Below are 71494 nucleotides of genomic sequence, written 5' to 3' on the forward strand. Positions count from 1 at the left end.
AGAGGGGTATCTGGAATGATGGATGGTGCTCCCTCAAATACTTTTGGAATGAGCTGTTGAGTGTTGATGATGATCGTCCAACCTCCATCCAGACCTCACTACTGCTCTTGCAAATGCTAAATGCAATCAAATCCTCAAAACACTGCTCCATGGACAGTAAGGACAGTTACTCCAACAGAAGCAGGAAAACTCTTTTTTAATCCCTTTAAATTTACAAAATGTAAAATTTCTATAAATTTAAAGGGATTCAAAGTTTTTAGGAGTCCCAATACTTTTGCCCATACAGTTTAGAATCACTGTTTTAAAGGATATCACTGTGAACTAAGACGTTTGGCCACCAGTTTATGTGGTGCCTTCAGTATAAGCCTGAAAAAGGCAGCTTGCGTCATCATAACATTTCTCTGGGAAGTGTTAGTTTTCACATGGGTGCAAGATTTTTGATGTCCAGAAGGCCAGTAGATAACAAGAATGTGTGCAGCCTGAGTGAGTAGGATAAGTGCACCTATAGCTGTTCTACAGATTCATGTTTGCCAGTGAACAGGCTGGTTTGAAACGGGCTGGTGCATAATTATATGACGCAAATCTATCCTGCGACTAAACTTAACATTACTCTGCTAAGTGGCCTATATTTACCTAACCACATTACCTCCAACTGCTTCAAAACAGGGGAAGGTTCTGAAACAGAGGTACTATAATAGCACTGTAATAATACCTCAGAGGTCATTTTTCTGCCATGATTCCTTTTACGCAGAAACTATCTGTGCGTATTCATGCACTGGTGCCACTGTGTGGTGACTGGTCAGTGATATGCTGATTAGATGTCGAAATGGCTATTTACTCAACGAGCAGTGCACTAGCTCAATGGACAGACCTGGGTAGAGCTGACGCTGATTGACTGCTTGCAGACAATCCATGTGACGCTCTCCAGCAGAGGGGGGGTGGTCAAGGAGCCATCATACGTCCAGTAGTCCAGAGAGCTGGGCAGCAGCGTGGCAGGGTCAAAATCTGCAAATGAGGTCTGTGTGCCCTGCGGGAGGAGCCGAAAACGGATGTTCAGAGAACGAATCTAACTCCAGACCAAATAAACAAAGTTCTTACAGATTTTCAGAAGAACTTGCCTTTGTCTTAATGGCTTCCAGCGCATCAAGAACCTTCTGGAGCTGAGGGTTTTCATCCCCAATCTAATGAATATAAAAAAGAGAAGGTATGAGGATGATGTAACTGCACTCCCATGTTACCGCTTAAGGTCACAGAGGCCTTTTATCACAGTTGAAAGACATTCTGGATGAAAAGCTCACTGATTCCTAATAAACATTACATAAGAACAGCGAACAGTGTTCTTATCTTCGGGAAAGGTACAGAATGTTTTTTCAGACACACTGACCTCCAGAAAGACTCCAATGACGGCAAGACCATCAGGCTTGTCGACGGCTTCTCCAAAGCTGGGATATGTAGTATTCCAGTGCACTAGATGAAGCTGGAGAGAGGAAGACACATTTTATGCATGTGCCACATCATGCCACAGTTCTGATCCTTGTAGCCTCAAGAACATTGCTCATTAGTGAAATGCTAACTAGGGTTCTAGATGCTGGGACACAGCCGGCCATTCCTCCTGGTTGTCGCCATTTTAGCAGAGATCGCTGAAAAAAAAGCCTCAGGTCAAAGGCAAATCGTTGTTCGCTCGCCACTGGCTCAGTTGCAATGTGTCAACTGCTGAAAGACTTGACCCGAGAGCTTGCTGAGTGACTGCCAATAACCTCCAAGCTTCTGAGAAATATTTAGCAGGATCTGTCAGTGACTCGAAGTGTGAAAGGTGTTCTAACTGGAAGTTAGTGCTGCCACTAGCTCCAGCTAATGAGAGTGTAAGTGAGAAGAAAGCAGAGGGTGTTCATCAATTTTCTCATCCATATTCTTTTCTTTTCATGGCATCGCATCAGTTCTCGTGTGTGTTTTTTGTGACAAAACATGTTTAGGAGGTTCCTCCTTGTGAAAGATCAGTCATGCAGTGTACAAACCACAACCACTGAAAGTGGTTTGGTGGAAGGTATCATCAGTCAGATTGCGTTTGGCGATGCAAAACTGCAGCCCAATCCTCAATGAAATCCACCTGGGGCAAAAATCTATCAAATGGAAAGCAAAGCAAAAAGCTCTTTGCACCACCGTGACGTAAGTAAAGCGTGAAGTATGGAGTAGTGACGTGCCGGTATTCGAATTGTCTGCCATGACAAAATGCCAGACAACAATATTGATAAAATGTAAAAATTGGGACTACATCTGCTTTATAGATAGAGCTGTGCGTCTCTAGAATTGAGGATCTGTACCTCAGCAGGGTAGGTTTTGCCATCAACGGTGTGCTCCGAACCTTTGTCATCCTTGGACCCCCAGTGGAAGTGGAACTGCTTTAGTCTGTAGGTGCCGGAAATTGGTCCTCCTGTCAGGCCTAAGGATAAAAAGGGGGGGGGGGGGGGGGGGTTAGCTATGTAGAGAAAAGCCTTACAGCTTGAAACCACACTACTTTGGCATCCGAACCGAAGAAGTCAGAAATTCCAAGAAGTCTGGTCTACCAAAGCTATACCTGGCAATGAGACAAATGGTTACAATTGCTCATGTTCTAGAGAATGGAGAAATGCTGAAGCCACAACCACTAACCCCCCCTCCCCCCCCACCCATGCTAACACATACACACACACATATACAGCATATCTGCAGTATACTAAAAAATCTTGTTTGCAATATAACTCTTGGTATTCTGACTAAACATTACATAAGAACTTTAATTGGGACTTTAGAGACTTTAGAGCCTAATCCCTAATCGTGCTATTCCCATCCCAACTTGATTAAAATTAGGCTTGTGACAAAACAGGTCAACTCCAGCACTGGGCAGATTAGATAAGCCAGCACAGAATGTGTGTGTGTGTGTGTGTGTGTGTGTGTGTGTGTGTGTGCGGGCCTTCTGTACATTCGTAAGCGGATGACAATGTGTTACATTGCAAAATAAAATGTGTTGCTTTATCTCATTGCCTTTTGTACCGTGTTTGCATCCTCTGACAGCTTGGGCCTGCAAAATTCCTTCCACTGCAGCATTTCGGAGGCTGCCCCATTTGCATGCATTGCGAGTCGCGAGTTTAATGTTTAACCAAGATATGTGCAGAAGATCTTTTCACATGGCTTTACTGGTCCAACTACACACGTAGGAAAAGGTGGCTTTGCGTAAGCCCAGTGTAAGGCCCACTGACAATGACTCATATCTGCAGGTTCCTGTTTGTTTGAGACAGTTTTACCATAGAATAAATCTGTGAACTTCAGGTCATACGGGAAATTCTGGTTGATTCCAGGCTTGGCTCATGCTGACTCATACATTCTGTATAAATTAGCAGTAGGAAATACTGTAAATACTGTAAAGACATATGCCATGCATTCCATATTTCACCATGTAACAAACTGGATCATTTTACCTGAATAGTACACACACACACACACACACACATTAATTATACATAAACATTCTAGAACAATTTTAAAACACCCCGCAGCCAACACAAGAGCAAAGGCACAACCACAAGCCCTTGTGCATCATTATACTATCTCCAGGTACACAGAATTTGCCCAGTGTTGCATTTACATCCTGTGCTGAATGTGCCGTCTTAAATTAGCATCCACTAGCATGTTAAATAAACACCCGCATGCTTGAGGTAGCATTTGCAGTGTTGAATTAACACACAGCCTTGAATTAACATTAACAGCTTTGGATGAACACCTACAGTCTTGGATTAGCGTCTTCAGAATGGGATGAACACCTACATTCATCATGTTGAATTGGCACTTTCAACATGACCTATTAATATATTAGCATCTACAACAGTCAATGAACATATACAGTTATAAATTAGCATCTACACTTTTGCCCTATGCCTACAGTGCTGAAATAGCATCTGGCTTGCCGATAAAAAGCAGTCTTAAATAACGTCTAACGTGTTAAACGAACACAAATGAAAAATATGAATTCATATTTTGCCAAAGACCAGTACCATTCATAACTCACCACATCACACACGACTTGTACTTTTCTATATATTCTATAATCTTTAGTTTGTTTTAATGTGGGTAGCTACAGTACTTTTTTTTTGCCTGTATCCTTTTAATTGAGAAGAGGTTTTGATATAAAACCCCTACCATTACATAAATACAGGTTCTCTAGTATTTAAACCCCTGCAGAACTGGATAAAATAGCATTAACATTTTCTAGATACACCAATGCATATATTATATTCTCCTGCTCTCTCATACAAAACAGTGCCTGATGGACAAACATATAACTATGCATTTATGCTAATGTAGTTTATATAAAGTATATTCAATAATCCTGCATATGCAAAATGAAAATACATTTTGGTTCATTATTAAAAGTAATAAACATCCTAATGGAATTTGTCCTCACATATGCAGCCTAAATGACACATTGTGTTGATTTCTAAGTTCAAATATGTGATCAAATTCTGTACAGGAAATTACATTTGAAATATTCTGCATTTGTTACAGTACGTAAGTACAGTAAGTCCTATTTATTTACTGGATTCAACATACTAGATCAATATAAAACGTGACATTTTTATTGTAAGCAGTATGTTCAATTAAACAAAAAGTAAAAACACATGTAATTTCAGAAAATGTGCCCAAAACTGTAGCCAGAACATTAAGGTAGTGCTTTATAAATGGGGTCAGGTTTGACCGAGTAATAGGCTGCAAATTAGATAATGACACAAAATTTGATTATTTTTATTGTCCTATTCAGTGGTCACTATATTTTCAAAACATTCAATAAATAAATACATAAATAAATATTTGACTGCCTTAATATTCAGCCATTGCTACTTTTTTCAAAACATTAAATAATAAAATACTGAAGAAATAAATAGTAAATGTATTATTACGCCTATTTATATTTTGTCCATCTATTATAGCTACAACAAATAATTAATAATAAATTAATAAATCTTTTTTAGGGTCAAATTTGAGTAGATGAGACAATCAATGGCCACATCTGTTCATTCACCACTGCAGCCTAATAACCGGGAGAAATAACGGAGCACGCGCGCACACTCACTCGAGCTGTCCGTGTCGTCGGCGAAGGTCACTTGCACGGAGTGGCCGTTGTTGAGGATGTCCAGTGAGGTGGAGGGGTCGTAGTGGGGCGCGAGGGGCGCCAGCGCGGGGTCGTGCTCCACTTCCCCGCTCGCGATGTCTATGGGGGACTGGCGCGGTCCGTCGGCCACCGGGAAGCTCTCGACCCACTTGTCGGGTCCTGCGAGGAGAAGAGGAGAAGCGCGGTGAGAGGGGGGCACGTTTTCTGCACGAAGTTCGGCATCGTGCTCGAGCTTTCCGTTCCACCTTAAACAGCGCAGCGGTTTCAATCTGGCTGCTGCGCTTCGGTACATGTACTACTGCGCCATTTAAGGTGGACTGGACAAGTCAAAGAAGAAACCGACAAATGTGAAGCCTGTCCAACTTCAGCCTCGTACCGACCCCTGGCATGGTGCAAAGCGCACGAACCCGCGTGCGTTAAGTCATTCTGAGGTCCGAGAAGAGGAACGTTAGGCATGGTTTCATTCATTCATTCATTCATTTATTCACGCCTGGATATAGGAACTAGACTGGCTCACCGTTGTCCGCTGCGTATCCCCATCCGTGAGACATTATGACAGTGTGATCGAGCCGACCGCAGCTGCAGTGCGCTGGAGAGACGAGTGTGTGTGTGAAGCAGCCCCGCACCACACGCGCACACACATACGCGGCAGGGTTTATATAGGACCGCTGTAGGGTTTGGCCATATGATCACACACGCATGTGAGAGAGAGCAAGCGCAATCGATCCATGCCTCATACACACACGCGCACGCACACACACACACACACGCACACACACAAACGCGCGCGCGCGCACTTGCTCTGGAAGGATGTAAGAAACCTACGATTGCAGAGTTGCATGTAGATGTTGGCCCAGAAACGCAATAGGCATGGATGATGACGTCACTTCTGGACTGATAATGAAGTGGTTTTTGGAAAGGATCATTTCAAAGGCGCGCGTAAAAAAAAAAAACTGGAAGGAGAAAATGACGCGCTGCTGCCATCTGGCGGTGGGAGCTGTACTGCACTTTAACTCCAACTGAGTTAAAAGCTAAATCCCTACTCAAAGAAAAAGATTGCTAGGCTAGCTCAACTTGGTTAAAGCTGGTTGACCAGGGTAAATTTCGTAGAGGGTGGGTAGAGAAAGTGTGCCTCCAGCATTGTTGGCTAGCTAGCTTGTTTGAGCTAGTCGACTAGCTGGTCCACTAGCATAACAAACACAACCAAGCAGGTTTGAAGACCAGCTTGGTAAATATCACACCACTAATAGTAACACTGTTCAATTAAATATTATTATTGAATTAAATGTACATCCTGAGCATGTGGACATTACCCCATTCATTCTCCGAAGAGGCGTAGTCATACCACTACATTAAAAACTAACCCCACCATGTGCAAGCAGTAAATTAGCCTGGCTAGCTCTCACTGGGTTATTATATGTAATCAAGCAAGATATCACTCCATCAAGATGGCCATGTCATATCCAAATGTGCACACCCTTGGCTAAATGACACGCTAAATGTCATTTGTTATTAAAATTCAGGAGTACTAAACACAGCTTCTGTAGGTACGACCAAATCTGAAGCATTACATAGAAAGGTAATAACACCCTTCGCAAGGACTCCGATTATTTTTTTGACAAGGTATCAGACTTAGCAAACCAGCCTGAGGCATGTCACCAATTGGAGCCATGGGCTCCTCAAACCGTCTACATTTTTTTAAACAAAAGCTTCAAGGTGGGGAAGCCTATAAATGTCTTCTGCTTGCAGTATTTACAGTGTAGTGCTGTTCCAAAAAACTGGTGAAAACCAAGAAAAGAGATCTGCTTATATGCTGGTATATAACTGCCTATGCATGAAACCTTAACTTTGACTTTTGACATTGGAGTTATGCTACAGAACATCTAGAGTAATATTTTATTTTACATTTCTATGAAAATATAAGTTACTAGAAAGCAAGTCCATCTTGGACCAGTTTAACAAAAAAATGCCTAGGCCTCACTTTTACAGTAAAATGTGATCTCATGTCTCAGGTTAAACTGTACATATATATCAAAAAGAAAAGCAAAGCAAACCAGCAGGAGATACATGCAGGAAGGGGTAGTCCACCATTTTACTGTGCAGCATTGCTTGCACTAACATGATCTTCATAAAAGAATCATTAGTAGGAAACCTTACCTGCAATCTTATCTCAAAATGAAAAAAATCTAAAGTCTGGAACACCACATCTAGATAAGTGGATCTATTATGCTTTGAGGTTGTGTGGCATCCAGTGGCACAGGACATCTTGAATGGATAATTGGATTTCTCTACAATTCTGGAAGAAAATGTAACCCAGTCAGTCAGGGAACTAAAGCTGGCGAAAATATCCAGCATGAACTACTTCAGGAAATGCAAACAGAGGCTTATATAAAGGCCCTATAATGGAGTCTCCTGACATAATTGAAAATCTGTGGGTGGATCTTAAACATGCTGTGCATGGAAGGCGGCCCAGGATTATTGCTCCTTAAAAAAAAAAGTGTTCCTTTGAAATTCTCAGACAAGCCGGTGGCTGGTGTGGTGCAAATGCCATGTGCTGCCCTTGCTGCACGAGGCCGGCATTCGGCATGGTAATGATGCTGGCCGAGGCTGACGGTTGCTGTGGTAGCGATGCAAATGCCGCTGTGGCGATTTGTGGACAAGACCCGCAGCCTGCATGCGAACACCACGGTACCAATGTTGGGTGGAGCTAACAAGCTAACACTGCAATAGTGATGCTGGGCAAGTAGCAAAGTTAAGTCGACATGCCACCGCTACAGACTTTGACACAGTGTGTTTGGCTACACACATCAAAGAGGGGACTTTGCTTCCAACCACAAAGCAAGCACCACCCCATTCCAGCCAAAAATATTCCTCTGCATTCTCCCCCCTTTCACAGTCTTCTCCCAAATCACTCAAGCTGAAGGCATGAGACAATCTAGCAAATATGCACAATCCCCAGCTTTCTACATGTTTTCCATTTATACCAGTAGGTATTGCCCATCAAGTAGTGGTGAAGCTTCACTCATATAGCCCCAACATTGACATCCAATCACCCACCCACCCAAGAAAAACAATAAGCGGTGAGATACAGATTACTTGAGCAAATAAAGACAAGACAGCCCCAGACATAACACTGACAGACTAACCTTGAGGTACCCCAACTCACTCATTTTAACTGCATGGGTATTTAAAACAGAAGAGCCCTACACTTGAGAAATGAAACCGATACAGAAAGTGGTTAACATGCTCCTTTATTGCATCCAAGCAAGATCACTTCACTGTGAAAAAAAATGTGCCATAGAATGGCCATTGAAACACATGCACAGAAAACCTCTTAATGCTTGGCAGGCTGAGCATTCAGAAAAACTACAAAAGCTTTGCAAAAACATTTGAAGCTGAGCCACTGGATGTTGCTTGTTCTTGAAATGCTTGCTGTATTCGGGGACTGTCTCCAGCAGATTGTTGGGCAGAGGCCCCTAGCGTCCAGCTTCTCTGGCTTTGTGAAAGTCCCAAGTTGCTTGCAGTCCCTGGAGCAGACACAGGAACTGGGTCATTACTTGCTAGGCTGTACTCGTTGGAGAATCCATCTAGGGGTGCACCACTCTGGGGCCCAGGGTGGTAACTGCCTGGAGTCTGCCAGGTGCTCACAGTTTGAAATGGTTGAGCAGCATGAAAGCCTGCACTTTGTACAGTCCATGCAGAACTTGGGATCTCTTGGCTGGTACCCATGAAGCCAGCATGTCTAGCAGAAGTTTGGCCTAAGGGGGAAGAGATACTTTGAGTTCTTTGAGTTACTGAACTTGGGGCAACAAGGACTGGGGGACTGGCATCATTCAGCAATGTAGAGGAGAAACTATGGGTTTGGACAGATGGCAACTGGACAGGAGTCTGAGTCACAACTACAGTTGAAGTTGGAGCACTCAGGCTTTGAGACAAAGCTGGATGGCTGTTTGAAGCTGGCTGGCCATATAGACTCCCTAAACTCTGAGATGGAGGCAGTGGCTTGTCAGACTGCAAAGCCTCAAGCCCAGTAGGAGCCACCCTGTACCACTGAGCGGGTAAGGAGTAGACCCTTGCCTGGATTTGAGAGGGAGAAGAATATGGACTCATTAAACCCTGTGTTGGGAATACCGGCTTGTACAAGGACTGGGTTGACACAGCAGGAATCTGGTTTAGAGCATCAAACCAAGATGCTTGGGTCTGCAGTGTAGGCAGAGTTGCAGATTGGGTGCCCTGCCCCTGAGAAGTAAACCAGCTAGATTGAACACCATAAGCACCCTGATGCAATGGAACAGAAGCACTTGCTAAACTCTGGGATGGGGCCAAAAGGTTTGATGCGTGGGTCTGCAGTGTAGGCTGAGTAGCGGACTGGGTGCTCTGCCCCTGAGAAGTAAACCAGCTAGATGGCACACCATAGCCATCTGATGCACTTGCTAAACTCTGGGATGGGACCACAAGGTTTGACGCTTGGGTCTGCAGTGTAGGCTGAGTAGCAGATTGGGTGCCCTGCCCCTGAGAAGATAGCCAGCTAGACTGAACACCATAGCCACCTTGCTGCAATGGTACAGAAGCACTTGCTAAACTCTGGGATGGGGCCATAAAGTTTGATGCTTGGGTCTGCAGTGTAGGCCGAGTTGCAGATTGGGTGCCCTGCCCCTGAGAAGTAAACCAGCTAGATTGAACACCATAAGCACTCTGCTGCGATGGAACAGAAGCACTTGCTAATCTCTGGGATGGGGCCACAAGGTTTGATGCTTGGGTCTGCAGTGTAGGCCGAGTAGCGGATTGGGTGCTCTGCCCCGTAGAAGATAGCCAGCTAGATTGAACACCATAGCCACCTTGCTGCAATGGCACAGAAGCACTTACTAAACTCTGGGATGGGGCCACAAGGTTTGATGCTTGGGTCTGCAGTGTAGGCCGAGTAACGGACTGGGTGCCCTGCCCCTGAGAAGTAAACCAGCTAGATTGAACACCATAAGCACCCTGCTGCAATGGAACAGAAGCACTTGCTAAACTCTGGGATGGGGCCACAAGGTTTGATGCTTGGGTCTGCAGTGTAGGCCGAGTAGCGGATTGGGTGCTCTGCCCCGTAGAAGATAGCCAGCTAGATTGAACACCATAGCCACCTTGCTGCAATGGTACAGAAGCACTTGCTAAACTCTGGGATGGGGCCACAAGGTTTGATGCTTGGGTCTGCAGTGTAGGCCGAGTAGCGGACTGGGTGCTCTGCCCCTGAGAAGCAAACCAACTAGACTGAACATCATAGGCACCTTGCTGCGATGGAAGAGAAGCACTTGCTAAACTCTGGGATGGGGCCACAAGGTCTGATGCTTGGGTCTGCAGTGTTGGCAGAGTTGCAGATTGGGTGCCCTGCCCCTGAGAAGTAAACCAGCTAGATTGAACACCATAAGCACCCTGCTGCGATGGAACAGAAGCACTTGCTAAACTCTGGGATGGGGCCACAAGGTTTGATGCTTGGGTCTGAAGTATAGGCTGAGTAGCAGCTGGGGTGCTCTGCCCCTGAGAAGTAAACCACCTAGACGGCACACCATAGCCATCTGATGCACTTGCTAAACTCTGGGATGGGGCCAAAAGGTTTGATGCTTGGGTCTGCAGTGTAGGCCAAGTAGCGGATTGGGTGCTCTGCCCCGTAGAAGATAGCCAGCTAGATTGAACACCATAGCCACCTTGCTGCAATGGTACAGAAGCACTTGCTAAACTCTGGGATGGGGCCACAAGGTTTGATGCTTGGGTCTGCAGTGTAGGCCGAGTAGCGGATTGGGTGCTCTGCCCCTGAGAAGTAAACCACCTAGACGGCACACCATAGCCATCTGATGCACTTGCTAAACTCTGGGATGGGACCACAAGGTTTGACGCTTGGGTCTGCAGCATAGGCTGAGTAGCAGATTGGGTGCCCTGCCCCTGAGAAGTAAACCAGCTAGATTGAACACCATAAGCACTCTGCTGCGATGGAACAGAAGCACTTGCTAAACTCTGGGATGGGGCCACAAGGTTTGATGCTTGGGTCTGAAGTATAGGCTGAGTAGCAGCTGGGGTGCTCTGCCCCTGAGAAGTAAACCACCTAGACGGCACACCATAGCCACCTCGCTGTGATGGTACAGAAGCACTTGCTAAACGCTGGGATGGGGCCACAAAGTTTGATGCTTGGGTACCAAATTGCCCAGACTGGTATCTAGGGGCATAGGTTGGACTTTGAGGTGTCAACGATATCGGCACACGATTAGAGGGACTCTGTCTTCTAGGATAGGCACAGTTAAAAGGCATTGAGGACTGATCAGTGAGGATACCCTGAGCCTGGGGAGGAGAAGCATATTGCCTACGAATATTTTGATCTCCAGCGGTTGTACTCTGGCCTAGGAACCCTGCCCCACTGCCAGGACTCTGAACAGAAAGAGGACCACTTGCTACAGCTTGGGCATCAGAGTTCTGTTCATTACCACTGGAGGATTCACCATTTGGTTTCAAGTTGATAAGACCTGTATTTAGATCATTTGTGGCTCCAACATCAAAAGACTGGACTGCACTCTGAATGCTAGAGGCTTGCTGGACAGGAGAAAAAGAAGGTGGCTCGTCAAGGCTTTCCCCTCCACTTTGCCAGTGCTGAGCAGATTGTCTATTCCAGACTAAGAGGAAAAGGATAAAAAAAAGGTACATTAGAAGATGAAAGTGATATTATTTACCATCTTAGTATTTGATTTCTCTTACCACTAAATCCACTAGCATTTCTCCATAGAAGCAACACCCAAAAAAATAAATAGAACCTGCAAATCAATGAGAACAATTTCAATCCAGTTACTAACCATAGAAAAATAAACATGAGAAACATAACCAATTCATCACCTCTCCATCTCCATCTCTTAACATATAAACAAACAAGGCCAAGACAGCAAAACACACATAACTCCAAACACAACACACCAAACAATGAACTGAACAAATGCTTTTGCAGCTCTTTTTAAAGGTACTCTGTCAAGTCATGTGACACACCATGTCACACGATTAAACCAAGCTCTCTTCAGCTGAGACCAATTAGGTTATTCTGAAAGCAGCCTTTCAAGTAGGATCGGGAGGTTAAACAGATACGGTACAACTGCTGAGAACTACATTACAAAGGATACACAATACACAGTTTTGTGTAGTACAGATTATGGATCTTTTGCTGGTTACAAATGTTCTCGGTTTGACCGGAAAACAATGTGGCCATCAGGAAGCACCACGTTAACACCCTTTGAGGTTGGGTGATGAGGTCAGGTATGTTGAGTTATTTAATGGAATACATTGTTTGCTTGTGTTTGAAATGCCTGTAAAATGGGCCCAAACTAGGTTCCATAGATGCTAGCTAGCTAGCTAATAACATACAATAATAATTTCACCTCCCACAGCAATTTTGTGATGCACAATGACTAGAACTCTATTCTATAGGTCCAGGCTGGAACAATCAGCCTTTAGAACCCAGGGCAATCCCTTTTACATAATAACATCTCATCTTAAATCACAGAAAAATATTAAGACACAAAGTGAATGAAAAATGACACACTTTGTTAACAAAAAGAGAACAAATGTAATTCTTTTATACATAATTATATTATATTATAAGATGGGATAGTTCTTTATTAGCCCCACAGTGGGGAAATTCTCAGTGTCACAGCAGAAAAGGGATAGCAAGACATGCAGATGCAAAAACGTAGATAAATTACCAATATATACACAATATAAATAATAGAAGTAAAAGAAAGCAATAACAATATTATTTACAGATTATTAATTACACGGGGGGGCACATGTGCACATTGTATTTCTACATTGAGGGATCTCTATTCCCTGAACATGTGTGTGTAGTTTAAGTGTGTGTATTATTTAAGTGTTTGCAATTATTCACATCTCCATAGAGACAGTTTGCAGATGCAGTACAGTGTTTGAATCAGAGAAACGGTAAGTAATCAGTCATCAGAGTCATAAGCTACAAAAATAATGAACTGTCTACAATCTGAACTCATGTGTTCCTGCTGAAAAATCCAGCTCAAGAATGGGTTTTGCTGGTAGCTGGTTTCAGATGGTCTAGGTGGTTGAAAACATGCCCCATGCTGGCAAACTAGCTGGATAACCAGTTTTTGCCCAGCATAGTATATGCTGCATTTGATGGTGGTCATGCCGGTCATACTGACTTGTCTGGATCAAAACAAAAACACATCATATGCTGGCCAAGAGCTAAGCTGATCAACCAGCTGGCCAGGCTATTTGTTTTCAGCAAAGAAAGTACTTTTTACTTTAAGTAAGCGTGAAAGCTGATTTGAATAATATTAAGTGACTGATCAGAATGTTTTGGGTTGTTCAACTGAAGTGATATCACACTTGGGGAAAAATCCGGACAGCTGTCATCACTCAACAGATGTTTTTAATTGAATCTCTCTGCGATTATACATTAAAGGTACGGAGTCACACTGGTGTGATCCATAAATAAAAGTAAAATAAAGTCTTGGCCTTGACTTAGTAAGGCCTGGGCTCATCAGGCCAGAGAAAGTGGCTGTTTAACACAGACAAGCACTACTAACCCACTCCAACCCTGCAAAGTCTGGCTGTTAACATCAAATCAAATCAAATTTTATTTGTCACATACATAGTCATACACAGTATAACTTGCAGTGAAATGCTTTTTTGACAGTCTGCCCACATCAAGCTATACAATACAAATCTACATTTAAACTTAACTAAACCTTAAAAACACTAAATTTAACAAAAAAAAAGCTAGATGTGGTCAGAGCAGTCGTTACGGCGGCCGTCGTCAGCGGCGCCATCTTAATTTGCTAACCTGCTCCCAGAGATGCTACCTGGGATTTTGGGCCCCATGAAAACCCAGCTGCAGTGCAGACTAGAAAAGTAAGTGAACCTGTGTGATTTATTTATTTTTTTTCTAGAGCGAAGAGTTAAGGAGATGAGATTTGAAAGAAATGAATGCACACAAAGCCTGGTTACTGACGAATCTGTTCTTCTTGAGGAAGATCGGTTACTGTGAACAATGCCTTGATGCAAACAACTTTTAGAAGACCTCAAGAAGATGCATTAGAGACTCATGATACTAGAAAAGGCTTCAAAAACATTGCAAAAGTATGCCAACCCATGGTCAGACAACGTGTGTAAAAACTCTCTAGAGAGTAGATCACTCCAGCAGCAGAATGGGCGCTCCTGAAAACAGTGGGGGAAATTAAGTGTAACATCAGAATATCTACAGATGATTCAAAAAAGCCTTTTTTAATGGGACCACTATTAGAAAAACACTGAACAAGAATAGTGTTCATGCAAGGACACCACACAGGAAGACACTCCCAAGACCACCTGGACCACCTTTAGCACAATGCTATGTTTGGAATAATAATAATAATAAAAATTAAACATTTCACATTAAAACCTCATCCCAGCTGTGAAAGGGAGGGAGGGAGCCTGGACACCTTGTGATCATTGAGGGAACAAAGAATCCAAAGATGAATCATTTTACAGGAGAATGTGAGGACAACAGACCAGAACCTCAAACTGAAGATACGTTGGGTGCTGCAACAAGACAATGATCCAAAACAGACAAGTAAATCAACTGAAGAATGGTGGAAGAATGAAAAAAGTGTTTGTGTTTTGGAACCTAAAGCTCACTGAGATGCATAACCTGAAAAGTACTGTGCACGCAAACAATACTGAAGATCTGAAGCACATTAGTCAGAAGGAGGGGTCCAAACTCATTCTCAATGTTCTGCAGCTACAGGAAACGTTTGGAAAAGGTGGTTGCAGGTAAAGGGGGTTGCTGGTAAAAGGTACAGGTCATTAAATTCAAAGACAATAAAAGTATTTATATTTTCATTGTACAACATTGTATGAAAAAAAATATTTATGATGGGCACATCTTCAACCTTCCCAGCCCCCCCCCCCCCCCCAAAAAAAGAATAAACAAACAAATAAATAAATAAACACAAAAGTTACATGATTTAAAAAAATGTATGAATAAATGAGTCAGATAGACAAGAAAGAGACATTTTTACTTTTACAACAGGCTCATTACTGATGCTTCAAATGGCTCATTAAACTGGCAGCAGAGCACCCCTAGTGGATATGCCTGGGCTGACAACACATTTTTAAATCAATTCCTTTTCTAAAACTCATTACCTAAAAACACTATTATTTTAAGTAACTTCTCTTGTTGCTTGATTTTGCTTCTTTTTGTCATTCCTGTATCCCCGTTTATAATGTGCATGGAGATTTTCCCACACCTCCAAAGTTCAGACTTCAGCTGTGCCCCTATTCACCATCCCCATCTAAAAAATCCAGATCACTATATAGAGCACTCTGTGCTGTGGGACATTAGCTATCTAAATGTCGGCCTTCCTCAGAGTACATTATTTATTGCAGTGCATTTTGGGATTATTATAGTGTGCTAAAAATTCTGCACCATGTTTTGGACACCAGTACAAAATCGTGAACCCCCAAAGTAGTGCAGGATACAGTGAATAGGGCACAGTTTCGGACACAGCTTTAGAAACTTTTAACCACAAAGCATTTTCTGCGTTCTCAAAAGCAAGTCACTGGAAACACATTCAGTGACATTAAGACCCTTACAGACCCACAGCATTGTCCTCTCACAGTAAAAGACTGGATGGAAAGCAGTTTTGGTGGTCTACTGGAAGTCTTATTTTCTAGTTTTAGGAACTTCCATGTGCCGTATTATCTTGTACCTAATCTCCACAGGAAAAGCTCCATACAAAATGAGAACTCGTATTTACATGACTGGTTGGACCGGAAACTAAATGTATAAAAGGTGATTTATTGTATGGTACTAACACTATTTACAGTATTGTGCTCTTTATTATCTCCCCAGATTAAGAACACCTATTTAATAGTTGAACTGTGGTTATCCAGGTATGCAGGTAATATTAAAAAAGGGAAAACGCCAAATCGAGCTGTAGTTACCAAAGTCTGAGATTGTCAGGATAATGTAAGGTCATCTGTCCATGACCTGAAGATAAGGCACAGTTGGGGCACGCAACAAGACAATGATCTTAAGCACACAAGGAAGTCTCAACCTGACAGTGGCTATAAAATATTTTTTAACACCTTTGAACACCTTTTTTAAATGGCATCACTTTTACACTGGTCGATTAGTTTTTATCTTTAAAAAAATAATACATAAAAAGTACTTCCCTGTTTGTTTGTTTTTTGCATTATTAGAATGGTTTTTCAAATGTGCACAAAAATGTGGGTATTTATATGGGGCAAACATTTTTTTCACAAATGTGAAATAAATATATTTCTAAATGTGCTACTAACATGAAATTCTCACCAGATGACGGTAACAACCCATCCAATCCACGCATACAAATAAATCAAGTTGAGAATTTCCCCACTGCGGGACTAATAAAGGACTATCTTATCAAACCATAGATGTCAATAAACTAATGAATACACAAAGAAAGAGAGGTGTAAAAAGTCACAGAAACTCATGACACCAGCTAAAAATCGATCAGTAATTAAAAAGCAATCCTGCTACTTAGTACAAATTAATAGCAGCTGGTTCAACTGATGGCCTATAAAAAGGTGTCCAATTACCAAGGTGCCACACAAAAAATCTCATGATGGGTAAAACCAGTGAGCTCTTTCAAGACCTTTGCAACCTGATTGTTGCAAAACATACTGATGGTAATGGCTACAGAAGAATTTCTAAACTACTCTAGGTTCCAGTGAGCACTGTTTGGGCCATAATTCAGAAGTGAAAAGAACATAATTTCTTCATAAACCGGCCACAACCAGGTGCTCCCTGCAGGATTTCCCCTCAATGGCTTTGGCTTACTTAAGAGACTCAGACACTAATCTCTGTAAAGTGACATCTTCTTCTTTGTGACATATTCTGTTGTGTAAAACACTCATACATTTTAATTGAATTGGAGATAAAAATGTTTCATCAAAGAACGAAGGTCAGTCAGAATAACTGTGTTGCTTTGCAGTAATCCACCCCTTTAAGGGGACAAGTGGACTCAAACCTTGCCACCTAAATGCACACAGAAGCATTTCAGGAACACTGGACTTCCTCACTGCAGATGTCAAAGGATTCCTGAACTGTTCTCTTGAACAATACATACAATCTGATCAGACCCCCCCCCCCCCCCTATCCCTCTATGTGAACATTAAGGGGCAGTGGTGGCTCAGCGGTTAGAGCGCCGAGATATCGATAACAGGGTTGTGGGTTTGATTCCCGGGCTCAGCAAGCTGCCACTGTTGGACCCTTGAGCAAGGCCCTTTACCCTCTCTGCTCCCTGGGCGCTGGAGTTGGCTGCCCATCGCTCTGGGTGTGTGTGTGTACTCACTGCCCCTAACACGTGTGTGTGCGCGAGTGTGTGTTCACTACCAGATGGGTTAAATGCGGAGGACACATTTCACTGTACAGTGACAAATACGTGCACCTTTACCTTATTAACATCACAATAGTCTTAATATCAACAATACGTTAACATATTAAAATGTAATCAAGATTACGTGTCAAAAACAAACAAAAAAAGTTTCTTTTATTTAGTCTAACATGATGGAAAACAAAAGACTGAGGCATCTGTTTAAAATCACCACCACTGTAAAGAAACAACAAACCATTTCACATTAAACCACTCTAAATGGACTTTGTATAAAAAATAGTTTGTAGAAAAAACTATAAATATCATTTAGCACTTACTCTAGACAGTCGATCATGTTCTCCTTTAGTTTACAATGGGAGATGGTAGGCTAACAATGCTAACAAACACTGGACTTGGTCACGTCTCAAAAATATGTTTCAAAAATGTATAGAACAAGTTTTATGATAAAACAAATAAAACTGCAATCTGGTTTAATAGAAATATTCTAAACCACATTGATTTCCCTGCATAAAACAACTGAAGTCTCTAGATGTGTTATGAGCAGATTGAGGGATATTTTTTGGGTGTGTATTCACAGAGACGAGACTGGTGACCATCTAAGCCCAGTGTTAGCCTAGCATTACTTGTCCTGCAATCTGGAGTAAGTGATAAATGAGTAATCTGATTTTTCATCAATTCATTTAACGCTTAACTATTTAAACAAAAATGTTAAAAAAAAAAATAGTGGAATTCTCCTTTAAACCAGTCCATGAGGTCCAACATGGACCAATCTACAATAAAACAAAATAAAATAAAATACCCAGACCAAATAAAAGTTTAGTGCGGGTGAAATAACAGTCTTAGTCTTTTAGTCTTAGACTAAAGTTCAGACTTCTGCATAATCACCACTAACTGTGCACCATGTAATTCAGTTAGCTACATTCTCCTTATGCTTGGTCCCCTTGGTCACACCAGTGGTTACTGGGAGTGTTGTGAGCTGACTGACTGCGAGGTCCAATCTGCAGCTCTTCTTCTGGCAGCTAGTTTCTGCCGGAGCTCTCTCACTTCCTGCAGCAAGTCCCTCTCCTCGCGGTCCAGCCTATCTCGACCCCGGTCTAGAGAAACTGCACAGCAATCGTAACACAAAAGGGCATGGTCAGTTTAATAGAGCAGTAGATCAGGACGCTATAAAGCACATCTGTTTATCATGCCGAATGTTCCAATAATCATTCACTCCTTATTTTTACATAATACAATACAATAATTACAATAATATACACTCTGTATCGGCTCGAGACACCACTGCATTTTATTATATTATGAATTTTGCATGTTGTTTAGAACCCAAGAAGCCACTAATGTGACTTTGGCCTCTGGTGGTACATCCCCCAGGTCACAATTACAATTCTGAAGGCTTCGGTCAAACTTTTGTGCAGGAGGCATCTGAGATGTACTCACAGCATGTGGAGTCATTTGAAGAAGACTGGTTGTTCAGACAGATATTGGCGGGATCAGCCTGTGAACTGTTCGGCTTGTGCAAAAGTCCTCGTGTTGAGCAGGGAGAGCGGAGCTTCTTCTCCATCAGCTGACCTACAGAAAACACTGAGGTGTTACCATGACAGACTGAAGGTTGAGCATTATTCAGCAAATACAAATGCCATAATGCCCACCGCTCCGGGCATGTGTGTTCACTGTTACTCTGTGTGTTTCACCGGTGTGTGTATGTGTGTTCACTGGATTAAAGGCGGAATCCAAATTGCATCTGTGTCCAATACAAATGGTAAAAATGGTTGTCTTGTCTTACAGGTCCATTCCTCAAATTTGCACCTAATGAAAATGACAGTTAATGTACTCATATTGAGTGGATAACAAAAACAAAATGAATACAATTTCACTGCAAAGTAATCTTTTTAAAACCTTTTTAATTCTTCTCCTGTAAAAATGCAATTTTTGTGGAATTGTGAAAGCAATGACAAACACAGAGTGTAATTCTTAAGGCAGTTCATTGTGGATCCTGAGGTGTGTTTAGTTTTAATGGCCCATATTTATCATATTATATCATATTTATCTTCTCAGAGTAAGAGTGCTGGTCTGGGATCAGATAGGGTTCATTGAATTCAGTTAGACAACGAATGAGAGGTGTACTTGGATCAGTACTTTTACTCTAAATATGCTTGATAAATAAGGCCCGATGTTCAGCCATCCTCTTTTCATCACCAGCTTTTGTATTGACTTTGTCTTGTGTGCTTTTGCTTGTGTGTAACTGAATCCATTCTTTCCTCTACCAGTGAAATGTTCTCTGTGCCACTGGCTGCAACAGAAGCATGACTGATCCATCCAAATGTAACCGTTGGAAAGGTGTTCATTTAATGAATATTTGTGCCCTTTTTTCTCCAAATATCACTTTGCAGCCAATAAAGTTCTATTTTAATGTAATCAGTCCACAGGACCTGTTTCCAAATTGCATCAGACTTCTTTAGATATTTCTTTGGAAAACGATGCTGAATTTAGTTTTGTTTTGGTGTTCTTCTGATGACTGTCATATTTGTGCAGGTGTCGCTGCAAAGTAAAATAGTGCAGAAGATCAGCACACATTCAACCAGGTATGCACAAACAGGTTGGTTTTGTTTATTTTCAGTTGTTTCACTTTAAAGAAGAACAGTGAGAGGTAAAGAAAAAACAGCATAAAGAACTGTATGGGTAACACTTCACATGGCAGCAAAAATGAGGCAGTGGAGCAGGAGGAGAAATGTGAGGGTGGGCAAACAAGGCTACAGTTACCATAGCAATACTCCTAAAGCACTACAGTTTCCATAGTACCATACAAATCCAACAGCTAAAGGTGTCCGGGTATCATTCCGGTACAGTACAAATACATGTATCGTTAGACCCCTACTTTCCAGCAAACTTAGTTCTCTCTGAAAGGTTTCTGGGTCTTTCAGTTTTCAAATTCACCTCCCCCTCCACTTCATGTTAACTGTTTACTCATCAACGTTTGAAGGCCACTGTACAGTTAACGTAATAATAATAAACAACATTTATGATATATAAAAAGCTGAACTCACTGATTGACTCCGCTTGGCTCCTCCTCAGTTTGTCCTGGTGCTGTGCGATGACGTCTGCATGCTGGGAGTGGCGAGATCTCCGCTGGGCTTCTGCAGCAACTGCCATCTGCTTTTCCTCCTCCAGCTGGTCTCGCTTAGCCACCACATCGTCCCACTGAAAACACCCAGGTTACACAAAGCATTAAAACCAAATACATGTACAAAAAAACGGTTTTACTCTTCTGGGTTTAATCTATATAGACCAATGTTGCCCAAGAGAAGTCTCTTACATGCTTGCCCTGTACTTCCACCATCAGCTGGACCAGCTGCTCCTCTTTGGCAAGTGTCTCTCTGCTGAGCTCGGCCAGCTGCTGTCTCCGCCTCTCCTGCTCCTCATCCGCCTTCTCCAGCCTCCGAATCACTTCTGCCTGCCAATCAACATCCACTTCCAACTGCGTGGCCTCTGCCAGAGACTCCTCTAGCACCTGAAGTAGAAGAGGCTCACAATGTCTTCTAACTAGGGATGAGCGTGTTTACTCAAACAGACGTTAGCATTTTAGTATTTGTTTTCCTACATTGCCGCACGATTGGTAAGGACGTAAACAAAGTCATTCGGCATAGGTTTGGTGTGAAACAGTGTGTCCTATTAAAACATACTGTCAGAACTGTTCACAGTGGGGGTGAACATCTGGCATCTGGCAAATGTTTTTGATTCTAAAAGCTCCTTTACAGAAAACTATTATTATTTATTATTATGAAATGCTTATAAAAATGATGCTTTATGTCTGAGACATTGTTTTTAGGGCTGCCAATACCTATATTTCTGTGTAACTTCACCTTCACCCAGTTATCTACGCAATTCCTGTACATACAGTGGGGTCTGTTTCCTCTGTTCCTCGTTTGTACTGTGCGAAAAAGATCAGCTTCCAGCTTCATGTTTAGCGTCAAAGAAAAACGCGATCACCAGTTGTGTGGCACAAGAGGTCTTAAATATGAACAGACAACAGTTTCTGGTGGTCTGTTGTCTGTAACAGCGGCGGTGTTGTTTTCTATTCAGGGGCTTGTGCATTGCACGAGTGTTGCTGTGGTATGCCTTCGAAACTTTGCCCAGACGTTTGCACAAACCATCTTTTTATTTAGTGGTCATTTTAAGTGTTTCTCATACATCTGATGCCTTGGGTCTTTGAAAACTGAATACTTTGAATACTGCTCATGAAGCAGTTATGTAGTAGAGGGAAAGCAATTGTTATTTTATTATTGTTAATTGTTATTTGTGTTTTATACACAGAAAAATTAATGTCATGAAAAATAAATAAACACTAATGCATAAAACAATGTTAAAATTATGCTTTAGCTTAAAATATATGATGATGGATTTTTCAGCATTAACGCCACAGACCATGGCAACTTATCGCGGTAGCCCTAATTGTTTTACAATAGTTTTGAAACTATTTTTTGAAACTTATATTTTCAGATTTACCACAATTGTAACATCATTAACATATATATATATATATATATATATATATATATATATATATATATATAATGTTAATGATGTTACAATTGTATATAATATATATATAATCCAGTATACAGATCCAGAAAATAGGTAATTTTAGATATATTTAGATATAATAAAATCACTAAAGCTGTGTCCGAAACTGCCCTAATCACAGTATAGTGCACTACTTTGGGGCTCAGACATTTTATAGTGGTGTCCGAAAACATAGTGCCTGAATTTTCAGTGCACTTTAACAATCTCACAATGCACCATAACATATAGGGTACAAATGATGTCCATACACTAAAAAGATGTTAAATACCCAAAAAGCTTTGTGCGCAGGAAGACCGACATTTAGATGGCTGTGGCACAGCAGTGAGCGCACACACTTTTTATAAGCATTTCCGAAATCATTCTTTACCTTGTCTAAACCTGTTCCCTATAACAGTGCTCTGTAAAGTGATCTGGATTTTCACATGTAGGGGACAGTGAATAGGAGACAGTTTTGGACCCAGCTTATGTCTGTGCTGTAGTGACAGCCTGGTTCCTATCCCAGCCATTGTAAAGAAATCTGAGACATACCCTTTTGGTTTCCTGGCTGATGTCACTGTCTGTCTGAAGGAGGTTTTGAAAGGCAGTGCTCTCTGCCTCTGCCTTTCGCTGCCAGGTGCCCACCTCAGCCCTCACCTCCTGGCTCACACGCTCCTGCTCTTTTGCCAGTTGCTGGAAAGAGACACAATTAATTTAGTCACAATGCCAGAAAGGAAATACACCATGTCCAAATGTTTGTGGACACCCCTTTTAATGTATGAATTTAGCTACTTACTTACTGACACTGATGTGCAAATACACACACAGCTTGTCTAGTCCCTGTAGATGAGTATTGCCAATAGAATACAACTCTTTGCAGCAGATAAACATGCACCTACTGACACCAAGTCCACCAATGCTTTTGTCCATATAGTGTACCTCTACTTTGGGGTACGAGAGAATACAGCATATGCCGTTATACACGTTACTAACAAGTAAATGGGATCTCTTTTGGATCTCACCATGGTAATAACACTTACAATTTAATATCATATGTACACTCCATATGACCCAAAAGTGAGGTGCATTTTGTTTCCACTGACACTGCTTGAGATGTTTCTACAACTTATTTGAAGTCCACCTGTGGTAAATTCAACTGATTGTTAATGATTAAGGATTGAGCAAAAAAAAAAAGGAATTATCTACAGACCTTAGCAACAGGATTGTGTCAAGACGGGTACAGAAAAATTGCAGCACCTTCACAGGTCCCAAAGACCACAGTGGCCACCATCATTCATAAATGGAAGATGTTTGGAACCACCATAATTCTTACTAGACCTGGCTACCCAGCCTAAATGAGCGATTGGGAAGGCGGGCCTTGGTCAGGGAGGTGAGCAGGAACCCAAGGGTCACACTGACAGCGAATCCTTGTGGAGATGGGAGCACCTTTCAGAGGATCAAACATCCAGGCAGCACTCCACAAATCTTGCGTTTATGGGCAGACGGAAGCAACTACTTAAATGCACATGACTGCCCACTTTGAGTTTGCCAAAAATCACCTAGAAGACTCTCAAACCAAGAGAGACAAGATTCTCTTGTCTGATGAAACCAAAATGTAACTGTTTGACCTGAATACCGAGCGTCACATTTGGAGGAAAACAGGCACTACTAATGCCATCCCTACAGTGAAGAATGTCGGTGGCAGCATCATGATGTGGGAATGTTTTTCAGCAGCGGGAGCAGGATGACCAGTCCTGTTTTTAAAAACAAACTAAACACCTTACTGAAACAAAAAATAATAGTATGCAACTTTTAAAGTTATTACGTCCCTGTCCATACACTCCATATATGGAAATTAAGCAGTGTCAAGAACTACTACTACTACTACCCTACCGAAGTTTAGCCCTGCTCATCCATAATGCAGTTTTTTGGGAGTGTTTCGGCTAACTGCTTTTTAATGGGGCACAATTAGGGACAGCCAACAGAAACAGTCTGTTCAATTCTAAGGGATACAGCAAAGTTGGAAAATGGTTGTGTAAAAATCACTAATGCTGCACAATTTAAGTGGACATAAAAACCATTTGCGTAAACCAGGTGTGGGCAAACTCAGTCCTGGAAGGTTTTTTTAAACTCACTTTTGAATTGCCAGGTTTAGTAGATCTGTTGGATCAGGGAAATTAGCAAACTGTGGTGGACTCCACTACTAGTGTAAACGGTGCCTAAGAAAGTACAATTTATCAGACTGACCTGCTCAAACAATCTTCTCTGAGCGTCCAGCTCCATTTGTCTCACTTCCATATCCTGCACAGCTGCAGCCGTCTCCTGCTCTCGCAGGGTCATCTGAACACAGCACAGGCCGCATCAGAGTACTGTACAAATCTAAAACAAATGTAAAAAAAAAAAAATGTAAACAAATATTTAAACAGGAGGGAACCTTTCTCTGGATCTCATCATCTAGTCGGTTGAGCTCTATCTTGCGCTGGTTCTGCTGGTGTTTGAGAAAGCGTCTCCGGGCAGCATCAAGCAGCGTGAGCTCCTTCACCTTCACCTCACGTTTCATAGCAGCCAACCTAAATGGGGCATAAAACAGTCAGACTGGGGCACATGTAATTTAAAAAAACTAAATAAAAAAACGCAAAGATCTGGAGACAGACAGACCTGGCTCTTTGTTGAGCGAGTTTGCTCTCCTCTTGCTGCAAGATTGTCCTGCGCTGTTCCTCAGCCTGCTGGAGCAAATCCTGTTGTGTGTACCAGGCCTCATCTTCAGCCTGCTGCCTTACAGTCTCAGCACGCAGGTCCTGAAGCACCTGTCTATATACACACACACACACACACACACACACACACACACACACACACACACACACACACACACACACACACACAAAAAAAAATTGGTGTAAAAATACTCTCCCTAACTTCAGTGGTTGTGCCAGTGTTAGATTAGCGATGACCAGAACACGTTCTAGCGGCTGTTATGTTATCTTAGATGTTCCCATTCACTAAATTTTGTGCTCTCAGATATATGATAGCGATTGCATTGCGCTGTGTGGTTCTCAGTGGATATATAGCCAAGCTAGCTAAGCAAAGGTTAGCTTAGTACGTGAACTACAAAACTCCCAAACGTTTAAATTTAGCTTTCTATGTTTTTTTTGTCCCCCCCAAATCTCTATCAATGCCCCAACACCAGGAAGGTGAAGACTAGCATGTCTCCTCAGACATGTGTGAAGCCAGCCACTGATGCAGCATCACTAGACAGCCAGCGCGTCAGGTACCCAGTTCTGGTACCCACACACTGGGGAGGAAGTGCCATCAACCCAGCCCTGAGAGAAAAAGGACTCCAGCATGACCCAGCATTCGAACCAGCAATCCTCAGATCATAGTGGCAGCGCCTTAGTCCACAGTTTCATCCGTGGGAATCGGATCTCCACCCCTTTTGATCTTGATCATATAACTGAGCTAACTGGAATGGATTAAACTAGTGGTAGAACTCCTGTACTAACCTAAACTAGTAGAACTAGTCTAGCTGAATTTCGAGTGTATTAGAGGAGGAAGAAAGGGACTGGACTGGTCTTGAGAAAGAGCACTCTTGTAGTGTGATAGACAATCTACACAAACACTATCGGACTACACTGAGAATTTCCCCACTGTGGGACTAATAAAGGATCATCTTATCTTATCTATGGCAATTTCTATCATCGAGAAAGCTGAACAATCAGTCCCACCTCTCTCGGAGATATTCCAGCTCTTGCTGCCGGATACGCTCGTGTTCTTGGCTCTGATACTCCACTATGAAGGTGGGATACTTGTTGAAGATGGGGTACTGTCCACCAGTCAGCGGCTCAAAGTCGCTCAGCATTGAGCTCGGGTGCAGATCTGCTGGGGTGGTCTCCATCAGCCGATGTGCCTCCTTCAGCATGGCGCTTATGTCCAGGTTGTTGCGATGATGGAAAAAGTACTGCATAAGGGGACATATTTGAAGGACAACAGGAAGACAAAGTGAGTGCCTGAGCACCTTATAGTATCAACTTCCCTCAACCCCCTCCCCTCCCACTCTCTCTCGCTGCCACATGTAGAGAGAACAGCTCACATACATCAAGGTTACTTTCCTTTCTTTAGTCTTTATCACTCACTGTGATATAAACAGTGCACATATTCCATGTGACAGGGTTTGCTGCACGTATAAATAAGCGAGCACACCAGTCAGTTGTGGCAGAGTGCAAAACGATCTTTATTAGCAAATTACACAATTTGACTGCTATCCAAAAGGGCATGATAACAGTAACGTAGGTAATACATTTATAAAAATGCAGTACCACCTACTGTGTGGTGGGCTATTCGACACTAAGTGGAAAGCACTGAACGTCAGTTCAAAATAAATAAATAATAATCCAAACACCTTGCCTTTGGGAGATTTTGTTGCTTTGTTGGCATACTTTAGTCCATATTTATAGAGAACACTGAACCAGATTCATAAAACTGGGTGCTAATGGCTCAATGGTGTGCACAGTCCATGTTACATGTTAATGAGCTCATAACGATTGGTAAAAAAAACTTTCAAAGGTAACAATGAAATCTAACCACAGACAAGAGAGATCCAGAATCAGAAATATCTATGGCCGGTTTCAGTGCTTGATAGTGAAACTGTGCAGTGATGACTTCTATTTTGCGTCAGCAGCAAAATTCTGAATAAGATTCTGTATAAAGGTGCGGTAAAATCCCTCTCAAGAAAGTTAATCTCTACTTCATTTTGAGTTATGATGCAGAACATTGGTTTAAAAAGCTTTAAGGATTTTAAATCAGAATTTAATTTGAATATGCAATTTGTATTCTTTTAAATATTTACATTTTAGAATGTTTCATTTATTATTAATAAATTCAAGTTATTATTAAATAGCAAAGCACTTTTGTAAGTCGCTCTGGACAATTTCTACGTTTTTAAATACTGCGATATACTGCGAGTATTATCATTATACCACCTAATCCTAGTGTGAAGTAAGCCAAAATCTAGTTTTTCTTTTTCCTTTTCCAGCATTATAAGTAACTAACACTTACTCCAACATGAAAAGGTCCTACCTCAAAGTCCTCTCTGTGAGTGCAGAGGAGCAATGGCGCTCTGCAGCTGGTCACATAGGCCACAACAGCAATCAAGAGGAAGGAAGGGTGGTTGGAGAAAACATTATCAAACAGCTTCAACCACTCCTCCCTGGTCAGCACCTCAGAGAAGAGGGTTTCCAGCAGGGGCCACGCATACAGCTGAAGGAGAGGAGACCACAAAACACAACACAACCAAACTCATCAAACGCTTCATCTGTTCTAATGTCTTTGCATGAAATGCACTGACCAGTACCTGAGCACACTTTACTTCAAACTGAGCACCAATGAGCCAAAACATTATAAGAAATAAGAGAATAACAGCTTATCTTAATTACCAAAATAGGTCAGACAGCAATTAAACAGTCAGTTCTTATAGTTGACATAATGCAATTTGACCGGTCAAAATGTTATGGCTAGATGGCAGAGTCAGAGCACCACCGAAACTACGCTCCTGGTCAGCAGTTTGAGTATGTATCGAAGGCTATCCCGTCTGATCGAAACTGACAGAGGTCACCAAACCGTTTTAATTATGTTTACGGGAGGAATGCATAAACAGGATGCGTAGCTGCAGAGCAATTCTAAACAATTCTGTCCATTCTAACCCCTGTCCGCCACCGAAAACACCTACAGGAGCAGCCACTGAAATGAAGCAATGAAGGTGTTGTCAAGGCCTACATCAACCCCACACACGGTCCTTAGTAAATAAACTCGAGGTAGCTTACATACCTGGGAGGTGACACCACAGTTGACAAAGTGCTGCAGCAGTTTTTTGTCGTGATGAGCCAATACATTCTCCACCATGCTTAGAACATTGAGGGGAGGGTTTGGGAAGTACTCAAACCAATGCTGGCACCAGTTCACTAAAAACAGTATATATATTAAAAAAAAAATATATATATATAATATTATATATATATATATATATATATATATATATATATATATATATATATACATACATACATACCACACACACATACATACACACACACACACACACACACACACAAACACATACACACACTCGGTTTTAAAGACTACTGACAAAAATACAGTATATCCAGAAAACTTGATCATGTTCAGATGATTGAGAAAGAACCGCTTCTCAAACCACTGAAAACTCCTCACATAACTAACTATTAGCATTATTGAACTGATATTATATTAATCATTAAACACTATTAGCTTACTTTGAATAAATACTTTAAATATTTAAAAATATATAGTACAACAGTGAGAAAAACACCACAATACTACAAACACTGTAGTTTTACCACACTGTCACATTTAATAAAAATTGTTTATGTTGAGTAGAACTGCTGTATGAACACTGTCAGATTCAGTTCCTCATGTGACAGAGCAGCCTCTGATACACACGTCTGTCACAAACATGACAGACAACAACAGTAATCTGGCTTACGTAAAGTAAGGGGGCAAAAAAAACACATTTAACTGTTTTGTTAAACATCATGACGCAGCAGAAAGGCTTCGACTTACAGAACTCAAACACACACCGCCAAAAGCTGAATGAACCCAAACTGTGAATTCTAGGCACAAGTGTGTTGGTTTACTGTCAGAGCGCTTCATCACATTAAATAGTTCAATTGTTACATTAAGATTAGATTGGAGATCTTTTACATTTACATCAAATTAAACCAAAGATGTGCTCTCTGATTGGAGGCTTTCACAGATTTAGATTCACTAACAGTAGGATTAAATAAGCACAACTAAATAAGTTAAAATCTTTTAAGTAACCATTTTGAAAATGTAGAGAGTAAAAAGTACAGATTTATCTTGTAAAATGTAGTAAAAAAAAAAGTATTGAAGTGAAAAATTCAGTAAAAAAGTATTAGGTGAAGTACAGATGCTTCAAAAATTTACCTAAGGACAATAATGTAGTACTTCTACTTTGTTACTTTCCACCTCTTGTTGAAGGCCCAAGAGAACAAAATTGACCTATTCAACATAACTGAACTGGGTGGCCCTCTCTCTCTCTCTCCCTGCATAATTCAGCACTATGCTAGCCAACTGGCAGTTAGCACTCTCTTTACATTAATGCAAAACATTTCATAGGGGCCAATTGTGAGCTGTCCTGTGATCATTGGTTTAGGCTGACCAACTGGGCACGCAGTAATATTCAATTTAAATTCGTCACTGAAAGAGCCTGCATTCAAATGGTGACATCCATAGCAAAGAATGCTGCTTGAACGTCTGTTTCGAGTTTCGCATATCCATGTTAGAGAGCTGCTATAAAGGGTGTAACAAACTTTGCATGCAACTTCACATGCAGTTGCATTTAATTAACAAATTATTATCATGTCATGATATTATCATATCATATTTGGCTCAAAGCAATCCAAAATATGTTCTTACTGGGTTATTAGGATGCCATTTTTTATGTGTGTGAGTAGGAAAAAATGAAAACGTCCACCACATCCCCCAAAAGGCTTTGCTGCACATATACTACATAAACAAAAGTACTGGAACAATTGCTCATTCATTGTTTTTCTGAAATTAGGGGGGTTTTAAAAAGAGCTTATCTGGCTTTTGTTGGAGTATCTGTCTCTACTGTCTGTGTCTGTGTCTACTGGGAGGGCTTTCTACTGGATTGTGAAGCATTGCTAAAAGATCAGGAATCCCCGACTCATCCCAATATTTCCACTGCTACAAAAAGTAAAAATAGGTAAAGGTGCACATATTTGTCACTGTACTATGTAGAGCGAAATTTGTCCTCCACATTTACCCATCTGTGGCAGTGAACACACACACGCACACAACTAACTCAAGGGCCCAACAGTGGCAGCTTGCCGAGCCCGGGTATCGAACCCACAACCCGGTCATCAATAGGCCGGAGCTCTAACCGCTGAGCCACCACAGCTCACACAGCTTAATGCTGGGGGGCTGCATACCCCTGTAGTCCATGGCTGATATTGGCTATGGTGCCAATAGGTTGAAGTTTATCTGCTCCAGAGTGTCCTATTCTATTGGAAATACTTCTCTACAGGGACTAGACGAGCTGTTTGTGTGCATTTGCACATCTGTGTCAGCAATGGGTGCAGCTTAAAGTAACTATACATTCATTAGAAGAGGATGACCTTAAACATACAGTGGACCTACAGTGTACTTACCTATGACTGTGGCCACTACTTCGAAGCAGATGAGTGGGTTGTTCTGAAAGAGCTTCACAAATGGGAATGCCACTAGGGGCAGGTACTCGGCCTCACCAAAGATGGATGACCAGTGAGCAAGAGCAGAGAGAACCCTGGGAATGAATGAGGAAATTGAGGTTTTTGTTACATGCCGAGGTATCTGCCTGGTCACAGATTCAAGATGAATTTACCTCTCTTTTTACACTACTTGATTTGTTGACATCAATTTTCCCAAAACATTATGTCTGAAGACACGAGAAACAGAGTTCAGGTCTTTGACGGCTGTAGAGTACTGGTGGTGAATGCACTATGATTTGGGTTTGTATAGTGTGTGTTTAGCAGCATGAGCATTAGTATCCACTCTGACCCCCCACTGACTGGGCAATACTGGGCAATACTCCATTAATGATGCCTTGAGGCCACCAGATGGCGCTCTGAATATCGTGGTTAAACCAAAGACTCAGAACTAGATCAAAATTGTTGATAATCTATCTATTTAAATATGACTATCCCCCGGAAGCTGCATGTTCCAGACTGGTGAGCATATTTATCATTATATACAGTCAAAGGTTAGCTCCTCCGCAATTGTAGCCTCTCGCTCTTGTTCATACAGCTTGTTGATTCGTGTTTCAGTGGAGGCATTAGAGTGGAATTGGAGGAGACCACTCTACTGTGGCTTTTGTTAGGTTGCTGCTGCTTGATTTATCCATTGGATGACATACTTTTGCCACTCACAGATATGTAATATTGGATCATTTCCCTCAATTTCTAATGAGCCAATATTTTGCCTCACTTGTTTGATTTGGTTCTCTATGTCCATTTTTAGGACGGATGAGGTTTTAGGTCAAATTTATGCAGACATTATAAAGGGTTCACAAACTATCAAGCACCACTGTAACTAAATGATTGGGCATATGATATTTTGAGTAACTGGGACACCTTTACCATGGCACAATATGTAGCATAATTCAAACGCACTGCGGTACATTTTGAAAGCGAAAACGTAGTACAAATGAAATGGAATATTATGCAGATGATAGTGAATATTTGTTTTGCCTTAATTTTTTTTTTTTTTTTTACAAATTCTTAATTAAGGGTTATCCCAGTTTTGCTAAATTATAAAAAAACAACAACAAAAAAAAACACTTCTTTACTTAACTTTTTGACAGATTTTAAAGCAAATAAATTATGATTTTGACATGTATTTACAGAGATGAGACTGGGGCAGTCTAACAGAATCAACTACACTCTGGGATATTTGATTGTAGAATTCCTCTCAGGCATAAACTTATGTTTGACAGAACTAAGTTGAATTTGTTTAATCTGAACAGATGTTTTTTTTTATTTTTAACTCTTGATAGCATTTAAAATGTAACTTTTGTTCCTTTTGCTTAATTCTGTCCAATCCAACTTGATTGTAAACCTAAAAAATAAAACAAATTGCCTTTAACTGTTGCTACATCACTAGTGATCTCTGTACTGCAGATCCTACCTCTGTAGTCCTCTCTGCAGTCTGTGACTCTTGATGGGGTAGCGCTCTTGGAGGCTGAGGTAGGCCGAGTGGGCTCCTTTATTGGTCAGACTACTATAAGCAGCATGGTTCTCAGGCAGCCGCAGCAGAGAGCGCCAAATGAACATCCTACACAACCAAACACACATAGGATAAACTTTCTCAAACAAACTGGAGACAAACACAGCCAAGCTTATTAAACCCATTTATATGTACCTGTACTTTTCTGGATATTCTCCAAATGCTTTCAGTAAGGTTTGTAGTCGCTTCTTACTCAGGGCATCTGGCAAACCATTCTGCATGGCAAAGGTAAAATATTAAAAGTTACAGTCTGAGAATCAGTGCAACAGTTGCAGTTCAAAGAGCTAGTGTTCCTCTGATCCGCCATAACAGCCTACTGACCTTCCCCATGCATTATGGATTAAAGCAGAAAGCAGGCAGTAGTTTAAAAGGGGAATTCCACCAACTGAACCAGTTTTGGCCCGCCACGCATTTTGTACAATAATGACCATAGCTGTCTAGTCATTCACAGTCTCAGTAGAGGCCTAGAACTAGCACCTGAGAACAAGGTAGAGCAGAAAATGACCTCTTTGTCCTCTAGTGTGGAAACAGCTGTGGATCGCAGAGGTCTGGGCTGGATTCTGCGACCAGATGTTCTGGCTGGACGTGGCACTGCTCCTGTTTGCACCTTCATCTTCAAGCAAGAACCGTCACCTCGCTTGTCTGTAGTCACCATCTTCACCAAAGGCTGTGGAGGCTAGGTAGACAGTCAAACATGGTTCAAAAGACAGTAGACAATATGCATAACCTACAGGACACTGAATGTTGATGTTTTTGTATAAACTTAGGAGTAATTACACCCCTAAGTCAATCTTAGTGTAATTGAATGCATTTTAATTAGACCTTTAATTTGTTCTCTCCCATCTATACTGAAGCCATGTATACTCTGGTTGGGGTGAAAAATGCCAAGATGCAGTTTTGCATGCCCACAGTTTATGTTGCCATATGACTTTGACTTTTTTGCAGCATAGTGCCCCCTTTCCCTGCCAAACGTTCCGAACTGTCTGTACTGTGAAAACTGTACAGATCTGTCACTTTAGAGCTTTCACCACCCAGTGCAGGCATTCATGCTGGAGAACACCATGCATGAGACTCTGGAAGCACTGGGCAGCTCCTTTAGTGACAGACTGCTTCATCCCAAGTGTGTGAAGGAGCGGTATCGCAGGTCCTTCCTTCCTGCTGCCGTCCACAACCAGCACACATGTTCAGGGAACAGAGATCCCTCAATGTTTTTTTTTTTACCTTCTATTATTTATATTGTGTATATAGTGGTAATTTATCTAGGTTTTGCATCCGAGTGTCTTGCTATCCCTTTTCTGCTGAGACACTATTTGACACTGTGTGACTAATAAAGGATTATCTTATCTTATCTTATCTTAAATAACCTTGTTGGTCTCTTGAGTGAGAGACTGGACGTTGTAGATCCTTAGAGCACCGTTGTCCATCACAGCAGCAACGTGGCGACCTTTAGGACAAACAGCTGCCGAGGTGATGGCGTCATCATGGGAACCAATCTCAAAGAGCTGCTTGCATGATTGGATGTTGATAAAACGCATGATGCCATCCTGGCTCAAAACACCAAGGATCTTAAAAAAAAAAAATAATGAGGCACATTTATACTGGTCTTGTATAAGTGGATAATACAGTGTACTGACAAAATACACTTGGGACACCTGTTCATGTGTGTTTTTTAAGGGGTGATAGTGCTGTGAGAATGTGATTGCATTCAGTGACAAGTGAAGTGTTAATGAGGTCAGGATGTTGGACGATCACCACCCCCACCTCATCCCCAACCCATACCAAAAGTACTGGATGGAACACCATCATTTCAGAGCACACAGATCCACTGCTTCCCAGTTCAATCCTTGGGGGCATTATTCTCCTCTAGCCCATGCCTGCCATTAATCATGGTGCCAATAGGTTCATGTTTATGAGCTCAAGAGTCCTATTCTATTGGCAATACTTCTCTACAGGGACAAGACAAGCTGTGTGTGCCTTTGCACATCTGTATCAGCGACAGGCGCAACTTAAAGTAGCTAAATGTATTTAGTAGAAGGGGTGTCCACAAACATTCAGACATACAGCGTACCGCCTGGGGCATTGCCTAGACGACTGTACATGTGCTTTTTCTATGTATTGCCTGCCATGAGTGTGCAGTTAATCCTGGTCATGACCTATTCACCAACATATGCTCTTTACCTGACTGGATCCTCCATCAAAGCTGTCTGGCAAGAAATCAATGTGTCTCACAGTCCGCACTTGTGGTGGCATTTGTATAACTCTGAAGAGCTGCTGACTGTCCAAACACCACAAGTGGAGCAAGTTTGAGCGTCCACCTGCAGCCAACGTCTTTCCATCTCTGCAGAGGCAGACACATTATGTGCAATTGAGACATCCATTAGTTGACCTTAGTTGACCTTTAGAGATCTGGAGCTTAATTAATATAATTTAATTTAATTTAATTTAATGAGATTAATGTTATTTTGCTATACACGCTGTAGCTGAAAAAGATGGTAGCTACCAAATTCAATTAAAATACATCCTATTTCACTTATAGACATAAATGTGGTATGAAGCGAAAGTTTAGAATCAGGACTTTGCAACAGCTGAAAGTATGCATTCCCTTTGAAATGACCTGGATTTCTGCATTGATTACGAAAGGAGTATGGTCCGAGAACATTGGCCAAGTCACAATTATAGACAAACACAATAACTAAACTAATAACGTCTTTTATTGAGCACATTAAGTAAACATCCACATTGCAGACTAAAAAAAGTAAGTGACCTTTGTTTTAATGTGTATTCAAGCTGAAGATACGTTGGGTGATGCAAATAGACAATGACCCAAAGCACACACGCAAATCAACTAAAGAAGGGTTTGATATAATAATACAATGCAATTGTTTGAGTGTTATTAGTTTATTAGATTGTCTTTGTCTAGTATAGTATAGTTGTAAACTGTTAATGATAATGATCAGACCACATTTTAGTAGTTATCAATGCAGAAATTCAGGTTCTTCTAAAAGGTTTACTTCCTTTTTTTTTTTTTTTTTTGCAACTTTATGGGTGACAAAGGGATTCAAACTATAAGAGGTCTTTCAAAGCCAGGGTAAATAGGGTTAGCACAAAATGAACCTGCATGTATCTTACTGTGTGACAGCAAACGCCTTGTAGTGCATTCTGGGTCCATCCTGGACAGGAAGCTGATACTTGCAAAACAGCGAGTCACTCTCCCAAGCGAAGATGGAGTCATCGGTGAAGCAGCTTAGAATGGTGTTACTTAGCGGGAGAAAGAACACCTAAACAAGCACAACAATCAAGCACAAATTCAACAGGAGTGGTAGTAATATTACATGGTATTTTGACATTGGGATCTAATATTTCTCTCCATTTTTATAGATACAGCATTTTTATAAATAACAATGCATGCAAAGCATGATTCATTTTTTTTAAATAAAAATAATTTTTATGTATATATTTATAAGTTTTATGTATATATTTTTTGCATTAAACAGCACTTCTGCTTCTTTTATCAGAATTTCCAGTCCAATTTGACACCGTTACAGGAGCTAAGCTTTCACTTTACCACTCCTTTGAGCTCATTCAGAGCGCTTATTAGAAGATTCCCAGTGCAAATTTAAGCTTAATTAATGCACTAAAAAACATCCCACCACACTCAAACAGCTCAATTCAGTGGCTAAGTATAAACACCTCATTGGGCCATTGCAATTCATGAATTGCAAGCGGGAAAGAAGTTGTCTAATTCATTAACAAAACACCTGGATTAATTAATGTTGATGTTCAGTCTCAAAATATGCTTGAGACCACGAGTAAAGTGTGCATACTGTTCAAAAGTGTTCAATCATAATAAAGTAAACAAATAAAATCAAAACAGAATTACACTCATATAGTAATGTAGAGCAATGTTTAGTAGCCTGTACAGGTTTTTTAAATTTTCTAAACTGGTGTTAAGCAGCATTTGTAAATCTGGTGGGACATTTTCTGGGAAGGACGTTTTTTTTTACTTTACGTAAGGTTTCCTCATGTTTTTACAAAGATTTCATTAATGGGGCCCAATATGTGACACTCGTCAAAATGCCTAGTTGTTTAACTGCAACATTAGTCTAGCATCTCTCACTGTACAAAGGTCAGATATGGCCGATGAACTTCTTCTGGGATCAGGAATAAAACATACTAATTAGATGTTTTGCTAAAACCCTTCCTTTAACAGCAGAACATGGTTTAAACATAGAATGTGATCATTTAGGAATACAATTGAATCACACAGTGTTCAATTACCTGTTAGCAACGTTAGCTTTGACGCTCCAGTGTAAAACTAAACAAGAAAACTTTGGACACCACACATGCCTTGACTGATAACTGGCGTAAGTGGGAAATGATTTGCACTGGGTTTTTGGCCAAACTGTCGCCCAAAGCTATGGAACTGTAGAGTATATAACAAGATAAGAGGGTGCTAAATTAGACTCTGACCTTTTGTATGCCCACAGATTGGCGCACGTTCAGTTTCCTCTTCCTCTGAAAGGTGTCCAGATCCCACAGTTGAGCCGTGTCAGAGGAGGTGCTGATGGCGTAGCGTCCAGAACTGTGGACCGACAGGGAGGACACAGCACCCTCGTGGCCTCTCATCCAGCTCACCAGCTGTTTGGTGTCTGAGGCGCAGAGGACAATACCACATTCATTAGGCACATGGAGATTTCAGTTTTCAACTGTGGGTGTAAGCTTTCCGTAAAATTAATTAGGGGGGTTATTAAGGTTTTGTTCTTTGTTCAATAAAGCCTGAACTAGACATTTCTAAAGGGTTTATTCACTATGCAGTATCTATGCATAGTCTTGTATACTGTTACTGTCTAATGAAAAACCTGTATCTCCAAAATGGTGACTCTACAGGAGAAGGCAAGAAAGTTCTTAATTTTGAATGGACGTTAATGTAAAGTAAGAGTTTATTCTAAGCAATTTTAAGAATATTCTAAGACTTTCTATTGGTCCATACATCCAGAATTACTTACCAAGTGTACATATAAGCTACAAGGTTCAAACTAAGCACTTTACATAAGCTCTATCCATTATGACCTTGATAACATATTTGGAATTGGATGTAAAAATCACTAAGAATTGGATTACTTGTTGTAATAATGCATGCTAAACACTGTAAAAATGTTCTGCAAATTATTGAGCATTACCTAAATGTTACAAGTTATTAGTGTGTAATTAGTAGCACTTTGATTTATCTAGGTTCTAGACAGTTTCAGGTTTATTGCCGTATGTGAGTTCCATATATTAGTTTCATATTCTAAAGCAGGGAACTGAGGGCCGGAGTCCAGCACAGTTTGCTGATTTCTCTGCTCTAAACCTGGCAATTAACAGGTAATTTAAAACAGGTGTGTTTGGGCAGGAATCTGGCCATTCAGGACACTTTAGAACTTCCCTAGAGTTCTAGAGTGAGGTTCTACACATTACTAAAGTACTAAATAAACATTTAGAGAGTCAATATCATCTCATAATGTGTTCCATACAAGAATCCAGGGTTAAACTTGTCCATTTCATTTTAGGCATTTATTACACATTTATTACATTTTATTTATACAATGTATAAAATTTATTACATTTTATAGTATTTCACTCATATGTGCCTCTACTTGTGTGAACTGAAGATTCTTGTAAATCCATTTCAGGCACCAAAACAACTCGTTCACATGAGTAAAGTTATGTTTTCACAAGCAATATGAAGAATTTCTTAAATTATACTTTCATGGTAAGGGCCTGATTATCTTTTCACACAGAGCTCTAGGTCACACAGAGTCTCATTTCAGAGAGAACTGAGATGGTTCTCTCTTCTCAACAGTTTGATATAAAACATGTGGGTGTTATGTTATCTGCAAGTGTTTTAAAGGTGAATTTAAGAAGATATGCAAACATCAAAAAATGCCCTTAGACCCCAAAGGGTTAAACAAAAAACAAGTCATTAACAAAACCTTTAATTGTGTTCCTTAAAATAAGGTTTAACCAAACTTACATTATTTGTTTGCTACATTAGATTCTTTGCTGTAGTGCAAAACTAAAGAAGCTCTGCCAACTCACTCTACAAAACTGGAAGAACCCGCAGTCCAGCACGTACCTTTGTCAAAGCATTTGATGGAATAATCAGGAAGGGCAACCAGGTATTCGGTCGTTCTGCGCAGGTTGAAAGCTAAGGCAGTGCTCGCCTGCCCCGTTTTCTGAAGCAGCTTAAATCTGCCAAATGAAAGTGACTGTGAGACGAATGCCCTGACAATGAAGTGAATAGCGCTTTTTTTTTTGGTTTGGCAGTTTCACTTACCTGTTTCTGCTGATATCAAACATATAGATATGTCCATGATGATCAGCAGCAAGAAACGACTCCCCAGTCGTGTCAAATGCTACCTGGAGGAAACGCACCGTCTTGTTTTGGTAAGCGGGCGCACTCCGAATCACAGTCACCAAGACACTAAAAGATGGAGAGTGAGTAAGAAAGAGGAAAAAGGCACGGCTCAGGACACTGAGAGGTAAGCAATCAATGGTAAGCACATTAACTATAATAACAAAGAATGTGAACGTAAAACAGCGCTGGACATAACCAGGGCTTCTCAAACAGAACATTACCCTATATAATATTATAATATCATAAATCAATATGAATTAACAGACAAATGTAAGAAATCAGAGGAAGTATTAATTCATAATGTGTTTTCTTTTCAGTAAAATGCAATCGACACAAAGCTTAATTTATGTTTCAATTAAATTGTATAAAACCCCTTCTGTGACATGATGTTTCAAATGTCAATTTTTTAATATATTAGCTTTAAATTTATTACTGGCTGTTAACCCACACCTTTGTAACTAGCAATTAGAGGTGGGCAACATCACGATATTTTATCGTATCGAGATAAATTTGAGTTACCTTGTGTAAGATCAGCATAGAAATGGGATCCAAATAAAATAATAAAGAAATAAAAAAAACTACCACTAGATAAAACACACTGTGAAAGAGGGGGGGCAACTAGCTGCATTGGCTGGCTAACAAGTAACATGCTAGCTACATCGGCTGGCTATCGTATCGGGTCCTAATTGGTTCTTCTGTAAGATGACGGCGGAGGGGATAAGATGTGTCCGGGGGATAGGATGTGTCACGACACCGGGTCCCCAGCTCCACCACACCAGCTAACAGACGCCTGTGCCGGCCAACATCGCTTTAAGAGTGATGAGGGGAGAGAGCGCCATCTAACCACCTGGAGAGAGAGCGGCCAATTGTGCTCTCATAGACTCCAGCTGCTGATGGCAAAGAAGCATAGCTCTGGATTCCAACTCGCCATCCCTGAGCCATAGTGGTAGCACGTCATATTGAGGCCACTAATTAAGTTTCTAGTTAACACCAATTAATATATTGAGGCCACAAGATAACACCCCTAAAATTCCATTTATGCTGGCCTTAAAATATTAATGTGTGGTTTAAAAATAACATATTATAACAGATAACAGATAGATAGATCATAGACCCCCAGACAGGAACTAAACTAGGTTACCTAGTTTTTTTTTTTATTTTGGTCAAAATCACTGTTGGTGACACTAATGGAATGGGAAACATATAGACAATTGAAAAGACTGTGTATTTTATATATTTCACTATTGAATATATTGAATTTTACCTTAACCTTACAGCTTCAAACAAAAGCAATGGTTTAGCCAAGAGTTAAAACTTACCCGTTATTTGATACCACTGGCTTGCGGTGCCATATTTTCCCATCTTCCTTACTGCCAATATCCGTGGTTTGCATGTTTGGGGCACAGAGAGGAAGAACAGTACAGCTAGCACCAGCTACACACACCACACCTGTTGCCAACAACAGACTGAAGCGGCTAACGTGTCGCTAGTAGCTAAGCTGGCTCAACTGTGTTTTTACATTCGTTAAACGCAGAATAAAGACACTTTTAAGTTATATTTACAGTAGGTACACATAGTCTGGTGCTTAAAATGTGCACTCATAATTAGTGTTATGTCATTTTAGAACTATTCGCTTTAATACAAGCGGACTGGTAGCCCGGTGAATCACTACATTTAAAACAATGCCCAGCGGAAATGAACGCCGGATGTTTTGCGGATCAGGGCTCTGTTCCAACTTGCGCACTTCTACACTATCTACTACACACTAACAAGTGCACTACACTCAGGAGAGTTACAGCCGCTGTTGTTAGCTAGCTACATTTTGCAATTCGTTTTTTCTTAAACATTAATTATAAGTTTTATTCGTGATGTCCCAGACTATAACACATAATTAAAGTATTTTTTATTATCGCAAAAAAAAAGAACCGTTCGCAAACTGCTAGCTAACAACTAAATGTATTTTGTATTTTAAAGCTCAATAAACTCATTAATAAAAATTAATAAAAAATATCACAATCCTGAAAATATTTTTATAGAATTATGAAGGAATGGGCTTGATATTGATTCTTATTTGTTTATTTATTTAATATAGGATTAGCACTAGTTTAATCGTACACGCTAATGTTGCGAACAATAGTTGTAGCATATTAGCATGAACGTCATTTGAGTCATGATCAAATACTATTTACTTTCATTCATTGTTAGCACGATTAGCATGACTGACGGGACTATTCCTGGCACACTTCCACATCCTCAAATTGATTTAAATGTTTTATTAAGATTTTTTTGTTATATTTGTTTCATTTTGTAAGTAAAGCAACTACATACATGTCCAATTAAACACTCCTAATACACACCGGCTTTATAAAAAATCCTCTGAAGAATCGTCCTCTTCATTAGCAGTTTAATTCAGTGATATAAGGGTTATATAAAATTTATGTAAATTTATATAAAAAAAACAAATCCCACACAGTCTTACGTTTTTTTTTTACTTTTATTTTATTTCAATGTCCCGGACAATATTTACATTTCCTCATAAATATTATATACATATTATAAAATGCTAGTGCTACAAATCAGTCCATCAGACATTCATAGTTGGCTAACTATTAAACTCTGTACAATAAATAAAAAAAATTAAAAAAAAAAAAAACTGACACATAGCTTATTAAATATTGCATAAGAGTTTCACTGACACTGGTAACAACAACAACAAAAAAGTCACAGACCACAGCAAAATAAGACATGTTTGATATCTGATGTGCGCTTGTTTAGTTTAGGACAGAAGATGCTGGGCTAACGTTGATAAACAACACCTAACAGGAGTTGTCACCATGGTCGCATGCCCAAAACATTTTGTAACTCCCATAAAAAGGATCAAGGTCGTTGCATTAAAATTTGTGTGCTTAAGTGGGATAATAATAATAATATTATTATGAATAATAATAATACATATGAATAAGCACCGTCTCCGGTGGAAACTGCAAGTTCAATCTCAGGAGACTAAGAGAACCTTATTCGTCTCCCAATTGGATGCCCCCCCCTCTCTCCCCAACCGTCTCCAAGCAATGGTACTTTAACAGCAGTTGGAAACTCATCGTGTGATTTGGCAGGTTCGGAAATGACAAAATATAAAAAGTTTTTGTATCTGTGCTATTAATAACTTGTCTATGCAAACAACCTCTATTCTGATTGTCTGCCTTATACCTGGATGGGTGGGGATAATCCTTTGTAACCTAAAAAAGCAACATACTGTATATGTAAATACACTGGCTTTCTTTTGGATCAAAGGGAAAATCAGTTCTGCATAATATGTGCCATCTTTAATGAAAGGTGCCTAACAATTCACTGAAGTCCATCTTCAGTGTTTCACCCCTCTGAATCTTCGAGCTCACTTTCTTGTTCCTCCTGCTCTTCTGAGTCCTGGCTGTTCCCAATGCTCATGTAGTTGTTGTCGCCTATGATGACAAACTCTACGTTGGAGCTTTTCACCTGGATGTAAGAGGTCTCTGCTGAGTCCTCTGCTGCCACCTGCTGGTCTGGCCTCTGCATATCTTCCACCTTTTCGACTAAAAAAAAAAAAAAAAAAGAAAAAAGAAAATCGCACCATTGTCAGTTCTTCAGTCTTGCAGTGCACACATCTGATTCAGCTCATCTGTTACAGGGAAATCCTAGGCTAATTGAAGAATGTAACCATTGCTGTGTCTGTTGTAAACAAACCTACTTGCCTACCCACTTGTCTCTAGAGCAGGGGTTTTCCTGTTTAAAGACTAAGAAACCTTCTCATGATGTGTTTTGAAGGTGAGATGAACTACAAGCAGTCTGGAGCGGATATGTGAGGCTGGGCTAGCTTGCTAATGCAGAAGGAACAGGAAACTGGGAGCTAGATATATAGATAGTACCATGGTTGTTTTTTTGTTTAGTTTTTTTTGGACCACCTCTTTGGTCAAACAGTGTATTATTGTTGCCATAGTATCACAGTTATTTAGCCAGTGTAAAAAATCTATTCAATTTCTTATTTGTTTTCAAATCTATTACTATACTTTTACTCTCCTACCTGTCTCTATTAATATATGTATGGCAAGACCCTCAGCTCTTCTTCTATTAGACAGGCTTAACCTTGGGCTTAAGATATCTGGCTAAACTGAGAAATCCTACTTTGTATATTTTTATGACCTATACAATTTGTTTGTGCTCATCAACCAATAGATGCAGTGCTACGCTTTAAGCCAAAGATGTGGCATGGAGATTAATCAGTCCTTCTCTTACCATTGGTGATATCAGACTGAGAGAGGCGACTGCACAAGCCATTGTTGTTCCCAATGATGCAGTTGTTCAGTGAAGAATTGTGTATGTTTATGATATACGGTGAAACTGCTCCAGTCGTTTCTGTCAAAGATGGGAACAAACAAAAACAGAGAATTAAGTATTACTGTGTATAAGATATGCAATGAGAGACCATTACAGGTACAATAATAGGCTATTCAGCACTCGGTTCGGAGGAATGAGGAAGGACGTACACAATGGAAACACTACTTAAGTGGTAAAGTAGATGTACAATGTAAGAACATGTGGTTCTTGCAAAAGGAAGTGAGGTTTTATATGAACCCAGCAGGTAAACTGTGTATTTGTGTATTGGGGCAGTGGTGGCTCAGCGGTTAGAGCACCGGGCTATTGAAAACAGGGTTGTGGGTCGATGCCCGGGCTCGGCAAGCTGGCATTGTTGGGCCCCTTGAGCAAGGCCCTTTACCCTCTCTGCTCCCCGGGCGCTGGAGTTGGCTGCCCACCGCACTGGTTCACTAGTTCACTAGTGTGTGTGTGTGTTCACTACCACAGATGGGTTAAATGCGGAGGACACATTTAGCTGTACATAGTACAGTGACAGATCCGAGCACCTTTACTTTACCTTTTACTTATTTTGATATAAATGAAAACACAGGCTAGCTGAAATGCATCATAACTTAACACATTAGATGGACAGATAGATAACCCATAATTCATGGACCATAATATAGATCATTTTAAATGCTCAGTGAATTACTTAATAACTGAATATTTTGTGTACCTGAACAAGACATGTCTTCAGAGTGAAAGTGGTCTAGATCTGCTGTGTTCACTGCAAGACAGAAACACAGACAGACACAGTTTTTAGAGACATTATGCACATTCAACCCCTTAAGCCCTAAAGGCCCAGACTTCAATACCCTCAAACACCCTCAAACATAAGTTACTTATTTTCATAGCAGTTACTGAATCATTGATAGTAGATACTAAACCATTCATAGCAGATATTGAATCATTTATAGCAGTTACTGAATCACATTATAGTAGGCACAGGCTGCTATCACTTACCCGTGCAGCCTGTGGTGGTCTTAAACAGTGAGGGATTACACACAGCCAGACATTTAAAGAAAAGCTGACAGGCACTGGGCCCTTTGCGGAGAAGGGTAAGTAGCAGCTGAGAGGCTTTCAGAGTGTCTGTGGCCGAAGAGTGGATCAGCTGGACGTCATACTCGGTGAGGATGTGGGACTGGCACAAGCAAGTGGATATTTTCCCCACCAAAGAGGAGGACATAACCTTTGAGAGGGTGCTGAGCTGCCGCTTGAGTGTTTTGTCTGTGAAGTGAGACAAAAAATTAAAATAATAACAGGAACAAGAGGTTTATTAGCAAGGCCTTGCAGTCTCTGACTCGAGGGGCTCCTGTTCCACCTTATTGGTGCAGCAGTTACCCAGTTATTAGTTTCCATATCCTGCAGCTATAAAATATAAAACCTAAAAATAGACTTGGGGGATCATTACATGTTGGTTCTCAATAAAAGAAGGTGTATTTTAGGTTACCATGACGTTCTGGAAATATTACAAATCAGGTTAACCTACATGAAATAACATTCCCAGACAGATATTTTATAGTTACAATAACTGTATGTGTCGCCATCTCTGGGGAAGCTGACGTCGATTACTTACTGGCCAGCTTCTTATTTGAATGACCCATTCCACCTTAAATGGTGCAGCAGATACCCAGCTAACAACTACTGATTCCCCCGAACAGTCCCAGAACGTTAGCACATAGCTATAAAATACAGAAAATTACACCTAACCTAGCGGGGATGTTTCATGTTGGTTCTCACTGCATCAGGAGAAAATGTTATACTTTTAGATTCCCATAACATTTTGGTAACATTCCAAGTTATGTTAACTTAAGTAGAACATTCCCAGAATGTTAGCTTGTAGCTATGAAATATAAAACCTAAAAAGAACCTTGTGGGAACGTGTTGGTTCTCATTGAACCATGAAATAATTTGATCATTTTAGATGCCCAGAATGTTCTGGAATCATTATGTTAATATATATAAAATGCATAAAAAATGTTAGCTTGTAGCTATGAAATATATGAAATATAAAATACAAAAATAACTTCTTCTTGAAGTTATTATTGACCCAAGAGAGAATGGATACTTTTAGACTTATGTGACGTTCCATGAACATTACTAATTATGTTAATCTAAATAAAATGTTCCCACAACATTAGCTTGTAGCAATCAAATATATAAAACCTAAAAATAACCTTGTGAAAATGTATGTGTTGGTTCTCATTGAACCATGAAATAATTGTATAATTTCAGATGCCCAGAATGTTCTGGAATCATTATGCTAATCTATATAAAACGTTCCCAAGACCTTAGCTCGTAGCTATGAGGTATAAAACCTAAAAATAACCATGTGAAACTTTACGTTAGTTCTTTTTGAACCATGAAATAATTGTAGAATTTTAGATGGCCAGAATGTTCTGGAATCATTATGTTAATTCATATAAAACGTTCCCAAAATGTTAGATATGAAGTATACAAAATAAAAGCATGGGTAAAGAACCGTGTGGGAAACGTTACGTGTTGGTTCTCAGAGGATGGATACTTTTAGATTTCAATGACGTTCTGTGAACATTAGCTACTAATTATGTCAACTTCAATAAAACGTTCCCACAAGATTAGATTGTAGATATTAAGTATCAAACCTAAAAAATAATCGTGACACGTTCATAATACGTTCTCACTGAACCAAGAGAGAAAGTGCTATCACAACGTTTAGGAAACATGATCAGCTATGTCAACTTAACCAGTGTTCGGAACGTTTCCAGAGGATTATTGGGCGCGTCCTCAAAACGTTAGGGTAACGTTAGCTAGCTATGTGTAGGCTAGGCAAGCTATATTCAAGCGACTGCAGCAACATTTAAGGTGGAAATGAGAATTCGAACAAAGCAACTAACTAACTACATCCTTAAACGTTTTCAACCAACATTTTTAGTTCTTTTAAACAAGCTAATTATATATTATATTTCTATGAAGGAAAGTGTAGCGCGAGTCCACTTCCTTTATCCTGGAGTCTCTCTTCAGAGCTCTGGGGAAAAACGTAAGCCTGAAAGAACAAGGAATATAAACGTACCGGGTGGTGTGGCAGCCATGCAGCACTTAGATACAGAGAGATCCATCTAGGAGGTGGCTAATGTCACACTGACCACACTGTCCCGAAACCGTCCAACACACAACAACGCTCAGCATGAAAGCGAAACTTCAGCGCGGCACTCGCGCTTGTGCGCATGCGTGTGCATGTGATTAGCCAGGCAGGGAGGGGGAGAGGGAGATGGTTATTCCCCCCTGCAGAATCTCCCAGATGAGATCACGGTCCGACATGATGCTTGTTTACTTCACTGAAAATGATTAGAGGTTAAATGTATAGGTTCCCGACGGTACAGAACTAGCTAGTGTTTTTAACCTTAGCGGTCCAATCATGACATTTATGTGGATTTATGTAACAGAACAAGTGTAGTTCACAGCTGTAGATCAACCTCTACTCTACCCTCCAGAGATACACTTGTGTAGGCCATGCTGATTGGTTTCTCGGGCACCCCTGTGATTTTTTTTAACCCCATTGTCTAACGAATCCTGCCTTAGTGGGGCAGTGGTGGCTCAGTGGTTAGAGCGTTGGGCTATTGATAACAGGGTTGTGGGTTCGATTCCACTGTTGGGCCCTTGAGTAAGGCCCTTTACCCTCTCTGCTCCCCAGACACTGGAGTTGGCTACCCACCACTGTGTGTGTGTGTGTGTGTGTGTGTGTGTGTGTGTACTCACTGCCCCTAACACATATGTGTGTGTTCACTACCAGATGGGTTAAATGCAGAGGACACATTTCACTGTACAGTGACAAATAGGTGCACCTTTACCACAAGGCCTGCATTTACCAGTTCAGTTTTATAATAAATATCTACTAAAATATGTAGGCAGTAGTAAACTATGAAAACCCTAAAAGTGAATGGAAAGGACTAAAATGCTGTAGACTAGTGTATATATGTAAAATGTGCTTTCTGTGACATCACAAAAATAGTCATATGAATAGTCATTTTTGCACTTTACTTTCCAAATATGGACAATATATATATATATATATATATATATATATATATATATATATATATATTATATGTGTGTTGCATTATATGTATGTCAGACATTATAGGGTGACCCACTTTAGCCAATGTAACCAAGCATGTTAACAGAGTTTGTATTAAATAAGTTAAGTTAAACCTTACAAAAAAGAAAAAAATATATCAAAACTGAGGAAAAAAAAGATAAATGCAACAAATACAACTACAATATACAAGGAGACATAAAACTGTAAATATTTACAATTACCTAAAATCAAACCAAACAGCTGCGGTTTTATATTATAGTGTGTAGGATAGCAGTCGTTAGCGGTGGAGGGCTTGTGCGTATTTTCGACGCTTAACTGATGCCCCTGAAAGTGCTGGGTGGCGTCATCAGCCTGCAGCTGAGTGGCTATTGGCTGGATTCCGCTACACTGAAGGAGACCTATAGAGAAGATGCTGCCGGCTCAGACGGAAAACAGCCGGCAACGAGGGAAATCAGTCAAATTCGGGATTTAATTCTCTCCTCGTCATTGTTAGACGTTTTATTTGGGCAGGGAAACGCCGAAGGATTCAGAAATGAAAATCTGGAGCACGGAGCACATATTCAGGTAGCTAGATAGTAGCGCTGCTAGTGACATTCGTGATGATCAACCTCGCACCGCCTGCCTTAATAGAACATTAGCGGTAAATAAACAAATAAACAAATAAACAAACAAGCAAAACATTTAACTGATACGTTGCTGGTGTTATTGTGATATTCGTTTAAATAGTGTGAAAGTGTGGTATGTTTTATGTCTAGTTCTTTGCCGATCGAAACAGCACATATGCAGGGAGAACTTGGTATAGGCCCCATATTATGCAAAACTAAATTTTCCTTACATTTCGCCATATATTGATATAATATGTACAGATTGTTACATTTGACAAATGTGGTCGAAACAGCCGACGCGTTAAAAATTAACGGCAAAAAAACAACAACTATTTATTTAAATTATTTTTGTGATGTCATGAAAACTACGAAAACCCTATTCAGATTTACGTCACGTAAGCCCCGCCCATTTACGTTAAACATACATTACGTGATTGAGTCTGGACTGCTTTTTTCATTTGGCACATTGAAGGGCAGCCAATCTGAACATACTGTACATATTAACATGCTGATTCTAAGGGATGAAGCTTAGGGCTTCATTGAGAGAAAAAAAAAAAAATAATAATAATAATAATAAATAAATAAATATATATATATATATATATATATATGAATGACAAAAGCCCCCGCAGAATTAAGCTTAAAAGTGTCTGTCCAAATACTTATGCTCCCGCATGTCATTGCTCTATAATAATAGGACTATAATTGGATAAGTGCGGGTGTACCATCTTTCTTCATTTTGTGCTCATGCTTCCTGTCATCACAAGTTTATTTGTCACTTTGCTTCTTGCAACTTTTCACTCTCTCTAGGAAATATCATGATGATGAAACCATGTCTAACAAAAGCCTGTTGTAAGCTTTCTACTGATACTTCCCATTTTGCTGTAACATGCCTGTTCATAACTTCCTAAAAACTAAAAATGGACTGCCCTTCCAGCACTAAATCTTCAGCATACGCTCAACCCAAATAGCACGGTCATCTGCTCTGTTCTTACTCCACAGCTACCCCTGGGAGACGGTGATCAAAGCAGCCATGAGAAAGTACCCCAATCCAATGAACCCCAGCGTAGTAGGAGTGGATGTGCTGGACAGGAATTTGGACAAAAACGGGCGTCTCCACAGCCATCGGCTCCTGAGCACAGAGTGGGGCCTGCCAGGTGTCGTCAGAGCGGTCAGTAGGCAAGGCTGTTTACTATGAGCCTTCTTGTAGGGCACTTGAACACAGGCTGGGAGTCAAATGAATGGAAGTGTCCAGCAAAAAATCAAAAGAGCATGATGCACCCCATCACTATCCCTACCCTATCCTTGTCCTCCCGTGACAATCCCCATCCCTGTTTCTCTAGCATGTGCACTCTATATCCCGGCCTGCCACCTCTCTCGCGTCTTTCCCTGTCTGTCCCATGTTGTGCACATGCTGCATGCTCCTTTTGTCTCTCTCTCTCTCTCTCTCTCTCTCTCTCTCTCTCTCTCTCTCTCTCTCTCTCTCTCATGCAATTTCTGTCCTTGTCTGCCCCTCTCATACACTCTCTGTTTTCCTGTCTGTCTACATTTCACTGTCTGTCTTTCCTGCACTCTCTCTATATGTCCCTGTCTGTCTGTCTCTCTTGCGTTCTCCCTATTCCCAGTCTGTCTTTCTCTTGATGTCTGTCTCTCTTGTGCTCGCTCTAGGTCCCTAGGGGTGTAACAGCCTCTCTCATTCATGCACGTGTGCATTCTCTCTCCCTGTTTGCCTTTCTCTTTTGTGTGTGCTTCTCTCTCTCTATTGTCTATAGCTGGGTTCGTCAGGGGGGGTGATGGTAGTCTGAAAGCTCTATTTGTGGAGTGTTTGAACTCTACCAAACCAGACTCTTAAAAACTCAGAAAATACTGGCTGTGCAGTTTAAGTAGCGAACCTTTTTTAAATGATTGTAACATTACAAAGTTAAAAATGAAATAAATAAGCAGATTGTCTTTTTGTAGATTTTGGGCACAAATCGAACCCTCACCTACGTTAAAGAGCATTCCATTGTGGATCCTCAAGAAAAGAAAATGGAGCTTTGCTCAACAAATGTGAGTACAGTAAAGAAGGACTTATTCATCTTTGTGTATTATATGCATAACTGTATGGATAAATCATTTTTTATTAATTTGTTAGATGTTATGGAGAAGCTTATGTGGAATATAATAAAGAATTTGATGTACCTTTTTTTTTTTCCTTTTCTTAAGATCACTCTCACAAATTTAGTATCTGTCGACGAGAGACTAGTTTACAGGCCACATCCAGAAAACCCTGAAGTGTAAGTGAAAATCTTTAAGAATAATAATATTATTCTTTATTTAAATGTGTCTAATCACTTGTCATTTAGAACTGAGACCCCCTTACCTTACTAAAAGCACTTTACTGCTGCACAGTGAAATGTTTTGTGTTGCTTTATAGATTAATATGCATTGTAATAATATATAAGCTCCCCAGACAAAAAAAAATTCAAATGAACGAACACTTCGCAGGAAACTGCATACCATGAACACATGGAGCATATGGAGCACGCAAGAGGCCTATGCTCACTTAAGCCCAAGAATGATGAATATTCCTGTAGACTGGGATTTCTGCCACTGCTGGTAGACCCGCATGACCGTATGCTTCGATACACCTGCAGATTCAGCTATTTCCTTCACACTATGACCTTTGGCACGCCCAAATGCAATAACTTTTTTAGCCCATCATTAACATCTGCTTTGCAACCCATTTTTTTAAAACCCATATATAATATGAAGTGTATTGTTGTGTACCAGTAAGTAGTATTAGGAAGGTAAGAGGGTCTCAATTCTAAATAATCACATTAGATCACTTTTGTAAACGTTTTTGTTTCTCCCAAAAGCACAATATTAACCCAGGAGGCGATAATCACAGTGAAAGGAGTCAGTCTTAGCAGCTACCTTGAGGGACTGATGGCCCTGAGTATGTCCGCTAACGCAAGAAAGGTACTCCTTTCCTCCTTTTTATTTTTTATTTTTTTAAAGAAACATTCTGGTTATTACATCCTAATTTCTGTCTGATTTATCTATGCTGTATTACTGCAGACATGGTTTGAAGAAAAATCCATTTCACATAATGTATTACTCACCCACATGCTGTTAATCGGCTAAAACACGTTTGGTATCTGACATGTGCTTCTTTAGTGTACAGCGGGAGGTGCTAGGTCACTACTAGGTTACTTTGTCACTTTGGTGTGACTTTGTCATGCCAAAATGTTTGTGCTAGACAACCACCTAATATTTTATCTTAATCTGAAAATTGAATAATGCGGAATACGGATTTGGAACACATTGATTTGTGGTTCACTTAGGTTTGAAATGTGGGATAAATCATAAAATAAGCAAATATGAGGGCTTTTGTAATTATTCCTGTCTATAAGGGAGAGTTGAGCCTCTGTCTTCAAATTACACTTTACGCTACTGGCAATCATTGGGGTACAAGCACTATGCACCATTTTGGAGCCTGTGAGTCACCGATGGTCTGCAGTGTTTTTTATTCAGGACTTTCAGGTTAAAAATCTCTTTTGTTTTCGCTTACAAACAATGGCACTGGAGCTCACAAGGGTTTGGCTTCAGCACTTGCCACCTTTCTGACTAACTGCGCTTTTTCACATCTGATTACTAAATTGTCGCTGTCACAGAAATAAACATTTGGTTTGAAATACAGTATAATCAATTATTTCCTTTTTCCAGTAATTGAAAGTTATATCATTTGTAAATGTATTTTTCCTTAAAGTATAGTCAGTGTTTAAAAGTTGTAGTTTCTAAGCTTGGGCAAATGCTTCAAAATGAGTGTGTTTGATAATCAACGGAATGCTACAGATGTGGTAGATGGACATGAGGTTGAAAAAAAAAAAAAAAAAGCTCAATGTTGTCGTATCCTTGGTGGAACTTGGATTCAATGCCAATACGTAGCGTAGGCCTTGTTTCAAGGCCAGTTCCATTTGTCAGTATTCTTCCCTGTATTCGTTCACGGGAATATCCGCTTTAGCAATCACAGGATAGGATGATTGCATACATTCTCACTGAAAGGTTAAACTTGTTCAGCAGATCAAAATAGGGGAAGCTCAAAATAGACCTTGTCTGCCTGAATGACACAATCCGAAAATTGCAGCATATGGGAAGTTTACTCAGTAAACACTATGGTTTTCTCTGGAGCTATTAAAAGAGTTCCAGGGTGTCCCCAAAATACTGTTATGGCAAAGGCAAGATGTTAGTTTTGAAATACAGTACAAATGATAAACGCTGACTCCGCAAATATGAGTTAGAGCACAGAATATCCACTATTGTGGCTGGATATTTTTAGCAATGGGAGATGAGCGCCCATCTGTGAATTATATCGTGTGGCAGTATTATTTAAAGCTAAAATCGTCAGGGTCCAAGCACAATACAACATTGTAATGGCAGTAGAGCACAAATGATGGGCTACATTTTAAGGGTGGCTTTATTTTGAGGTTGAGTTTGTATAGATGCATCAGTTGTACTTAATTACCTTTGTAACTCCACAGCAATTATCCCTGCATCTTTCTGCACGCACCAGAATTTTCATGGTAAAGTCACTATTAGCTTTTGTGGCTGGGTATTTCCAAGCACATGTTGTTCTTTGTAATTAGAGATAGACGTACATTTTGTGGAATTATGCCCTGTTGTATCTGTTGTATCTACCAAGACCGCAGATCCTGCAAGTTGTAAGGTGATGCTGCTGTGTATTGGACTTGTTTTTCAGACACATCCAGTAGAGGCTCTCAAAGTTGCTTTTGTTAGTTGGAGGTTGAATTGTTTGTCCACAGGTCTTTGTCTTTAGTCCTCTAAAGTTGCTAAAGGTATTGCTTTGAAAGCTATTTAAAAAGATATTTAAAGGCTTCATGCTGTGGATGGTTTAAAGAGAAAATGGTGTTGGAAAAATAAAGGTGTTTATAATTTATTGTGGTTCCACATTAATAATACATTTGTTTTGCTAGTTTGCCATTAATGCATTTACTTTGGCACGTCTTTCTACATTACTACATTAACCTACGCCTTAACCGTCTTGGAGTCTATAGACCACTTAAGTCGTGTCATATCATCATCCTGTAGTTGGTGTCATGCCTATATAAGCATCCCCAGGTGTAAGCAAAATGTATTTTTTACAAAAAAAAAAAATTTGATTTCAGAAAATTACCTCTGTCACAACCTGATGTAAACACAAGTGCTTCAAAGCATATACGCTTTGTTCTGCGTTCTCTGAATGACGAGGTTGTTGGCAAGTCGAAATATAGATTTCGATAAATGCTGCTCTTTATTATCTTGATCATAATCATCATAAGATTAGCAACCTCAACTAAATAAATATACCAGCAAGCTTTGTGAAATGTCGTTAGGTTTTACAGTTTTTACAGTGTTTATTGCTGGTCTTTATATAATAGTGTTAAAGTTTGATAGTTGAATTCCATTCATGCCACATTGTTTCAGCATGCAGGACTCTTAGGCTGCTCGTAGCACACACGTAGCATTATTTGTGTTTTGAAATTCTGTAATTTGTTTACCACAGGAGCAGCAATTTCATTTTCATGATGTTGCAAGTGTGGGTCTTCTTAAATTGGACAAATGGTCCAGAAAGGGTGGAAATATCCAGGTTAATGTGTTGTTTCTGTGTAATAAAATTACACTTTTGTGTGTATTTCCAGAATCACGCAGTTTCAGACTGCCAGTTTAGTTTCTGAAATATGAACTTCCAACCAAATTTAAGTGTGAAACTGAAATGTGGAGCATTGTAATCTGTTGTGATTGAAGGATGTTTTCATAAAATTCCTGGCATGAGCTTTAGCATTTATGCAAGCTCTTGTCCTTTTCCCTACTATTTAAACACAAATATATATCTTATATATTATAAATTATATTTTAGCTTTTTTATAATTAATATTACATTTAAGTTTATTGTCTCTTAAAGAAAATACGCTTCTCTAGGTTTTAGCTTTCTGTTAAAAAATACTCAAATAATGTGTTTTCTGTAGATTCTGATAAATTGTATTTATTGATTTTGTTACTTTAAGGTCCTGTTCTAGAAAGTTGGACTGTATGAATTTTGTCATTTTCTGGTTGTGTCAACTAAATTCTGTTGGAATAATGGCCTAATTTCTTGATAACTTGACAGATTATTTCTAATTTAGTGATTTTAGTTTTTAGATTTTACTTTTTGAATTTCTTTTGTTACCAAATTAGTTTTTTCCTAGACACTTATTTTGTTAAAATGAATTACTTGTGCTTGCCATATTTTGATATTTCTATCAAATTAAGTTATTATTATTTTACGTTGTTATATTTTACGTATTCTTTAGAATATCGACTGCTGAGATTTTGACCAGTTGTCTACTGGATCAAAGTTAACAAATTTAGTTTTTATCCTCCAAAATTTTCCATCCCAAAATAAGTCATTAACAGTTTTAATATTTTAACAGTTTTGAGCAAGTGTGATGATTATTAATGAGATTTGCAGGACGTTGGAGTATAAGCTTTCATTACTTGTTGGCTATATTAGCGTTGTAGCTCCAGTGCGAAACTAAAGAAGCCAATAAACATGTCTTGCTAAATTACTTCACACATTGTGCACACACTCTTATGCTAATGGTTAAATATTAGTTGATCACTGTCTGTTGTTTCTTTGTTTTTAGGGATGGGACGCAATTGAATGGATCATTAAAAACTCTGAATGTGATATTTGCTGAGTCTCTCCAGTCTTGGCAAACGGTTAGTATAAAACATGTGTGCTATTTGTGTATTTTATGTATAATCTAGTATAGCATGTGCTAGTGTACACCTTACACAGTACATTTCCAAACATGGCACACAATACAGTAGACCCAAATTTTTTTTTTCTTTGACTATGGCTGTTGTTTTGCCACATCTTTGCATAGTTTCCTTTTATTTGGAATACCTGCCCGATTTTGGCTGAGCTTGCATACATGCAGAGTGTAAACTGAGCAGGGAGCGCCGATTGGGTAGCTAGTAGCAATCTGTGCTGCCCATGGATGATCACAATACGATAAACTAACGCTAGTAACGTTGGTGGCTTAGCGGTTAGAGCACCAGGCTGTTGATAACAGGGTTGTGGGTTCAATACCTGGGCTCGACAAGCTGCCACTGTTGGACCCTTGAGCAAGGTCCTTTACCCTCCCTGCTACAGGCACGTGTGCTCACTGTCACTGTGTGTGTTTGATCACTAGGGTGTATGTGAGTGTTGACTGCATGGCTGGGTTAAAGGTGGAGGCCAAATTCCATCTGTGTCCAACACAAAATGGTGAATATGGTCGTCTCTTAGGCAGCCAGCCAGACACCTGCACCACTAACTTAAGCCAAAAAGCTCAGGATGTCTTAACACTGGTCGATGCAGCTGAACAACAGTCAAGGCTGGCTAACCACAGTAACACACTTGCTGCCATGTCCATGCTGGCTAAACTCAGCACTAGCATCAGCCTGCTACCCTGAGAGGTGTAGGGAGGTCGAGTTAGCAGACGAGGACAGCAACACTACCCCCGCTCTGCACTGTTGCTAGGGATGCAGCAATCTAAAACTAGGATCGTATATCGGCCCCGATACTAACAATATTACCTGGGTCGGGGATCTGATGATTAGTCTTATCCAAATGGCGAGACATTCATGGAACCCAGTTCTTGCACCACCGGTATTCTAGGCTTCATAACCCAGGATCAAAGTAACTTACAGATATTATACACATGCCATAGCAAACAGCAAGAGTCCCCCTATCTAACCTGTCATGAACCATCAGCAGGTAATCCAGCTTGTCTTCCATATATGGAGAACTGAGAAAGGAGGGGAGGGGCTGCTAGCTCCTCTTCAGTCTCACAGACTTCATATTTCAGAATAAAAGTCCTGAGCCCAGCGCAGTTATTACATTAGTGACCAATAAACAGAAAATGTGTTCATTTATAGCAATTTTTATAGTTTGTTTTACAAAGTAATGTTTGTGTCAATCCTGATGCCTTAAGTCTCTCCCTGATGGTCAGGTATACGGTTTGTTAATTCAACAATGGTATCAGACATCTGTATCGGAACAGAAAAATATGGATCGGTGCATCCCTAACTGTCCCTACCCGAGTCACATCTCTTGGCCAATTTGTGATCCTCTTAAATGCATATGGAGGAATGAGCTCATTTGGTCATTTACTAGAACAGAAACTGGGACACAATACACATCATAAGATCCTACTATTATTTTCAAATACCACAGTATAGTATTTATTGTTATGCCACCCAACCATATTGTTCTTAAACCTCAGAAAAAATGAATATTGCCCTCTCCTACAGTAATGCATATGTTGATAACTATATGTCTGTTTCCATGTCTGATTTTCAATTCCAGGGCTGAAAGGTAAAGTGTGGGCGATGGGGAATGTAGTCAGAAGCACCAGCTTTAAAACCACAACTGGTCTGTGCAACTTTACCCAGCAGCAAGTGTGGGCATCTTCTGAGGTGGTTGAGCACTGGTTTGAAGCATCACTTTGGAAACTTGTGAACCTCATAAAAGTGCACTAAGGAAACTAAGGTACACATCCTATTTGCAGTCCTCGCAGAAATGTGGAATGTTTCATCAGAATATCAACAATATGCACTGTTCCGGCTACCTCCTTTCAGGACTTTTAGGAAAACTGTCAAGGTGTACCAGTTTGTCATTGTTTATTGGTTGCATCATCTCTCCGAAGTCCTGAATAGTGGCATACAATTTACGGCCAGCATGTTAAGTGTTTTTTCCTGCTTGAATACATTGTTTTGTTTTGGGGTTTTTTGTATTTTTTGACAAAATCTAAATCTAATTTACTAACAAGGCTCAGTTCATCCTTAATTGTTCTTCTTTATTGTTGCTACTGCAGGTTTACATGCAAGTTAGTTTTACTTAGATAAATAAATCCACCACATAATGCCTCCATTTACAGTACACTTTAAAGCACGGGTCCAGATTCATCCTACATAATCTGTTACGTTCCACATGCAACTGAATTTTAGCTGTATGTTTTGAATACTGATCTAGTACCGATACTGATAGTGATGCTACATGCATATTTTTCTTTAGAAACTGTGGTTGTGATACAAAAAGAGAAGATGCATGGACTCCTAGTAGACTAGTACACTCAAAATTATTCTCAATTTCAATCCATTGAAAAGTAAAGTTTCATTTATGAGGGTTAAATTTGAGCAAATGGGGATTTCTATAAGCAACCTCAGAAAAACAACCCAGTAATTTCTCCATGGGTATGTATAGTGTAAAAACCCTGCCCCTTCTCTGCGCACTTTAGTCTAATAAGATGCACTCAGATGTCTATGTCTGATCTGAGGTAGGGGGGCTGTGGGCTAACTTGAGTGGGCTATTTAAATTTGCAGCAGCCGCTTTGTGTCAGTTTTGCAAAATAATATAGCAGTTGTTACCCCCTTATTCTCTATTTAGTGATGGACCATTATCTATGGTCTCAGGGCTTGGATGGAGAAGTCAATTTGTAGTCTCTCTTCAGTATACAAGAGAAAAGGGTGTGATGTCTGCTACCTGAAAAGCAAATAAGTAATGTATGTAAATATGCATGGTGTGCATGATCTACATGTCCTACAGATGGGTCCATAAGTTTGCCTCTGTACGCCACTACAAAACTATATGGACAACACTGCCTCCACCGTGTTTGACAGATGTAATTCAACTCGATTGTCATTATACTAATACAGGCTTGTACAGTACAATGAAACACTTTGTGGTATACTGTCCTGTATCGTGAGCCTTGGTTGTATCAATCTAATCAAAGTCTAATCTAGCCTCTCCATTCTTGAGTGTTACCAGTGATTTATATCTTAAGGTAAATCCACAGTTAAATGGCACGCCTATCTTCTTGAGTGTGTTCTTTATTTGACTACATGTTTCTACACAGTTCATACAGTTTAGTTGTCTATGGATTTCCAGGCCTTTTGGTATTGCCAGACTCACCAGTAGATTTTTTTATTATGTGTTTTAAATTGACCAAATTGTTGATTTTGGCACTGATAAAGTTTTCTCAGCCTACTGATGGCTTTCTCCACTTGCATCCAAAACTCTTTGGACTGGAGTTGGAAACAGGCCACATCTGGCCATTTAACTGTGTATCAGTCAGTTGTCCAAGTATTTAGAGCCAGTGAAAATGGAGGGACAATGTAAATAACTTGTGTACTAATTATTCCTAGTTATGGCAAATTCCTAAATGACTAATGCAGTATTTTTGTTATTATTAAACCTCTTGAATGAACCCATAGGTGTGCATTGTGGGACATTTGGAAAATTCTTTACAGCACTTCAGTTCTTACAGTTCTTCAATTTAACTCATAATATGAAATACAAGATTTACGTGATCTACAAAACAAAGGCTCTGAGTGGTCCAGTAGATTGTAGACGCTGTCACATTCTTTTCAAATCTAGTGTGGTGGTGTACAGAGGCAAAGTCTTACCTTTCAAATATTTATGGACCTGACTGTATTTTTCTTTTTATTTCTTATTTTGCCATAGTAAGTGCAGTGACAGAACCAGCAACAGCCGATGTATTTATTGTGTGCATTTTTGGTTTTATTTATTTAATCAAATTCTTATTTATTAATTTGTGTTCGTATTTATTTATTTATGCTATTTTTATTTATTATTTGCACATAATGAACCAAACTAATGCCTTTTTTATAGTTTGGCCTCATTTTCTACCACTCTACAAGCACGTACACACAAAATAACATAAAACGACCCCAGGATGAATGAGTTTTTAGTGGTTTTTGTTTTCTGGATGTTGGCGTGTTACATGGTCATGTGATCATAGAAAACTAAAATTTAAGGATATTGGGAATATAAAGTGATAATGTAAACCCACAGCTGCTTTTGTGATTGCCATTTTCTTTGCTCCTTCTGCTAATGCTCTCCCAGTTTAGAGAGGATGGAGACCACGTTCTACCACCCTGACCAAGTAAATGGTGAGAGGCTCATCAAAAGCCTCCGTTGTTTGGGAAATGTTTAATATTGATACCAGCATTAGGATGGTGCGTAGTAAATGAAATGATCACAGTTTACAGTCAAAAACAAAAACAAAAGGAGGGAGGGAAAAATAGGAATGGCCATCGGAAATCACCCCAGGCACCCACAGAGTTTTACCTCTGTCCCAATTGATCTTCCCAATATCATCTAGTCTAAAATTCTCGATCATCAGAGAGAGTAGAGCGTTTTAAATAGCTTAGTGCAGCCAGGACCCACCTACTTTGACAGCAAAGGGCTTTCCCAGAGTTAGCATTTGCATTGTCTGTGATCATGAACCATGTCCCAGTTTGCAAATGTGCAGATTTACAGAGGACTAAACCACAGAATGACCAAACAATATGTAATCACTAATAATTTTTGTAATTGTACCACATTTCCTACCCAATTTGGAATCCAATTACCCAATCCCTGTTCATGTGAACTCCCCCTGTGACTATCAGTGCTCCCAACAAGAGGAGGAGGGTGAAGACTAGCATGTCTCCCCCTCTTATCAAACTGGCGCTGATGCAGCATCGCTAGTTAGCCAGAGCGCTCAGAGGAAAGTGCGGCTTTCCAGCTCCGATACAGCAGTTAACAGATGCCTGTACTGACCAACATCACACTAGAAGTGATGTGGGGAGGACGTGCTATCAACCAACCCCTGAGAGAGCAAGGCCAGTTGTGCGCTCTCAGACTCCGGCTTCTGATGGCAAGCAACGTGACCTGGGATTCAAAGATATGTAATTGCTAAGAAAAGTGGGTTTAGGATTGATAAATATCACTGCATAGAAATGCATCAGCAGCAGGGCTTCTAGGGCAGAGACTGCTTCTAATCTGACTTTTACATATATGAGGAATATGTCAAAATGTTGGTATTTCAACAATAAAGTATAAAATATATAAACTTTCAAAAACAATGCCAAATTGGCATATTGGTGCAAGCTCAGCCTATCCAGGCTATATGAGGACCAGCCTGGACTTATCACAGTCCACCTTTTCTGACACAATTCTTGGAGACCACCATAAATGAGAAGAGAAACACTTTTTCTATACTACAGCGCCATCATATTTGGAACCATGAAATTTGTGCCATGTCCTCCAGCTACAACTGAGGAAATGAAAGTGATATTAAAGACATTTGGCTACAAATAACTCACATTGTACACACACATGAATCAATTAGCATGCCAATAATCATGCATGGCTGGTTTGAAACTCCCTTCATTATGTTTACGAATGTGGTGTCGTACATAAAATGTACTTTTCCATCACTTTACATAGATACCCATAGATTTACTGTAGTTTTAAGCTCCTTGTAATCTACCCTTTTTTTTTTTGCTATTGCGTAATTCTGCTACTGACGTTTTCTGTGAACATCAGTTGTGTCTTAAAATTGTGATTTTACTATAATGTTTTAAAGTTTACAAAGTGTTTTCTTTATGTTTCTGGACACTTTTTTTCTCTTATGCTTTTCTTCCTCAGCTTTAAAACCTGCTACAGCAAAAATATTTTTTTTGTCCAATTCTTGGACAGTGGACGGTGCTGTATATAGGTGTACTAAATATCTGAAAATTAGTATGATTACTAATTATGTTAATACTATGCAGCTTCAAAAGTAGCTACTATTTACTGTTTTGGTTGTCATACAAGGGCTACATGTGGGATTTTACATTCAAAAATACATAAATTACAAAAAAATTAAATAAAATACAAAAATAGAAACCTTTCGGTAGCCCAACTTTGTAATATTCAGTTAGGTTTTAAGCGTAATATTTACTGGAGGACTTACTGTAAAAATTGCAACATACATGCATCAGATGTCCACGTTTCTGAAGGCTAGTTTTGTTGCTGTGCCTCATAGAGACTGTTTATATCGCTCCCTCGACTGCATGAAGAATCAGGCGTTAACAAGCACACATCTGTCGAAAAAGTTTTTAATGATTAATTATTATTCATTATTACTGTTAATAATGGCATTAGTTTCTTGCTCTCTCTATCTCCCTCACTCTTAAATAGTCCTAACTTTCTCTGACCGGGAATTCTACGCGAAAGTGCAAGAATCGAAACTCCTGAAAGTGGATGTGGTGAAATACGGTGAATAGAAATCAAAAATCTGGATGAATAGCAAATAATTTTTTGTAATCAAGTCATAACATGCCTAAAGATGCACCCATGCACCACATCATCTCATAAAATTAAACAATTTCAAGAAACCACACCTTCAGATTCTCGCTTAATCCCACATGTAGCTCTTTTAAGTCATTATTGTAAGTGATGCTGCAGATCTGTTTTTAGTGGTTGTTTTTATTTTGAGATGAACAGGAATGTTAATGTATTCATTTCATATTTTATTATCTGAAGGATGCCCCATGCAAGTATGTGATTAAACTAAAACTTCTACAAGAGTGTTTTTTTGTTTTTGTTTTGTTTATTTAATGTAAGAAATAGGATGATGGCTTGCAACGGAACATTGGATATTTGGACCAATAGAAGTGATGAACTGTGTTACATTAGGTACCTAAATGTTGAAATGCTGAAGTGACCATTTTGAAGACGCAAGGTTTTTGTTCCACTAGCGACGATGTACAGCCATGTGGGAATTACATCGTTATTTGATTTTATTTAATTATGTATTTTATGTATTTTTGACTAGAAGAGATGTCAATTCCTCCTAAGAAACAAGTTGGCCCTATGCCCTACAAGCTGTTATTTCCCCCTTTGGCTAAAATAACCTTAATTTATATAACCGTCTACAAGTTTCTGGAAGCCTATCCTATGTGTAATGTTTGAAGGTTTTCTTGCATGCAAATCACCCCACAGCATCTCGGATCCTCAATAGCCGAGCATTGACCTGGTCATTCCAGAACTCTCCATTTCTTTCTTTTGAACCATTCCTTGTTGAATTTACTGGAATGTTTTTGGGACATTTTAGAGACCTCTTCTTTACGATTCTAGTTGTCTGCTCTTAGGCTGAACTTGCTGGGACGTCCTGACCTGGCCATGCTTCCAGTTGTTTCACCTGTAAATGATTTAGCAGACAGTGGGACGGCTGATTTCTGATTGTTCTCGCATCTTTATAAATCCCTTCCCAGACCCATCTGCATCTACAACATTCTTTCTGAAGGCCTCAGGGAGCTCTCTGTATCTCGCCATGCTGATACCACTCACTTCAACAATCAAGAGCAAACCAAACTTATGCTATGTCCACATTACATGACTTTTTAGAGTTGTCAGATTGTTGTACTCTTCACTCTACACAACTTCTTGTCAGGAATCTTTCAGTGGTTGTGGACTACCTGACATATCATTGACACAGGGTGATGAATTACAAGGTCTTCCACTATTTGTGGTTGGGGTGGTGCAATGGATAAGACCACCACCACCATAGTCTGGGTGACTATGCTGCGCTACCTCGACCTTTGGACAAGACTCTTAATATTGCATTAGCCCACGTCTGTAATACGAATAACCGTGTAGGTCACTCTCTTTGCTCTCTAACACACAAAAACACATGCGAGAACTGATGTGATGCTACTCCCCATGTGGAAAAATGCACATCACAAAGTCACACATCAAAATTCCAAGTAGGAAATTAATACTGGAAAGTCGGGAAAGCCTCAACAACCCGGAGTTGTTAAACAGTTAATTAGCACTTCTATTTGTGTCTCATTAAATCATTTGTACAATACTGTCTAAAACATCCATCTGTGGACATGTTTCCATGATGTTTGGATGTGCAAAATATCATATAATGTGTTTTCATCTGGTACAGATGCTAAACTAAACCGTGCTAAACTGGGGCCTAAAAAGTGGGACATATTTTGGTTTGATTCTCCACAAAACACTGGTAAAGAATCGTCAAACTAACTGTCTTTAGATAACGGTTTTGTATGGAATTGTTTCCACGTAGCAAACAAGCTAGCACTGAGCTAACGCCAACTTGCTTTTGATGGCGATCTCCAAAAACAGTAGGTATCTGGAAAATCAGGGCTAAAATTGTGTGGTGTGAACCTTGCATTAATGTCTGACATTTAAAAAAACAAACAAACAAACAAACAAACAAACACTCTTCCAACCATTTTCTAATCTTCTGCAGCTGACGTGCTGCACCAGGTTCTAATTTTAGGGCATTTTAAGTAGTAAGAAACGTGGGGGTGTTCTGACTTTTTCCTTCCAAGAAAATCACCTCCTACTATTACCATATTCCATATCTCAATATTGTTGAAATATAGAGCAAAACATCCTTCTGTTTAAAAGACAAAACTTTTCTTGGGCCATCCTAATTTTTTACATGACTGGATAAACAAAGAATATATCAGCCCCACCAGGTGGCAGTAAAGCAGTCTCCAAAAGCAGCAACATTAGAAGAACTTGGTTTATTTTTCACCCATCAAGGCTTGTGACTCTTTTGGCGCGCTCTTCACAAAGTATCTTTGTTTGCATAACCACAGAGGACTGAACAGGAGTGTTAGGACATTGCGTCCAAGGCGCCCTTGCTTCTCCTGGTCCGAATAACAGCCGGCCATGGAAGCTAATGAGGAAGCTCTTTGGTATCAAATTCAGAGCATGCAAGTGGTCATGAAGGTTTTCACAATTGGGAAAAAAAAAGTCATGCCATATTAAAAAACAAAAAGACATTACCGTAGAGCTTGGTAATATGTGTAGGAGCCAAACGTGAACATACGCCTCCATGTACGCTCGCTAAACTGGTATTCAGTCAGTGAAAGATTAAGGCACCTTAAATTAGACTAGGCTTTAGTGTCTTGATAGAGTCAAGTATTTGCTCGTGCTGTATTTACATCACCAAAGAAAAGACTTCAACAAAACTGAAAATATCAAACGTATAAAAGTGGAAAACAACAACAAAAAGTACTTAGAAAAAGTATTTGCACACTATTATGACTGACAGCTTTGGTAAACATACCTCTCACCACACATTCTCAAAAAAAAAAAAAAAAAGAACAAGCACCAGCATGCTTTTTACAAACGCAAACATGTAAGAGTCCAATAGGGAGTTTATACACTGTAAATTGTAGTTAGAAATTCCTATAGAGTATATTACTAGGGCATTCCTGCAGCATTAGGGCAACTGTAATGCACACTGCTTGCACAAAGCCAAGCACGGTATTGTTATTATAAATTTCACCACTTTCCGGAAACGTATTCATGCCCACCACAATAAACATAATACCCTTTACATAGAAGTTACATACATTACATTCATTCAGTTCCATTCGGATTCCTCCAAAACATAACAATTCAGTCCATGTCCCTCCTCCGCACATCTCCCAAAAGTAATTCCTAACACCATGTAATGTCTTCAATTCAAACTCCAAACTCAGGTCTTGAAGGAATACTCCAGCACAGAGAACCCACCCCCCTGAAACAAGCTTCTAATAGAAGTCAATGCACAGCTTCTGAAGCACTGGACACCAACGGATTGTGTTATTTTACTACACAAATGGAAAGTCCAAAACGGAAGAAAAACACTGTCCATGGTACTTAACAATATGCTACACAAGAGGCAGATAGTAGGTAGAAGATTGGAGTATTCCTTTTTTGTCAACCAGGGGTGCTCAACCCTGGTACTAGTGATCTTCCATGCCGGAGTCTTCAGATCCAAACACACACATCTCCAATACCCAGCCACCCTGAAGGCTTCCATCACCTGGATCAAGAGCATCAAATAAGAGTTGAAGCTCAGGTCTGCAATGTGCCAAAAACTCCAGGACCAGGACTGAGCAATCCTTGCTTGAAACCTTCCAGAGATCTATTGCACCTTTTGGCATTATATACACTATGTACATACAGTAGAAGCAAAAACAACAACAACAGCCAAAAAGAAAAAAAAAAAAAGAAATTGTTCCATTAGAACTTGAAGAGGTTGATGAAACCTTGCGGGGACACTGAAATGTTGCAGCTTTCTGGATTGTTGGCTGTGCAGGGGTGGTTTGTGTCCTGTAATAGACAATAGCAAGAGAGAACAGCAGCAGGGTTTAGGTTTTTGTATTTAACAACGCTTGATTTAATTAAAAAACAGCTCATTATATTCTTGTTTAATTGCAACTTTAGTTAAATGCAATATGCAAGTAAGCCCCCTGATCAATCACAGTTCCAGAGGAGTGTTTCGGTGGCTGTATGAATGGGTCACAATATTCATGTAAGCCAAAAAAAGCTACAGGCCAATCTTTAACTGCTAATTCATGATGCACTTTGTTATATGGTGGAATATACAGTATAATCACAATCACAATGCATAGCATCATGCAGATCTTCCCTCACCTTCCAGAACAGGATATGGCAGTGTGTGCAAAACTGCAAGGTGTCGCTGTACTGCTCTTTGTGAGGGTAGCATCGGCACAGCTTAAAGTACATTTTCTTCCATTCCAGGTGGCCCTTATCTGATATGATGAGGCGCCTGCGGATCTACGAAGGGTACATTGAACAGTCAGTTACTTCATATGACAGCAGGAGTCTTGGGGAAAACACAAGCTTGCCCAGTGCAGGCAAATCCATATCCTATTATAAAACTGTTGGTACCTGTCTTTCTGTGAAGTGATACTGACACAGGTTCTTCCACAGCAGCCGGTCTTCAGTCAGTACCTCCAGGTCAGGACACACCTGGCCCAGACTGACCAGGTCTCGTCCATCTGCGAGACGGTGCATGATATTCAATTGGAGGCTGACAGGCAGATCCAGGAGAGTCATACCAGTGTTTGTGGGCTAAAAGAAAAAGGAGAAAAAAAGAATCACTTTAAAAACTGTCCTCCTCTTACCTTCATGTGAATAGCTCAAGTAGCCAAATGTGATTTTGTCAGAGCTGTGAGAACACAAAAATCTGAACTTCTCACATCAGATTTGAACCACCTTCATACATAGTATTATGATGACATAACCATAACCATAACCTAACCATAATCCAGTCCATTACATACACCTAAAGACCAAAGCTTTCTTTAAAAAGGATGCTACTCTCACCCTGTTGATCTGAATGTTGTCCAGCTGCTGCTGCCACTGCAGAATGTTCTCCATACGGTGCACCCAGATATTGATGTTTCCCACCAGCACAGACTTGCCCATGTCCTGCACCAGACTGCACAGCGACACGTACAGCGTCTGCAGCAGTTCCTTGATGGGCCTCACATTCTGTTGATCTTCCAGAACTAAACACAGAAGCAGAGAGATAGAAAGAGAGAACACGTTTAGAGGATCATGAAGTGTTTAGGCCAAGGTCTAGGACACAACGAGACAAGGAACTGGTCAAATGTGGTTTTGAGTATTGAATATCATTTCATTAAATAGTTTAAAAGCTTGATGAATTTGGAAGTGTGCCCATAGAAACATGCTGGAGAAATGTTGTAAGCCTGGTTATTTAAAAAGCTTTAAGGCTTATTAGTAGCATCATCATCATCATCCCCCTTGGGCCTGATTTAGGACTTGCTGCACTCAAGTGCTTTCTTTTGTTTAGCCGAGGGAACACTTGGTTTACAATACCCTAGAGGTTACTGTTTGCTCTAAAAAGGCTAGTCATTCTTTCCACTGCTTGCAATTATGAAATTTCCTTCAGCTGTGCTCGAAACTTGATTGAGGAGTTTGTTGTGAAGTTGACCTAGACATTTGCTCTTCTCTTATTTGCAGATAACTTCTTATGTAACAAAACTAGCAAAGTAGTTATTTAAAACAAAAAGGAATGATGAGGCCCCAATCACTGCAGGTTCGATCTAAAGGTAGGCCATATGCATATGGCAATATGGGAAATTGGCAAGGTTGCTTGTGAGAGAAAGCGAAAAAGGGGGCGAACAAGATAGAATGGACAGAAAGAAGGTGCGAGATTGGGGGGCACTAAAAAAATAAAGCAAAATGGAGCTCAGCAAGTGAAAGTAGCAAGGGTGAGAAAGTGCGAGTAGAGTGCAAGAATACAGCAGGAAAGAGAAAGTACTGTACTGCACAAGTAGAGAGAAAGCCAATAAGGTGTAGAGAGACAGAATGTGAGTGGGGTGAGAGCAATGTGACTGCTGAGTGTTGAGGGAGTTAGAGTAGAGTGAGAATGTGGAAAGGGGGGGGGGGGGGTTTAGTAGAGCCGGGAAGGGGGTCCTCACCTTTCTGCACAACTCTTTCCAGAATGTTCATGTAGTTCTTCTGCGCCACTCCACTCAGCGATGGCAGCTGGGACTTGGCAATCAGCTCCAGCAGCTAAAAACACAAGGCATAAATTCAGGCCATCAGACTCCGAGACTTTCCGTTCCAAACATCACTTACACAGTGTTATGCTCCTCTCTCTGTCCAAGCGCTAGCAACAACAAACTGTAATCCGAGAAACAGCCAAGCATCTCTGCACTTCTTACACCCTGCATTGCATCTGTGGAAATCCTGTACTGCCTTCAACTGCGCAGTAAATCTAAGGAATCACTGTTGCACAAGAGTAGTAAAGAGTACCTAGTCATACTCGACTAAAAGAAAACATACTTTTACATTAAATTAATCATGTAAATCAGGTATTGCGACCATTTTGATGCTGCTGAGGTCCTGCACTGCCCTTACCGTTTGGGGGTACTGCACCGTAAGTACATGCAGCGGAAGGCTAGAGATAAGCTTATCGTACTGTAAGGGGCAGCACAGGCCCCAAGTCCGCAATTCCCCGCACCTGTATGATTTGACCTTGCCACAGCTATCTATGCCCAAGGAGTCACGAGGACATAATGGTCAAGCACTCTTTGGCTATGTAGGATCGTCCTAACCATCCGTCAGCACAATGCTAGCCAGCACATGAATTCTCGGACAGCTCAACATTGTGCTGGCAAACATGGAGCGGTCAAGAGAATTCATGTGCTAGCCCTAACCTTTCCAACTTGGTGTAATCACATAGTCCCCGCATTTTGTTTAGCTTCAAACTGCCAGATGTTTCTCTGCAATATACAAGATGGTCAACATAGACGGAAGTGCAACAGTGCCAGAGTTGAGTAGGGTGGCATGTTTGGCATCCCAAAACGGACAAAGCCATGGAACAAACACTGACCACTGCTTGACCTGAAAACATGTGAACATTGCCTCCCCCGCCCTCCCCAGCCAACTACCACCACCACCACCACTAATAAGTCGCCCTCTTGATAAACCTTTCAAGTGCCATCATGTGGTGCGTGTACAACATGACATTCTTCTAGTTTGACACCAACTGCTACTGCTGCAACTGGCTGTTCACCCAGTTTCCATACACATCACACCCTCTGTTCCTCTCTCACTATCTTTTTTAATTTGAGAGTCTGCACACAGTTTATTCCACTGGCCAGTTAGAGCCTACTATGTTGGTCAGTGTTAAGAAATTACAGCTGATTAGTGGTGATCAATAATAGCGATTATTTTTTTTTGTCTATGTAAGTGCAAGCCGTTCTAGCTTTATTCAATAGCAATGTTCACTTCTTTTATAAATAGAATCTATTCTATAAAACAATGAACCATTTTGGCATTCTACTGCTGCAAAGTGCTTGGACCCCCGATAATTGCCACTGAAACTAACTTGCAGGAATTCATTTCAGATGAAAACCACATAGAAGTTGATTCTCTTGGGTGCCAACAATGAGGAATTACAACATTTGTTGTGTTTTGTTTGAAAAATGCTGAAGACAGAAATAGGAATATGCAAAAGAGAGTTTCAAAATGTGCATCTATGCAAGTTGTTTTAGCCTGAATCATTAGTGCAAATGCTAATTCAAGATATAACCTTTTTTAATATACATTCAAGATGTGCAATTTCAGAGCTTACAGTTTTAGATGTTGACAATTCAAGTTAGACTTAAACTAGTCAGAATGATGTAGTGTATCTGGAATTACAATTTCACTAGCAAAAAGTAATTGGATACATCTCTGATTAAAGCTTTTTACTAATAAAATGCAATTACAGAAAAAAGAAACAATATTCAGTGATAATCTGTGACTAGTCAAGGAATAGGAAGATGACAGAATTCTACACCTGTGGCCTGTAAGGCCAAGTCCAACTCCCTTCCCCTATACTACATCACAAGCTCTGTCAGGTAGGTGCCTCCCCTCCCCATAAATGTTGCCACACTCTGCCCCTCCCCACCTAACCTCGGCCCTTCTTACTCACAACCACTGACCAAAACTTTTAGCTACTATATTTCATAATTACATTATGGATATGTTGTCCTGGTAATATGCCTAGTTAGAATGGCTTTACAGCTGTAGATCTGATATTGGCATATACAAGGACCATGAGCTGCTATTGTGCTGTGTTATGGGAAGAGGAGGGATATCTCCCTCTACTGGCAGATAAAAGATTAAGTATCCATAAAAACACAAACTTTTGAACATGACTTATGTCTGGAAATGCCTGGAATATCTTTATTGGCATTGCCAGACCACTTAAATGAGCTAAATAAAAACACACAGATCATTGGCTACTAAAAAGAGCCTACACAAGGCCGCTGTAAGAAAACAGTGTGGCCCAGTTTTACATGTGATGAGGTGCTTGTGAAATCCAATTACAATAATTGATCTGAACTGAAAGGCTTACTGTACACCATCTTCTCACTTTCCAGGTGAGATGTGACCCAATTAGTCACCTGATATTTAGTTACAGGACATGTTAAGGGACTGTTTAGCCACTGACAGGGCTCTTAAACACAAACATGTGCTTTGATGGCATCACGCAACCATCAAATGGACACTTAAGTAGACTAAACCCTAGAGGATGACTATGCAGTAATGGAAGGAGTTGGGGCAGTCTTCGGACATCGGCCCCTCCTGTTGTCTCATGGGCCTGTTTTTTCCACTGCTACTTAAATTCGATCCCTGTAAGTGAGCTCCACAAAACAGCAGCACACTTGGCTACCGCCGCTATTTAGATGACCAGAAAGCACATTGTGAGACAAACCTGAACACCATGTCAACAAAGTTTGTAAGCTGGGAGAAGCCCCCCCCCCCCCAACAGTACTAACAAAGTCAGAGTTTCCATCAATTGTTGTTTCCAAGCTTTCTAATTCATCTAAATCTGTCAATCATGTGAATCATACAGTTTGTCAATGGTCCAGAGATACTGATGTTCACCTCTTTTACAAATGGTTTAGGAACTGTACTTTTTTGGTGGTTGTCTAGATCCACACAATCCAACAACAATCCATGCAAGCCTCAAACCACAAATATCTGCATTTAGCAGTGGATGACAGACTGACCGCAGCACACGGAAGCCAAGTGATCAGATCAGAATTTGGGGTCACAAAGCATGAGTGGAAATGTTCTCCAATGGCAGACAGGAGGGTGGGGGGTTGGAAGGGGAGCTGAGTCACTTGACTTTCCGGTCTGCTTTCATAAGCTGCGGCTGTCATTTCTGAGCGCAGCTGGGTGCCGGACAGTGACCTCCACTTCACAGTGGTCTGCATTCATCTACTTAGGAGCCTGCCTGACTTTTGCTTCCAGCATCAGACAAAACAACGGTCTATCACTTAACCGAGAGGAACACCTTAGCTCTCCTGCTTGAGACTAAGGCTAAGAGAGGTTGGAAAATGGCCATGTTTTTTGGTTTTGTGCTCAAACCAAAGTATATTAACAAAGTGGGCTTTCAGGAAGAATATGGAATATGTGCCCTTTAATTGGGTCGCATCATAATAACCATTACATAACTAAAAAAAAAAGAAAAAAAAGAAAATGCATTTTACAACCCTACTAGCTACCAACTGCAATGGTCATTTCTTTCATGGCTCAGATGAACACAACAAAGTGACAATGACAAGTACACTATGTGCACACTCACTCAAGACAGCAGGCCTAAAATCATCAGGGATGGACCTTCTCCAGAGGCCCTCTTGTCTGGAGTTTAGTGATAAGAGCAAAAACAGAGCCAGCCACACACACACACACACACACACACACACACACACACACACACACACACACACACACACACACTTAGGCCCAATGCCCGGCCCTCTTCACTGCTAGATCACTCTGTTTTGGTTAACCCTCTGTAATGAGAGCATCGCTCCTGGCTGCAAGGCAACGTAAAAGGAAACTCACCCTTACTACGTAATTAAACCGTCTGGTGTCCTTGATGGCACTGCAGAAGTCCAAGCGGTTAAAGGCTTCTCCCAGAGTGCAATAGCCATGGCGCTGTAATAAGGAGTCAAGCAAGGAGTTAAAAATGCAGTGAAGAAATACAGCAAGAACAAATGAATCATAGACGTTACCAGGCCCTACCTCTTTGGTGCTTCCTTTGTGGACGTAGATCCACTGATCTTTATAGAAATCTAAAAAGCAAAAACCCTGATTGTCATTTGTTCAAAATAAATAAATAAATAAATAAATAAATAAATAAATGCATTTAAAAAGAGGTGCAAATAACTCACAAGGAATCTTTGTGTTGTTATTCAGAAGGTCCTTCTTCCGCTTCTTTGTGGCCACGTCATAGTTAATGGAGAGGAGCAAGTTCTCCTTATAGTAGGCCTCTTCTTTACAGTGCCTGGAATCAACAAAACTGTACAGGTTATTACATCTAATCCTATTGCATGATCAAAATAAGCACACCTACATGAACGGGAACATACAACACAAGTAAAAACTATCCATTTAAAGGGGGATTAGATCATTACATAAATGTAAAAAAATAAAAATAAAAAAAATACCCAAACATGTTTATGGCCAGTGCCGTTGGACTATGGAAACAGTAAAGTGGCCAGGCAGATGACCATTAATCCCATTACTCTTACATGTATTAATAGCAGGGTGATTAACAGTTGGCCAAACACTGGCCATGGATGTAGGACAACAAACGCACAGAGCAGCTACTATTTACTGCTGTAATATGAGACCCTGCTGGCACCACATCCAGGTTTTCCCCCCTCAGCATCCTTCGCACTTCTAACTGCGCTGTTTTCTTCCATTTTCTCAGACGTAGAACAGGCAAAATGTGATGGAAACTACGACAAATGCCATTTGTAATATCTGTAAACACTAATAATACAGAAATCACGACGCTTAAGTTGCCTTCGTCTTCTAACTTTCCGCTCCACCTTAAACGGCAGCAGCGGTCACAGTCTGAACCCGCGGCGCTACAA

At 40.2% G+C, this 71494-nt stretch overlaps 5 protein-coding genes across 5 annotated transcripts in view; 1 reads left to right on the top strand and 4 right to left on the bottom strand.

The window, feature by feature from the left end:
- Positions 1 to 5996, bottom strand: part of LOC140555704 (carbonic anhydrase 2-like) — an 8496-nt gene extending 2500 nt beyond the window's left edge. Inside the window, exons 1-6 of the mRNA XM_072679006.1 lie at positions 5661 to 5996; positions 5105 to 5302; positions 2322 to 2440; positions 1385 to 1477; positions 1119 to 1181; positions 872 to 1027 (exon numbers count right to left, since the gene is read on the bottom strand). Of these exons, the coding sequence (XP_072535107.1) occupies positions 872 to 1027; positions 1119 to 1181; positions 1385 to 1477; positions 2322 to 2440; positions 5105 to 5302; positions 5661 to 5694 (663 nt within the window). The 5' untranslated portion in view covers positions 5695 to 5996. The remainder of the gene's footprint in view (positions 1 to 871; positions 1028 to 1118; positions 1182 to 1384; positions 1478 to 2321; positions 2441 to 5104; positions 5303 to 5660) is intronic.
- An 11690-nt stretch (positions 5997 to 17686) lies between these two features.
- tbc1d31 (TBC1 domain family, member 31) lies at positions 17687 to 40011 on the bottom strand. Its single transcript, XM_072680371.1, has 22 exons — positions 39658 to 40011; positions 38258 to 38404; positions 38057 to 38172; positions 36412 to 36590; positions 35071 to 35219; positions 34120 to 34279; positions 33306 to 33506; positions 32447 to 32617; positions 32077 to 32156; positions 31843 to 31989; positions 30330 to 30463; positions 27928 to 28061; positions 27181 to 27360; positions 25830 to 26062; positions 24763 to 24915; positions 24539 to 24674; positions 24352 to 24444; positions 22657 to 22797; positions 20861 to 21055; positions 20592 to 20745; positions 18985 to 19116; positions 17687 to 18650 (listed from the first exon to the last, which is right to left on the bottom strand). The coding sequence occupies exons 1-22, from the start codon at positions 39729 to 39731 to the stop codon at positions 18505 to 18507; spliced, it is 3255 nt and encodes a 1084-aa protein (XP_072536472.1). The 5' UTR covers positions 39732 to 40011; the 3' UTR covers positions 17687 to 18504.
- Positions 40012 to 40818: 807 nt separating this feature from the next.
- On the bottom strand, positions 40819 to 45931 carry LOC140555705 (uncharacterized). Its single transcript, XM_072679007.1, has 5 exons — positions 45780 to 45931; positions 43691 to 43954; positions 43404 to 43454; positions 42608 to 42727; positions 40819 to 41907 (listed from the first exon to the last, which is right to left on the bottom strand). The coding sequence occupies exons 1-5, from the start codon at positions 45823 to 45825 to the stop codon at positions 41708 to 41710; spliced, it is 681 nt and encodes a 226-aa protein (XP_072535108.1). The 5' UTR covers positions 45826 to 45931; the 3' UTR covers positions 40819 to 41707.
- A 1262-nt stretch (positions 45932 to 47193) lies between these two features.
- prelid3a (PRELI domain containing 3A) lies at positions 47194 to 60807 on the top strand. Its single transcript, XM_072680372.1, has 7 exons — positions 47194 to 47369; positions 48413 to 48581; positions 49370 to 49459; positions 49616 to 49686; positions 50269 to 50371; positions 54076 to 54151; positions 55785 to 60807. The coding sequence occupies exons 1-6, from the start codon at positions 47338 to 47340 to the stop codon at positions 54127 to 54129; spliced, it is 519 nt and encodes a 172-aa protein (XP_072536473.1). The 5' UTR covers positions 47194 to 47337; the 3' UTR covers positions 54130 to 54151; positions 55785 to 60807.
- Positions 60808 to 62787: 1980 nt separating this feature from the next.
- The window catches only part of fbxo32 (F-box protein 32), a 9076-nt gene continuing 369 nt past the window's right edge, over positions 62788 to 71494 (bottom strand). Inside the window, exons 2-9 of the mRNA XM_072679008.1 lie at positions 70787 to 70899; positions 70638 to 70687; positions 70458 to 70550; positions 66530 to 66623; positions 65409 to 65593; positions 64971 to 65153; positions 64713 to 64856; positions 62788 to 64388 (exon numbers count right to left, since the gene is read on the bottom strand). Coding sequence (XP_072535109.1) covers positions 64299 to 64388; positions 64713 to 64856; positions 64971 to 65153; positions 65409 to 65593; positions 66530 to 66623; positions 70458 to 70550; positions 70638 to 70687; positions 70787 to 70899 — 952 coding nt within the window. The 3' untranslated portion in view covers positions 62788 to 64298. The remainder of the gene's footprint in view (positions 64389 to 64712; positions 64857 to 64970; positions 65154 to 65408; positions 65594 to 66529; positions 66624 to 70457; positions 70551 to 70637; positions 70688 to 70786; positions 70900 to 71494) is intronic.

The sequence above is a fragment of the Salminus brasiliensis genome, chromosome 5 (genome assembly GCF_030463535.1).
Source record: "Salminus brasiliensis chromosome 5, fSalBra1.hap2, whole genome shotgun sequence".
NCBI classification, from domain to species: domain Eukaryota; kingdom Metazoa; phylum Chordata; class Actinopteri; order Characiformes; family Bryconidae; genus Salminus; species Salminus brasiliensis.

Excerpts from the sequence above, each read along its gene's own strand:
- LOC140555705 (XM_072679007.1), bottom strand. The coding sequence starts at position 45,825 with ATGGATCTCTCTGTATCTAAGTGCTGCATGGCTGCCACACCACCCG. Across the intron at positions 43,955-45,779 it reads CATGGCTGCCACACCACCCG|ACAAAACACTCAAGCGGCAG; the intron begins GTACGTTTATAT and ends CTCACTTCACAG. Across the intron at positions 43,455-43,690 it reads GACCACCACAGGCTGCACGG|TGAACACAGCAGATCTAGAC; the intron begins GTAAGTGATAGC and ends TCTGTCTTGCAG.
- prelid3a (XM_072680372.1), top strand. The coding sequence starts at position 47,338 with ATGAAAATCTGGAGCACGGAGCACATATTCAG. Across the intron at positions 49,460-49,615 it reads TGGAGCTTTGCTCAACAAAT|ATCACTCTCACAAATTTAGT; the intron begins GTGAGTACAGTA and ends CCTTTTCTTAAG. Across the intron at positions 50,372-54,075 it reads TGTCCGCTAACGCAAGAAAG|GGATGGGACGCAATTGAATG; the intron begins GTACTCCTTTCC and ends CTTTGTTTTTAG.
- tbc1d31 (XM_072680371.1), bottom strand. The coding sequence starts at position 39,731 with ATGCAAACCACGGATATTGGCAGTAAGGAAGATGGGAAAATATGGCAC. Across the intron at positions 35,220-36,411 it reads AATCTGTGGGCATACAAAAG|GTGTTCTTTCTCCCGCTAAG; the intron begins GTCAGAGTCTAA and ends GTGCTTGTTTAG. Across the intron at positions 20,746-20,860 it reads TGGAAGTACAGGGCAAGCAT|TGGGACGATGTGGTGGCTAA; the intron begins GTAAGAGACTTC and ends GGGTGTTTTCAG.